Source organism: Vipera ursinii, assembly GCF_947247035.1.
Source record: "Vipera ursinii genome assembly, chromosome: 6".
In the NCBI taxonomy this organism is placed as follows: Eukaryota; Metazoa; Chordata; class Lepidosauria; order Squamata; family Viperidae; genus Vipera; species Vipera ursinii.
Genome location: NC_139515.1, coordinates 59440267 through 59512355, shown reverse-complemented (window position 1 = coordinate 59512355; position 72089 = coordinate 59440267). Strand labels below are relative to the sequence as shown.

The 72089-nt window shown below is 40.2% G+C and overlaps 1 protein-coding gene across 1 annotated transcript; it reads right to left on the bottom strand.

Annotated features, from left to right (window-relative positions):
* Nucleotides 1-14799: 14799 nt before the first annotated feature.
* SHISA8 (shisa family member 8) lies at nt 14800-56949 on the bottom strand (the record flags this gene model as incomplete). The annotated part of the gene is made up of 4 exons (XM_083366844.1): nt 14800-15239; nt 16031-16180; nt 19401-19528; nt 56420-56949. 4 exons carry the CDS (start codon nt 56947-56949, stop codon nt 14878-14880), a joined length of 1170 nt encoding a protein of 389 aa, XP_083222970.1. The 3' UTR covers nt 14800-14877.
* Nucleotides 56950-72089: the final 15140 nt, after the last annotated feature.

Sequence of the window (72089 nt, the reverse complement as noted above, 5' to 3'; positions counted from 1 at the left end):
CTGCACAGGCCTTCAGGAAAGACCTGTGACTGAGAAATGCAGGCCTGGCTACAGAAGATGCCTCAGAAGAAATGGGCCTGTGAGAAGAGGCCTGGCTGCGAGGTAAGTGAGTGTGGGGCGCATAGGGCAAATCCACACACCCCACCTCCATCCTAGCTTGATTTTTAAGCGTGTGCCTCACCCTCAATTATCTGTATTCTGTGAAAAGTTATAGCCAAATAACCAGAAAAAGGAAGCACAACTTGGTTGCTCTCAGGTAGCTTTCCTTCATCTGCTTGCAGCCATTGAGCATGAGTGTTTAGAGAGCCAATCAGGAGTCATCTAGTTTTGGCAATGAGCCAATCAGATCACAGTAGGATTCAGTTATTTATGTCATGTATTGAGGCTGAGAGGAGGACATTTGTTAGTGTGTTGTGTGATCGCTATCAAGTTGGTTGGGTTTTTTTGTGTTCTTTCATTTAGTGAGCTTGTAAAACGTAATAAAATTAAAGTAATGGTGCAAAGAGTTGACTGGTTGCCCAGAAAGCGATGTAAAATAGTATTATTAAGTGAACAAGGCTACAGTTACAAAGAAATTAGAAGAAAAATTGGTGGAAACCTAACCAAAGGTGGCATTTCTAAGTTTTTGAAGAGGTATAAGGAGACTCAGTCACTACAAAACCACATTGGTAAAGGCAGGAAAAGGTGCATAACAGCAAGTGATGATAGAAGAATTAAGAGACTGTGCCTACGTGACAGAAGAAAATCATCTGGATGTATACAAGACGAAATGGCACAATGCAGTGTGAAGTTGACTGCAAAGACTGGCGCAGACTGCAGGAATTTGGCCTAAAATCTAGAATTCCACGAAAAGCCACTTTTATCTCTCAAACAAAGGTTGAAAAGACTAAACTGGGCTAAAACCCATGTTACCTGGACAGAGGAACAATGGGACAGTGTTATTTGGAGTGATGAGACCAAGATCTTCCTGTTTGGTAGTGATGGCATAAAATACGTAAGGAGAAGAATTGGAGAGGATTTGCATCCTGATTGCATTACATGTACCGTGAAACACCCAGTCAGTGTTATGATCTGGGGTTGTATGACATCAAAAAGTGTGAGCAGAATTTGTGTAATTAATGGGAATAGAAATGGCCAAAAATACATTAATGAAATACTTGAGCCCAAACTGAAGCCTTTCACACATAATCTTTTTTCCCCAAGACAATGAAGCATTTATATTTCAACAGGATTCAGCTCCATGTCATGTTGCTGCTGTGTGCAAAATGTGGTTTCAAGATAATCATATTCCACTGCCGGAATGGCCTGGGAATAGCCCAGACCTTAACCCAAATGAAAATCTATGGAGCTGACTAAAGAAACTTGTTAGTCAGGAGCGACCCAGCAATAAAACCTGGTTAATAGAAGCAATCATTCAATCTTGGTTTCACATAACAGCTGCAGATCTAAAGGACTTGGTTCACTCCATGAGAAGATGTTGTAAGGCTGTAATTCATGCTTTGGTTACCCAACTAAGTATTAGCTGACATGGTGATAATTTTTGTATATCTCATTTTTCTATATGTTTCACTTTTCTTCTTTATAACTGCTATTCTAATAGCAAATCCTTCATAAAATTATTGCATTACATTCTTGATTAAATTATCTTTCCATTGATATATAATTTTATGGTACTACTACTAAAAAAAGTGGTGTTATTAGCCATCAAACCTCAAATGTACACTTTCCCCAAAAGATTTCCACAATTTTGGCCATATATATACATACTGTATGTATACATGCTGTATATATATTTATATATTTCTCTGTATATGTGTATGAGAGAGTGATTGGCTCGTACATATATAGAATCGTTAATTTTCTAAATGTTTCTTATTAACAGGCAACTCAGTTCAATTATAATTAATTGTGAGAAAGGAGCAAAACTGAAAGTTACTGTTTACACTTGGGAAAAGCAGCTGGGCTCATCGCTCCCTCATACAAATTTATAGTTTGCTATGGAAAACAGTCCACTCACAAGCATCCATGTTGGGGTTTCAGCTGGCTGGATAATTGAGCCCCAGACTGGCATTTTTAGGAACATGCTAACATCCATGGGCAGCCTGACCTCATCCAGGCCCTTAACCTACAAAATGTGGGTGTGTATGAGAAAACAGGATAAGGGAAGACAGCAAGCAGAGGAGGAAGAGGGAAGCCAGATCCAGACTTTTACAACCATTACAGGTAAGCAAAACTGATGTCAGTCAACTTCCAGGATCAACATCTATGGTAAACAACACATTGTGGTGTGATTCTGTCTGGAGCTTGGCTTGGGACCTCGGCTGCAGTGCTGGTGATGACCTATAAAGCCCTAAATGGCTTGGGTCCGGGATATCTGAGGGAACACCTGCCGGCATCAATCTCCCTTCGTCCTGTGCGCTCCCACAGGGAGGGCCTTCTCAGGGTGCCGCCGGCAAAATATTGCCGGCGGGTAACACCCAGGGGGAGGGCCTTCTCTGTGGGCCCTTTGGAACCAGCTGCCCGTAGAGCTCAGGACTGCCCCTGACCTTCGTTCATCCCGCTGGGACCTGAAGACCTGGCTCTTTGAGCTTTCCGGCCAGGACTGAGAATTTTTAATTTTAATTTTATTTTAATTGGATTTTAATTGGAGTTTAACAGGGGTTTTATATTTTATTCAAGGACTAAGTTTAATTATTTTAATTGTTCTTAACTTTTGTAATTTGTATTGTTATTTTAAATACCTTGTGAACCGCCCTGAGTCCTGCGGGAGAAGGGCGATATATAAGTCCAATAAACATAAACATAAACATAAACAAACATAAACAATGGTGAGGCAGGATCTAGTTGCACAAATGCAAGAACCTTTGGAGGGAGGGAAAGATTGTATGTCACTTGCCATTTAAGACTTACCAGTTGAGGATAAGCACCAAAGACTTAATTACATGGCTACATCGACTTATTTGGTTGATTAAATTTAGTTGCTGCTACCTCATTTCAAAGTGAAGGAAGATGGAATTAGCCCAGGGCAGTAGCCTATTATGGAAAGTGTTGGCTACAGTAAAGCATTGTGTCCAATTATCTTTTCAACCGGTGGTATGCGTACCACTGGTGGTACGCGAGCACCTGGCTGGTGGTACGCGGCGTCACTGCCCCGCCCCCCGCTCCGCTCCTTCCCAGCTCACTTGCTGCTGGAAAACATGCTGCTTGGCTGCGGCCTGCAGGAACCCTACCGAGGGCGTGCAAAGAGCGCAGGTGCAGAGTGAGGCCCCGCCTTCCCCAGGGACTCATTGTGCAGCAACCGGTTTGAACTCTTCTCATGTGGGATCCTTCCCCCCCTCTTCTTACTTTACAAGCAAGTGTGAGCCTGGAGGGGACAGAGCCATCCACTCCCTTGGCGGGTAGGTGTTTGAGATGGCTTGTGTCGCAGCCCTGAGCGCCAACCTCTCCTTTCCCCCCCTTCTCTCTCTGTTGCGGCCTCACTCTCTTCTATCTTCTTTTCCTCTCTCCCTCCCCCCCAGTGAGCTTGCAATACCCCTCCCGACCCTCATGTTGCCTCCTGGGGCTCGACACTTTTCCCCCTCTCCTCTTCCTGAGGTGCCCAGCTTTACGGAGTGGAAAGCAAAATGGCCAGATGGCGCGCGCCCTCCCGGAGGACTCATCCCGCAGCAGCAGCTGGGAATTGAGGCCCACTTTTGTTTTGCTGATCAGGTGAAGCCATCAGAATGCGGGTGTGAAGTGGAAAATGCACCCGCCTTCTTGAGAAGGGAGGGAGGGAAGGAAGAAAGGAAGAAAAGAGGGAGGGAAGGAAGGAAAGAAAGGGAAGGAAGGAAGGGAGGAAGGAAGGAAGGAAGGAAGGAAAGAAGAAATGTAGGGACAAGGAGAGAGGGAGGGAAGGAAGGCACCCACCCCAGTCCCACCCCCTTCCACCAGAGACCCATGGATTCCCCCCACACAGGCACCCTGCAACCTGAGTGATGAGCTGGCCATGCCCACCCCCCAGCCATTGACTTCACTTGTCAAAAAGTTGCAAAAGTTGATCACATGACCCCGGGACACTGAACGTCATAAGTATGAATCAGTTGCCAAGCATCCTAATGTAAATCACATGGCCCTGGGGATGCTGCAACTGTCATAAGTGTGAAAAATGGTCATAAGTCAATTTTCAGTGTCGTCGTAACTTCGAACAGTCACTAAGCGAATTGTAAGTCGAGGACTACCTGTACTTTATCATTTTTTTTCCTTTTTTTGGTCAAGTTTTTGACACCTTGCTGGGTGACTGGTGGGACTCGGATATTGCCTTATCCTAAAAGTGGTACAATGGGTGAAAAGGTTGAAAAGCCCTGTTCTAGTGCAGTCCTTGGAAAACAAACCTCACATTAATATATACTTTTTCCTGGTCCTGCACTATTTTTGGAGGTATGGTTTTAGTAGAGTGAGAAATAGATATATACACAAACAACATACACATAAAGGTACACACTTATAAAGGTGTGGCACATGGAAGCATTTACTGGGCAGGGAGAGAATTTTTAGAAGTCACCAACTAGTGTTGGCAGGTAAATTGACACATAAGTATATTGCAGGATTTTAGCCTAGTTTTTTTCCCTGCCACTTCTATCTTTTTTGGTCTGTGTTGAGAGTCTATCTTAAAAATCAGGGTTATCTTTTTGATAAATGTGATATTTGTTTGAGAATAGTTATATAATGCAAGTGTTACTCTCTTCCTTTCCTGTGTGATGCAATGTTTCACAAACTCAGCAACTTGTAAGATTTGTTGACTTCAATTCAGTGTGCTGGCTGGAAAATTCTGGGAGTTGAAGTCCAAAACACTAAAATTGCTGAAGCTGGGGAACACAGGTTTAGTATATTTGTATTTCCTTTATGTGTCCAGATAATATATAAAATGGTCCTTTACTATATATAGCGAACTCGCTGGAATAAGAAAGACTTGACGTTATACATGACAATTCTTAAGGATTCTGTGCTAGAGAAACTCCCAACATCTGCCCACCCCACATTGCTTGCTGACTATAAATAAAACAGCATACTATAAAGTCTGTTGATTTGAAATGAAATAATTTGAAATATGCAAGACAACTTTTTTGCCTATTAAATTTCAATTTTATTTTTACTGCTTCACCTTTGGTTATTGGAATTTTATGTCAAGACTAATTTTCAGCATATTTAGGCAAGGATAGGGGAACTGAAGACCTTCCCTGTGTTTTAGTTATAGTTTGGAAATGGAGTAAATGACTTGTTTTCCCTTGGTGCTATTCAGAAACATGATCAAGAGGAAATTATAAAGATGAGCCTCAGTGAATTTGGGAATTCAAAGGCAATACTGACTTCCTTGTTCTCAGTATTTACAGCTGAGTGTGAACGTTTTAAACTCAAATACTTTGGCCACCTAATGAGAAGGAAGGACTCACTGGAGAAGAGCCTAATGCTGGGAAAGATCGAGGGCAATAGAAGAAGGGGACGACAGAGAATGAGGTGGCTGGATGGAGTCACTGAAGCAGTAGGCGTGAGCTTAAATGGACTCCAGAAGATGGTAGAAGACAGGAAGGCCTGGAGGAATGTTGTCCATAGGGTCGCGATGGGTCGGACACGACTTCGCAGCTAACAACAACAATGATGCATAGAAGGGACATTTTTTTAAGTGTACTTTATTTCTCTATTGACCAACAGAGGGCAGAAATGCCACAGCAAACTATATTCAATAGAACCACCATTTGACATTCTCAACATAGTGCTAGGAACAGATGTTGACTCAGAACATTTGCTAACATGATGGGCATATGGCATATAGAAAGTTCCTCTGTGTGAATGTTCCTTACTGTAATTCTTGCCCATTTAGACTATTAGTGACCTTGCATATTTAATCATATATTTCCCACTTCGTTGCTTGGCTTATGTTCTTTTAGCAGGATAAATAAAACACAAAAATAATACCCAGAATATGTCAATTTGATTGGGAGAAATGGGGATGTGGGAAAAGGATAGAGGCTGACAAAGGAGCTAAAAGTCCCCTTTGAAAGAATGAATATTTCTATTAGTGGGGATTGTTTTATATATTACATGCCCTTTATACTGTATCTAAAATGTGCCTTAAAGTTTTTAAAAATAAAATATAAAACAATTGCAGTTTTTTAGAGTAATTAAGAGATTTCATGGAAAACTATAATAAAGATTAGCAACAATCACATGAAAATAAAATGAATCTAAACAGGAAGAACTTCAGCTGCTTTATTTGTTATACCTGTTCATGAGGGGCTTCTATGTATACCTAGAACTAAGGAGAAATGACAGTTAGAACCACTTGCCTCCAGAAGTGGTCTAACACTAAAGGTTTTAAAGAAGAGATTGGACAGCCATTTGTCTGAAATGGTATAGGGCTTCCTGCCTGAGCAGAGACTTGGGCTAGAAGACCTTCAAGGTCCCTTCCAACTCTATTATTCTGTTACAATAACTCACTGCTCTATAACTACAAGTTAGAAAGTTATTTAATCTGTATGAAAATGTTTATTCTGAAACTTCAGGCATTTGAAAACCAAGCTGCTTTAGTGTAACTTTAAGAAATAGCTTGTCCAAGACTATGCAGTTGCTAAAAAGCAGCGTATGACACTTTTATTTACCACAAAATAAAATCTACAATTACCAACAATGATGTCATAATTAAGGAAAAAGGGATTACAAAGCCGTTTGGAAAAAGAAGAAAAGAACTGCTCTGGCAACAGCTGATTGTAACTGATAAAACATTTATAATTCTTCCAATTTTGGTATGTCCCACCTGGTTTGCTGCAAACCTCTGGGGTGTGGGACTTAAACATTACATTCAGAGGTCAAGAAACATTCATATTGTGGTCCTTTAATCACATTCGTCACTTTTTAGGCAAACAGTTACCATTGACAGAGAAGTCTTCTCCAACACCAAAGTTTAGAAGCATAAATATACTCTTCCTAGCCTGCTTCTTAAAGTCCAACTTTCACTTCCATAGAATGTCAAAGGGAATACCATGACTTACACAATTCTGATCTTTGTAGGTATAGAACAGGCATGTCAAACTTGTGACATCATGTGATGTCGCACAATGTATCACAGTTTTAGCGTGATGCATCCTGTCCGCGGGCCAGCAGTTTGACATGCCTGGTATAGAAGATAGAGCATATAGAGATACAAAATACCCTAAGCCAAATTTCAAAACTTTATCCAATTATCCTCGCCCACCGCAAGTATTAATGGATTTTTTAGAACTTCAATGCAATCAGGTGAATGATTAAAAAATATATAGATTCTTTGCCTAGTACATTTTATTCAGACTAGGGCAGACATGTCAAACACAAGGCCCGGGGGCCGGATCCGGCCTGTGAAGTGGTTTCATGTGGCCTGCGAAGCCATCCTGGAAATAGTGAGGGAATGGCCCCCTCTGCCTTGGCCCTGGCCCAGAGACCCTCCTCCTGCCAGAGACCCTCAGATCTGTCCTGCCCAGGCCCCCATAGGCACCCTTGATGCAAATGATGTAGACCTGGCCACGCCCACCCAGTAGGCCATACGCACTCTAACCACGCCCACCCAGTAGGCCATGCCCACCCAGGCCCTAGCCACCCAGCCCCCTGAGGGCAACCGCAGTGCTGATGCGGCCCTCAATGAAATTGAGTTTGACACCCCTGGACTAGGGTAACTGAAAAGGGTAATGAGCTGGCTTCCAGTTTTGACGTCATGGCAAAAAGGATGCAGGAAGATGGGGCTCCATCTTTCATGTTCAATTTCGCCCTGCTGGGGATCCTGGAGAGGGTCGAAAGTCGCCCTGTAGAGGCATCAAGCAAGGAGGGGACCCTCATTTGATTGTGGGAGGGATCCTTCAGGTTCTTTCTTCTCTCTGGACAGAAAGGATATATTTCTCACCGGACAGAAATAATTGAATTTTTCTTATATTTGTTTAGGGGAGGTTTAGGAAAGGATTGATAAATTGGTTGGATAAGCTGGAGATCCAATGACAATTAACTGAAACTTTCTAAATTCTCAAACAGATTTCTATAAAGGCCATTTATAAAAAATAAAATGGATGTTCCATATTTAGCTCTAAATGGTAAAAAATCCTTAACACCTGTCTCCAGAAGCCTCAATTTGACATACCACCAAGAAAATACTGATGAATCACAGAAAGAAATTCTCTTTATGTTGAAAGTAATATAAGAAACAATTGCCTTAGCTCGTGATGAGATCAAAAATAATATAAAGGAGATAAAAGAACAATTTTGTAATTTAAACCTACAAACTCAGAAAATAACCACAGAGAAGGAACTAGCAACCCTGAAAATAGAAGGGAAAAATTAACAGCCAGATTCAGACAAATGAAGAATTAGAAGACATGATGATAATATTGGAAATGGAAGAGACATTTTATCAACCAAGATTTCAGAGCATACAGGAGGATAAGAAAGGAAAGCCGATGGAATGGAAGATAGAGCTGTTACCAGAACTGTGGGGAATTGGAGAAGCAGGGAGGCTGTTTAATAAATATCAATGGGCTCTTCCAAAAATACTTTAACTAAATTGTTTCTTTTGCTCCAAATAATGTACACAAAATAGAGGAAGAATTATTGGATGATCCAAATGCACTGGCTGGAAAAGTTAGTTGGCAAAGGAAAAAAGCTAGAGTAACACTGAAGAAAACAGAAGCTTTGATCTATTAGAGGGGATATTATATTATTAATTAGATGTTTCAATATGGTTAGGAGTAGATTGCTAGAAATAGAAATATTATAACTAGATAGGTAAGATTGGTAATCAAAATATTATATTTTGGCATGAAAAGGGAAATAAGAAAATGCTAAGAAGTTTGAATAAGGGAAGCTTTTGGTTATCCAAATATAACTTGTTTTGAAATTATAAATGATTGGGATATTTTGAATATGGATGGGAAATTAAAACTGAAAAAAGCAAAAATAGTACACTGACTGAATAAATGGATATTGAGTGCAAATGCAATTAAGATATGTTTTGGCTAGAAAAGATATTTTAAACTGTTGTCATTGATACTATTAGAAAACTGTAATAAATGCTGATATTCATCTGTATATTTATCAACAACAATAAGAATTGTATTTGCTTAATGTGGAAAAATGTTTATTACCAGAAGAAGAGAGGATGTATTGGATGATGTAATATTGGATTTAGTATGAAGAAGCTTATATGTACCGCAGAATTACTAATGGACCCAGTCAACACGTTGTTTATTAAGCACTTGTTTGTAAAAATAGAAAATGAATAAAATATTTATTAACAAAAGAAAAGGGTAACTAAGCTTTAGGGGGGGATTCCAGGTCACCAGATGGCTTTTGTATTTCAAAGCAACTTATTGAATTGCAAAATTGTGGCACTCTTGTAATATTTAGAGGACTGATCAGAATCAGTCATGTAATTTTTACTGTTTTAAAAAGCACCAGAATACTCACTTTGATTACTATATTTCTATTAACCTGTGTTAACCGTATTTTATTTTGGTTTGAGACCACAGTGAAATGTTCCTAAGTTTTTCAAATCTATTTTTTTAAAATCCAAATGTGTTTAAGCTAACCCTTCATCCCCTAAGTTTCTAAGTTCTATCCAGAGAGGACACCGTAGGCCAAGAAAGGAAGAAAGTTTGGGGAGTCAATTTAATAGAAATTACTTTCTCTGATGAGCATACGAGACTTCCTTATAAATTAGATAAGATATATTATAAATCATTTCCTGTATCTTATATAAAACTCCACCTCTTAATGCTTGGCTCAACCATAAACAATGATGTTTGCCCAGGAAAGAAGAACTTGTAATGGTTGTTAAACTGGCTGCAAACAATTACTTCACAAAGTTGGAGATCTTTTGAGCCTACAAAGACTGTTTTATTCTCCTTCCTTTCTGTCTATTAAGTGGTTCTGCACAAAAACCTATAAATCAGAATATCTTTTAACTATGCATCAAAAGCCAGAATTTAGCAGATGATTTCTCAAATTTGTTGACTGCCACAGTAGTACAGTACATGTAATTAAAGTTGAAGTAATGATTTATGTACAGGGTTACTTAGTCCATGAGCCATGATTGATCCTCCCAGAAAAAGTTGAAGCCAGGAAATAAAGATTTTCTCCCATTGAACCCGTTCTATGGAATAGTCTCCACCTAAAACTTAGATTGATAACCATGGCTGGGGCCTTCTGGAAGGCAGTTAATGAACTCTTCTGCAGGGTCTTTGGGAATTGATTGCTTTCTCCCATAATTTACATTAATTGATATCTAGGATTTACTTTCTATTTCATTATGTTGTCATGGATTATGGTAGAATTTACAGTGGTTTATTTCTGTTACATTTTGTTACTGTTGTAAGCTGCCAGGCCCTTGCCATTCATCCCCAAATATATTTATCCCTTTCTGGAATTTTTGCCTGTTGGTTACATTTAATGCTAGTTCTACCATATTAAATGGGGTAGGAGAGAGGGCAGGGAACAAGATATCTCTCTGCCCGATTCATTTTTCATAAATGGAACAGATTTGGAGTAGTAAGTGAATTATGTTTCAGTGCCGGTATGACAGAACAGAGCCTTTTCCTGCTCTTAAGAAGAGCAGACTAGATTGCACATGGCAGAAGAGTGTCTGTGTCTTAGAAGTTGTGGTCAACCAACATGGCCACTTTTACTTCCCCCCTCCCTCCAACTGCTGATAGAGCTGATGTTGATGATGTGGTCTCTATATCACTTGGTTTGCATAAAAGTTTAATTTGTTAGAAATTTTTATCTCAGCTTGTTGAAAGACAGTTATTTGAAGGAGTTGCCAATTCTGGCTTTATATCAATTGCCAAACAAGATTTTGGTACAATTATACACATGCCTTAGAATTATTAACTTATGAGGACTTCTGGTCTTGTGCGGTAGTGACTGGTCGTGGGCTTGCAGACTGCCACACCCCCTCAGCTAAGTTTCCTCCTGCCTGGAGACCCTAATGGGTTCAAGCCACACCAGAGAGGTGGCAAAGAAAGAAGTGTGCCCTGGCGACTCTGGAATGATGGCGGTCATTCTGTTCATCTTGGGGAAAGCCTTCTAACCCGACAGGAGAAAGGCTGTATTTCACTGATCAAACCAAGCTACTTGCAACTGAAGTCCAAGAGAACTAACCAGCACAACAGTAAACAGTGTGCTTGAAACTGGGTGAGGAATCTGATTTTCCCTTTTCTATTCAACACTTAATTTCCTGGAAAAGATCCCCAAGAAGCAAAATACCTCCGAAAGTGAAGGAGGGGGACTTCCACCCCACCCTTATACTAACGGAAGCAACAAATTAAAAAAGGAGGATCAAAATATATTGTAGTGAAATAAATTTATAAACTTGAAAGCTAAAATTTAATTTTGGACAAGTTTAAAATTGTTGAATGGTTAAGACTCTCATTTTAAAGACCATTGTTAATATTGAAAACTAAATAGATGCTAACACCTAGTGGTGGATGAAGATTATGAGAGTTATGATCTCCATAGAGAACTTGCCAAAATCTGGGAAAAACTACCGTAATCTGTGTTTGTGACCTTCAAAGCTTTAATAACAAAGAACAGCTGTGACAAAAAAGACAACAATCTGGGCTGCAGACAAAGAGAATTATAAACTTTAGGAAAAAAAATCTTTTTTGAACTCTTTGGATTACAAATATCTATTTAACCAGGATTCTAAAGCTATTTGCAGAAAAGAAGGAAAGCTTCAACTTTTGGCCATAATGGATCAGAGACATGTAGATAGAACACACCAAGAAAACATAAATACCTCTCAGGAGGAGATATATGGTATACTGCAATTAATTCAAACAACGAGTTCAAATCCAAAGAAATCCAAAATAAATTTGAAAATATAAATCAATCTTTTTCTAAGTTAACTCTACAGCAAAAAAACTTCCAGGAAACAACAACAGAGAAGGAGCAGACAAAACAAATAAGTGGACATAAAATTGAAAATAGAGACTCAAAGATGGAACTTAACAAAGCAAGAAAACATGATTTAATCCTAGTGGGGAAAAAATTCACAAGAAATGGAAAAAACAACTCATCTCTTAAGACTACAAAATAAATCTGAGGACAAAAAAACACATTGGATAAAATGGAATGTAGAGATGTTGAAAACATCAGAGAGAAAGGAAGTGATAAGAGAAGCAGAGAAGAAGAAAAAAAGATTTTCAAGAAACATGGAAAGGCAAAAGCCTCATATAAAGACACTTTATTTGATTTACTTCTTATACCTACAGCAACAGTCATGAATATATGGAAAAACGCTTTGATTCAGCAAAACACATTGATCAAGAAAGATACTGGTCAAAGGAAAAAGATTGAAGTAAAAATTAGGAAAACAGATGATGGGATCTACCAGAGAGAATATTTTAAAAAGAAACATTTGTTTGAATATGGTTAAAGAAAAAGAAAAGATTTTGAATACATATGTCATTCTAAGAGGGATGAATTCCTTAAATAATACTGCATGCTTTCTTTTTCCCTTTTTTATTTTATTTTTTGATATAAGTAATGTAATACTGTTGAAATGGCTTAGATGAAGGAAATGTTTTAGATAATTAAATGTGTTTGAATTTAGGGAAGTTATAATATATAAAAAAGAAAAAATGTTTTGAATAAGAGTTAAAGGATTAGATGACTAGACACATTAAATGGAATATTTAAAGATTAAATGTATTTTTAATTATGTTTAAAAAGAATAAGAAATTTTGGGAATGAATATATATTAGCTTAGGTGGAACATATATTTTAAGTAGCATTTTACTTTTTATGTTTCTTTACTCTTGCTCTCTTTTCCTTTTGTTTACTGTTTTTACCTATTCTTTAAGAAATGTAAAAGTGTTGAGATGGTTTATATGGGAAAAATGGATTTAAATCTTTAAATGTAATTAACTGCTGAGAAAATCTTAACCAGCAAGAATACTTTGAACTTTATGGGAGAAACAAATTTAAATAAGGACTGTAACAGGATATAAGATGAGGTAACCAGAATGATTAGATAGAAAATAAATATTATATTGATGTGATTATTATTTTTAGGAAAATTGGAAAAAAATCATATATGTAACTGTTATTTATCAAAATAATAAGAACTGTATTAATTCAAGGTTTGCAAAGAAGACATTTTAGGGAAAAGGGGAAATCAGCTGCATTATGGATTATAGAAACAAATTGTTAATGATTTTTCATTACAAATGTAAACCCAGCAAACACACTTTTACCAACTATTAAGTGATTTATGTTTTTTTAAAAAACCAATAAAATATATGGGGAAAAAAGAATTATTAGCATACAAAACTGTAAAATGGATAATAATGATCTGAAGACATTATTGTCTCACACAGATGACACACACATATCCAGCAGTATAGTCTAAAATACAAATTAAAATTTCAATTACAGGTGTCAATCATTCTAAAATAGCAGCTATATCAAGAAAATATGAGGTGATGTTTTGTTTGGAAAGAAATTGGACATCCACAATGATTTAATCATGTGAAAATTCCTAGTGACGTGCCTGTTTGCAGTCAGAGCTCGGAACAATATTCAGAAGCTGAAGTGAATGAGCAGTGGCTGAATTTAAATCACCATGCTGCTGCTGCACTTAGTTGGTATCTATCACAAATACTCTTCTGTTGCATTTAAGGGAAAATCAGAATTTGTATATTTTAATAGCAAGAACTCAGTTTAAAAAGATTTTCTTCCATGTTAGAAGATGCATCAGAACATGACTACAATTCCTATTACACATCAACTGGTGGAACATACTGTATCTCATCTGGTGGTCCAGAGATCATGAAAAAAGACTCAGTGAAAAGAGCCAGAGTGAAATGTGACATAAAGTGAAGTATGAAGTATCAACTTCCTCATTTTGAATTTGTTACTATACAACTAATAAAATGTTTACATATAGGCAATGGGGAATGACATGGTGTTACAAATATATGTTCACAGATATGTTTGTTTACATGATCACACACATGCCTTTTGTGATTTAACAAGATACCGTTATGATGCTGTTAAAATACTTTACATAAATCTCATAATTTGGTGGGAATTATACCTTATGGTGTGGCCAGATCTTTTCAACTCTCTAAAGTCATCCACTTAAATATGAGATCTATAATAAGGGAATGCAAATCATGTTCATTATATAGAATATTTATATACAAAGCCCTGAAATGACTTTTTAAAATACCATTAAAGCAATTGTGAATCTAAAAATGAAGGAAATGGCATATATTTTCTGACATTCCTTAGCGCTTCCATTTCAGACTGTTTATTTTTATTCATTTATTACTAGATTTATATCCTATCTTAGTTTTCCTTCAGAAATTTAACCACGTATAAATTTGAAAAGAAATATAGTATAGGATGAATGTCCAAACACAAGGTACCAATTAACTATTGCATGAATTATTTTTGTCTTTTGTTAGAGCACTGTGGAAATGGAAAGGGCAGAAATATATTCCCTCTTTTGATGCAGTTCCATGCAGTAATAAAGTCCTGAAGGCTTTCTCTTAGTATTGATGATTCTGGTATGATATGATGAAAAAGTAAATTAAGAAACAACAGCAGTTCATGAAGCAATAGGGTAGTACAGGCATGCTGGTTTCACCAAGCATGCTAACCAGTTTTTTTCAAATTGGCCTAATTGAACAGATGAGTTGTGTTACAATTGTAGATGATCATCAGCTCTGGCAAGCATTCTACTTTTCTTTATATCTTCTTTGTCTCCTTCCAGAATCTAGGAGTGACACATTGAGGGAAGCAACTTCATTCCAAACTGTCAGGCCCTACGTCAACAATTGCTTCAAAGGGAAGAATAGAGGAATGAACAATAGATCCATCCTAGACAGTGACCTCAGTCTTGCTATTAGTGGAAAAAAGCCGTTGTTGCTGGGCATAATGAGTGGGGGTTTGGCTGAAGACTTCAGGCAGCTTCTCAATACTGAACTGACGCCTGGTGGCATAAACGTGTCTTCGAAATTCAGGATGGCTGTGATCCCAGCCCCCTTTGAAGACAGGACTGCCTGCATTGGTTTTCATCACTTTAGTTTTCTGTCCTGGTGTCCCCAAGCCAATGAGAGCAGTGCTTTCTGGAAAAGGTGGGAGGTCATTTTGATGAAGTGTCAGGGGAGAAAATGACAAGTTGCCTGATGATGGCATCTCCACCATGGGAAACCTCTTGTAGAATTCTTCGGGGGCACTTTCTGTAGGGGAATATATGGGTGTGGGGAGGGGAGGGAATGAAAAACAATTATTAAGTTGATAGAAATTCTAGAAGCTTTCCTGATGGTTACTCTCCCTAGCATCTCTAACTCTCTCTTTTTGTTTGTCTCTCTTGTTAGTGTCACAAGATGGTTAAGACTGTTATAATTAATTTAACCAATAATTAAATCTTTCAACTTATTTCCAGAAATATGACAACAGCTACAGCCTGAGCTATTCATGGCAGGCATGCCACAGCTTAGCTACTCATTGCTTAATATGTGTAAAACTTACCCAAAGAGGGAGGGGAAAACCCACATGTACAGGTGCATAATGTAGTGATTAATATGTGTTAAAGAGCAGCTAATAAACATTGAAGTATAATTGGGAACACCTCTTAGTCATTTCCTGGGTATTCAAAACACCCCCTCTGCAGTAAGGCTAAGAGGCATACATTCTTTGCCCTGTTCAAGCCTTTTTTATGTCTCTAAATTTGTTACATTTTTAGTTCTAGCTGTTGTTTTTTTTTCTTCCCCTGTAATCAGGGTTGTCTATTCCTTCCCACCTCATCTAATCCTCTCTGACATTAGTGAAATTCAGAAGCTACAACCCAGCAGAGTGGAATGTCAACAACAATGAGGTGATGTCATCTGGTGCACAGCAATGGGGGTGAGCAGGCATGAAGACAGTGAGCTTCAGCCACAAACACTAAGGCCATGTTCCAGTTCTCACTGCATTTGGTCCAAATATTCCAATGCTATGTCAATGAGTATGCAAACATAATGGCACCTACCTACAGCCTTGAGAGTTGCATATTTGGCATAATCTGAAGCCTGGTTAGGCAAAACACTTGTCATTTGCAGCTGATTGTTATGCGAGTGTGACAGCCCAATCTGTGAGATTGTAGAGGAGTTGATCACAGCATTGTTCAGGTGTTTCTGATCTGAAGGAAAAAAGGATGGCAAGTATAAATTTAAACAGCCCACCTTAAGTACTTTACATTACATTTGCCAGCCCCTCAAGAAAGTTACATGCATTGGGACTTCTTAAGTTTTACAGTAGTCAGAGGTAATGGGTGGATGCAATGTAAAGAAATCAGAAATTGGCATTTAAATACATGGGCAAATAAGAAGAGACAGCTCTGCCCAACAGAGAACTGAAGAATGCCATAGAAATAGTAGCATACCACTCCTCTTTGTATAGTCTAAACTATTGGCAAGATAGACATTTTAGGCGTGTATTATTTGGACAAATTGGATCTTTAGATTAGAATCTGTTTCATACTGGCAGATATAGTCATGTATGTATGCATGGAGGTTGACTTGGTTGCCCACTCTCATGATAATAGGCTGCATGTCTCTGCAAGAAAGACCCATATTCTGCTGCTCTAGAACATCAGAATGGAATGATTTAAAGGACACAACTGTCACCAACCCTTAATAAGTATTTCTAAAATGTACTTATTTACTTGTGGATATGTCATTTACAGCAAGAAGGCAAACAGATGTAGTACTAATGTATTGTGGATGAACTATAAAAGCTTAAGCCACTTGCTTTGATATGTTGAAATGGCTATTTCCAGAATTCAAAGGCTTGTTGTCTGGATGTGACAATGTAAACATATCTGGACCCTACCAGGTTGGAAAAAATTATCATATATCATTTAAAAAAAACAGTTAAAGTTCCACAAAGTTCCATTTACCAATTTGGTATAGTGAGGTGGAAGGAAGGGAGAGCATGGTATAAGCATAGGGATGACGTTCCGTTTTCAGATTACCTATTGTCTAGAAGAGATGTTGCATGTTAATCTGAGTACAGGTAGTCCTCAAGTTACAAGTGTAATGGAGCCTACCCATTCCACACGTAACTCGAAAACTGGCCCGAACCACAGGCTTCAAATCCGGGTGGCAACTGCCTAGAAAAGGCCTCCGGAGCCTGGATCGGGCTGCGGCAGGGCACAGAAGCATCCCCCAGCCTTAGATCTGGGCGGCAGCAGCCTGGAAAATGCCTCTGGACCCCGGATTGGGCCACAGGGGTGTGTGCAGTGGCGTAGCGTGGGTTGTCAGCACCCGGGGCAAGGCAAGTAATTTGCGCCCCCTAACCTGTGGATTTTAGCATTCGAGTCTCTTCCACTAGCTCAGGAATTCTGGGAGTTGAAGTCCATGAGTCATAAAAGAGCCAAGGCTGCCTACCCCTGAGTTAGGTTCAAGGCAAAAAAGGGTCTCTGGAGAAGAGGGAAAATGCTAGTTTAAAACTGAAACAAGGCAACTTTAAGGTGCCTCAGCTGTGATTTAGGATGAGACAAAGAGAGGACATGGCGTTGAAAATGGTTAATGGGGCATGTTTGTTCCACTCTTAGTGGACGTCAGGATAAACCCCACGAGAGAATGACCTTACAACAGATGTGAATAGGCTTGGACTACGTTTGTAGATTGAGTGCATACATCACATGGAGCGATGATGGGCTTCATCAAGATTTATGATCCCACAATTGGCTAGTTTTCTCCATCTTGTCCTAAACCCTGAATACCAACCACGGTTTATGGCTTAACATGTGGCGTGGGGTTGACCCAACATGTTAGGCGACAAACAATGACTTCCAACTTACAATGCCTCAGCTTCCCAAGGTTATTCCAAAGCCGGAAAAGCCAACCAACCCACCCTGCAGCTTTGCCTGCTTAGGCTGAACCCCAGGAATTCATACTTGCTGCGGCGCCCGACCTATTTTCTGCCCAGACGCTGCTTATCCAAGCCAAGCCGCCTCCTTCTCTTTGGCACCTCACCCCAAACAGAAACTGAGATTGAAGGCAGAAGAAGAGTTCAAGCTTTCAATGGGGGGGGGGCGAGGGCTGCTTTTCTGCATTCCTGCAGGACAGGATTTATTTTTATTTTTATTTTTTTTTAAAAAAGCGCCTTTTGCAGAACAGAGACAGCACGGGCGCGCCCACAAACACACACACACACGCACACGCACCCGACCACGTCCTCTCGCCCCCAAAGTCTGCATGCACGGTTGGATCGGCAACCTGCCGACGCAGCTTTCGTTCCAGAGCAGGGATCCCCGGAGAGACGCTGCAGCGATCCTCTCCCCGCGGGAAATCCACCCTCTTTCAAGCCCCGCCGCGGCCCCCCCCCGCCTTTGGCAACCCCAGGAGTGCCTTGGGAGAGCCTCCGCAGTGGAGCCCCGGGCTTGCAGGAGGGCCGCGCTCTGTGCACGCTCAGGAGCCGCCTTCTCCTTTGTGGGGGGGGAGGAGGGAGAGAAGGCTTCAGTCCAGCGCCGGCGGCCGGAGCGAAGGCGGAGCGACCCGAAGGAGGAGTCACGCTGTGTGTTTGTGTGTTTGTGTGTGTGTGTGTGTGTGTGGCGCGCCGTGGGGCGTCAGGCCCTTCCCGGCTGGGGCTCCGGTGCCTCCGCCCTGCCGGATCCCGGCGCCGTCGAGCGCCCCCCCCAGATGTTGCACCCGGTGCGGCCGGCCCCCCCTGCACCCCCCACGCTACGCCACTGGGTGTGTGCAAGCGTTTCCCAGCCTCAGATCCAGGCTGTAGCAGGCTGGAAAAGGCCTCCAGATCCAGCCTCAGGAGGCATGTGGAAGCGTACCCCAGCTTTGGTTCCCTTCTCTGTTGCAGAGAACAGAGGCCTAAGGTACAATGAGATCACATGAGATCAGTAGCGTGAGATCCTCACCCCACTGATCTTGCGTGACTTTGCGTTACTTTAGGCTTCCATTCTCTGCAAACACACTGAAGGCCTGGAGCAATCAAGAAAGTGAAGGATCTCAATCTTTGAAGAGTGAGTATTGAAGGCCTGGTGCCTAGGGAGACCCGGGTGAGGCTGGGGAGGGAGGGAATTACTTGGGTGAATGTTGCAGAGCCACTGCGGTCACTTGTAAGGGCCAACGACTGCCGTGGTGCTGCAATATTTGTAACTGCGGGACTTGCTCATAAGCACTAGGGGGCACTCATCACGTAACTCTGAACGAGCGTTAAGTGAATGCTCGTAACTTGGGGATTATCTGTACTCTTTCCCCTATCCCAGTTATAAAATGGCATCCCTTCTAACTCTCATGGCAGAGGAATAATCCCTCAGATTTTCTTTTTTGTCTTTAGCTTAGATATCGGTGTGTGCATATGTGAATGCATGGAGGTGAGTAGGCAGATTATATTACCTTTGTTACTTGTGGGAGATCCCCGAGAAAGGCTATCACCAATCTGGACCTGCACACTGCTGATATGGCCATCAGGCAAGTGATCAGATGAGCTGTGACCAGGCTGCTTTAGAAGATCTGTGAGTGTTCTAGAAAAGATGCATGGAGAAGTTACTTGCCAACCGTCTCATGAACAGATTCTCACTTATTGGTATCCACTTTTTGTACCATTGTTTAATAGTATGACTAGCTCCACTTGCTGCTCATTTGTTTACTTGGGCAACCAGGAAATACTTGATATGGATGGTATATTTTCTTAGAATTTGAAACATTGGAAATATTCTAGGAGGCTTCTAAGCAAAACATGGACAACTACCTATCAGGGTGTTCTAAAGCAGATTCCTTACATTACATTGTTTTATGCATTGGTTTTTTTTAGGGAGCTCAAAAGAAGAAACATAGTTTCTCCCACCATTTTTATTTTGACAATAATGATGTTGTGAAATAGCTTGGGATGATAAGTTATTTATTTATAATTGCTGAGTGCTGTGGAAGGATTACCTTCTCCCATCAGAAAGGATGGGAGGACAAAGGCTCCAAGGATAAGCAACATACTCTTAGGACATTTTGCTGTTGAAAATGATTAACAGTAGATAGAATATATAAATAGAACAAATTCAATTCTGTCTTATTAAAAGAATTATAAAAAGGGATATGCCAGATTATCTTTTTTTATTCAAATGATTGATTTCCACTATAGCTACACATTTATATTGTGTTTTTCCCCAAATGTTGTTCTTGAATGAATGAAAATTAATACAAATAACATGCACGAACTTGTTTGAATTGCTTATTAAAAACTAATGCATTGAGAGCCATTTCACTGCCAAGGCCCAGCCATACGATTTTCCATTTCCAAGATTTTCCTTTGTGAGAACATGAAAAAAAAATGTATGTGTCCTGCAAAAACCCAGTTAATCACTAGGTGACTGTAAAGAGAAATAGAAAATGCTTCTTGTCTTCCTGATAGTATGTGGCTTTTGAAACCTATATATATGATGTGCATAATTTCCCTTTGGAGAGAAGGGATCCATTTCCCATTTTAAAAGATAAGAGTTACGTACTTATAAAGAATTAACCTTGGAACCAAGAAGCATCTCTGGGAACACTTTACTGATAACTGGTTGGAAAAAGGGATTGGCTGTTTCAGAGAAGGGATTGGAAGATATGAACCAGAATATACGCTTCACTACAATGAATTGTGTGATAGTATGATAGCGGTGGCTCAGTGGGTTAGGACGCTGAGCTTGTCGATCAGAAGGTCAGCAGTTTGGCGGGTCAAATCCCGAGTGCCACGTAACAGAGTGAGCGCCTGTTACTTGTCCTAGCTTCTGCCAACCTAGCAGTTGGAAAGCACATAAAAATGCAAGTAGAAAAATAGGGACCACTACGGTGGGAAGGTAACAGCGTTCCGTGAGCCTTTGGCATCTAGTCATGCCGGCCACATGACCACAGAAATGTCCTCGGACAAGTGCTGGCTCTTCGGCTTTGAAACAGAGATGAGCACCAGCCCCTAGAGTTGGAAACGACTAGCACGCATGTGCGGGGGAACCTTTACCTTTACCTTTATGATAGTTCTAGATCTTCCCATTCATAACCCAATACTATATTACACAATTTAGTCTACATTCTACTCCATGGCTAGATTCACACAACTATGAACTAAGGTTTAACAGTAACCACAGTTGACTAGGTTCATACAATAAACTGAGCTATAAAACTTGCTTTACAAATGACGGCTGGTTCGAATACTCAGTTAACTCAATTTAAACCAACCATGTTACAATGATATACTTTGGTGTTATTCTTTTGTCAGATGTAGTCCAGCAGAGTGCTACATAATTTTCAGGAGCACTTAGGGAATGAGCTGCAAAACAACCTCATAAGAAAATGATGACAATTTGCAAGAAATGGTTTGAAAGAGGAATAAGATAAACTATGGAATACATATAAGGGAAAATTTTATAGATTGTATTAAAAGGATCTGTCCTAGATTCTCATTTTTTGTTCCCTTCTATGAGTTTATGTTTTTAATAGTTGCTAATTTGTATTTACTGGGAGTTGAACTCAAGAGATTATGTACCTAATTTTAATCAGTGTTGATAGGCTACAATTGGAAGGAAAAAAGTTCAACCCTCTCTCTTGCCAAAGGTTACTAAATTTTGATCTCCTCCCTCTTTGCTCATAACATTGTTGGGAGCAAACATGAGAGTCTGTACACCCCAGGAACAACCAAGCAAGTGGCATAAATGTAATAAACAATATTATATTGAATCAGCCTGTGACTCACATTCATGCTTTCAACTGGCAAAGACCTTTATTCCTGTGATAAATGAGAATTGTTTGTTTCACAGTGGGGGAAAGTCTGACTGTTTGTATCCTGGCAATATTTCAAAATTCCTAAAATTGTTTTTTAGAAGTCTGTGCAGTATTATTTTTTTTCTAAGAAATAGCTGAAGTCATCATACAAAGGTACATCAAAGAATTCATAAAAAGGTGGCACAGACATACAAGTGGTATTAGATTTACAGACCTGCTTAGGAATCATAAGCAATTGCATACATGTAGATGTTTGTCTTACTGTAGAGCTGACCGTAATGAGAGTTGGTATACTGATTAAATAACGTATTTATGAGTTCCCCAAACATGACCCACTGGAGAGGGCCAAACTATCATGAACAATGCTTCAAACCAGAAACTAATAAAGAATATTTGTAGCTCAGAGTTGAAATGAGGGGTACTTGGTGCTCTCTCAACTGGGTTGTTTTCTTACAGACATTTCATTACCCAAAGTAGGCAACATCATCCATGCCAGTGATGATGGCACTGGTGTTGGCATCCTAGGGTTGTCTAATAAGCCTGTGAAAACAGACAGTACATGAATAAAAAAGGACCAATAGCAAAAACATAGTTACAAACTATGTAAATCAGTAAACCTCCTTGATGCAGACAAAAGAAGGGACCAGAATGTTAAGGTGCAAAGCAAAATAGCTAAGGGAAACCAAGGAATCACTCAATTAATCCCTCAGAGTGTGTAACACCCCCCCCCCCCCGTTTCAGGGAAAATTGTTTCCATATCAGCATTCCCGCTCAGTATATTTTCTTGATAGTCAGGGAGAGGTTTTCTTTTTTGGGTGTGCACACAAACATGTCGCCTCTAGTCTTCTTATTTATATATTTAAATATATTTTTCCTGCATGTGATGCATCTGTGCACATATTGAAAGAGGAGATCTCTCTCTTCTGGAGGGGTTGGGGCAATAAAGCTCTCTGGATGGCATGGCAAATTTCTCAGATGGGAAATCTTAGACCTCATTTCAAAAGCTAGGGGAGCAGACCCACTTTTGCACCTGGAGCTTGAAGAGAAAAGTCAGCCTCAAGGGCTATCTCGGGGGGCGGGAGGGGGGGAGAGGTGCTGGCAGAAATATCACTTCTGTGGTCAGCAATTTGAGACTCCAAAAATCTAGATCAGGGGTGTCAAACTCAATTTCATTGAGGGCCGCATCAGCATTGCGGTTGCCTTTAGGGGGCTGGGTAGGCGTGGCCTACTGGGTGGGCGTGGCTAGAGTGCATATGGCCTACTAGGTGGGCGTGGCCAGCTCTACATCATTCGCATCATTCGCTTATGGGGGCCTGGGCAGGAGTGGGACAGATCTGAGGGTCTCTGGCAGAAGGAGGGTCTCTGGGCCACGGCCAAGGCAGTGTTTCCAGGATGGCTTCGCGGGCCACATGAAACCACTTCGCGGGCCGGATCTGGCCCCTGGGCCTTGTGTTTGACATGTCTGATCTAGATGGCCACCAGACAGCAACAAAGAATTTTCTACAGATATTTGCTATTCTAGTGGTTACTTTTCACAGTATATGTTGAGGCTGCCACACCTGCCTGCAGGCCTCTTCCACTTGCCAGCTCCCCCCGTCGCCCATCATGTTGTCCTTCATTTCTGCCTGGGTCACACTGATCCTGCAGCAGAAGATGAGCATAGTAGTCCTCGACTTACAACAGTTCACTTAGTGACCATTCACAGTTACAAGGGCACTGAAAAAAGTGACACACACACTTTCAGACTTATGACTGTTGCAGCATCCCCATGATCATGTAATCAAAATTCTGACACTTGGCAGCTGAGTCAGTGTTTATGACAGTTGATGAGTCCCAAAGTCATGTGATCACATTTTGCAACCTTCTTACAAGCAAAGTTAATGGGGAAGCCAGATTCACTTAACAACTGTTACTAATTTAACAACTGCAGTGATTCACTTAACAACTGTGGCAAGAAAGGTCGTAAAATGAGGGGAAAATTCACTTAACAAATGTTTCACTTAGCAACAGAAGTTTGGGGCTCAATTGTGGTCGTAAGCCAAGGACTACCTGTATTTGTTCTTTTTTCCCCCCAAGACTGACCTCAAAGAAGCTGCAATACCTGCCTTGACTATATTAATGCTGCTGCTCTCTGCTGAGCTAAGCAGCAAAGTTGATGTGAGAAACATCCTGGCTGTCTGGTACGAAATAGGTGCTGACTGCTGGCCCTGTATTGATTGTCTTTCTCTTTTGAAACGTGGGATTTGAGGAGGAAAGTGCTGCTTCTTCCAGTTTCCTTTCACTAATTGACAAAGGTTTTAATGCTACGGCATTTGTTGTGCTGAGCTAGACCTGAAAGGCACTCCTATTTTAATGAGGCTTGTTTATCTCTTAAACTTGTGAATTGATCTAAACTGGCCTAGGGGAGGAAAAGTTCGTATCATCTCTGTCTAGCCCAGAAATAAAGATACGAGAGATACTGTGGCAATAACAAACTGTCCATCAAAGAAACAGTAAATATCTAACAGCAGAAGATGACATTGCCTTCAGCAGGTCTTCCTTGCCTGCATGGTTAGAGCTGAAACTGGTCACAGACCTCTCATGAATCACTGCCAGCTGAGTGAAGGGCTGTTGGCAAGCAAGGGTACAATGAAGGGCATAATCAGTACTGGCACAGAAGCAGTTTACTGATGAGGGCTTCACGCTGACTTTTGAATTATTAGGTTGGGAAAGTGCTCTGCTAGGGTTGAGGAGATCAGGAAAATATCATTGAATTCAGAGGCAAGAGTCATGTTTAAAAGTCAACAGAATTTAATAAGTATTCAGAATAATATTACATATTTTGCATGCTATTTTTCTAGCCTTTTCACATTAATAAATTATACTAGAATCAAGTTCTTGTTATGCCGATTAAAAACTCCTGCCAGTTAATAACATATTCTCCTGACTCTCTTTGCTGTCATACAAAATGTATTGTCCACATGACTGAATGGGTAAATATTTTAATAGCATTGATTGGCTATTCATTAACCAATAGTATCTTCATCCTATCCTCCTTCCAGGCATGTTCTCATGAACATGTATTCTGGCCACAAGAATTTACCACGGACAAGGTTAATCTGTTTAACTTAAACATCTCCCCCTAAACAGAGAGGAAAGTGACATAAATAACACAATAAGGAAATGACATAGACAATTCAGAAAACATCAGAACGTGGTTAAATTATGCATAAAACATGGGCTGGGGATGAGACTAAGACCAGAATCAGGGCAATAAGGTATAACATTCCAGTTGCCAGAAGATACTGGCAATTGTGTGATGCTGTGAAGAGCTAATGAATCAAGGATCATTGAGCTTTCATTGAGCTAATTATATCAATGTCTTAAAAGCTCATTTAGATTAACTGCAAAAACATTTGCTTCATCATTTGCCCATTATTTCTGATTACTTGAGATCACTCACATGGGAGAAATGGAAGAGGTGCTAGGAATTCTGAAGCAAGACTATCAAGCAAGGGATACTATTGGTAAAGGAAGAAAAATGTGACAGGAAAATGTAAAATGAGTAGGAACTTAGTATTAGAACAATTGATTTAATTTGATGGCTGGAAGAAGATCACAATGAGTCCTGAATTAGTAAACTACAGTATATTTAGCCTGTTAAGTCATGGGCTCTGGTGAGCAGGAATGAAGACACACAGCTGAGTACAGAGAAACTCATTCTTTTATTCAAGCTGGAACTGTACTGGACTTGGGGCGCACCCTGCCACAATATATAGCCAAACCCTATGGTAGCAACCAATCAGATTGAACCCATGCTTGCCGCCCGAGGTTGACCAATTGCAGGACCGGAGACGTCGTGTCTGGATTGCTGGAGAGCCGTTAGCTCTCTAGCAACGCACATGGTGTGGTACCAAAAGCCCAGTACATAACACCCCTCCCTCTTAAGATCAGGCTATAATCCCCTTAATAAACTTGACAATAGTCAAGACTTATGAATCACTCCAACAACCAAAATACATAACAAAATAATACAAAAAAATGCTTGTTAATTCAAGGTGGTTAGAATGACATTACACAACCTTTACAGACTTGCCTTGTAGTATGGACTACAATAAGATTAAACAGCATTTCTCTGCAATTCTTTAAGCTGGTGTCTACCACAGAATTCTAGGAAGAGCTGCAACTACTCTGAAGCAATGCAGAAAGGTACTATGTTCATATTCCTGCATACTGCAAAATTCCTGCATACTGCATATTTCTGAATTATTTCTGAAGCACTGAACAGTCTTAGTGAATACTCCAACAAGAGTATACTAAAGAATTCCTATTTTGGACTTCTGGGTGGCAAGACTCCGTCGATGGCGGTCATTTTTGACCGTCAGCCCTGTTGCTTCGTTTGAATCGCAAAAACAGCAACAATCAGCTGTTTTGCGGTTTGGGAATCCTCCCCTCGGGAGAAGAGGGGAGGGTGAGCATTCAGGTAGAGGTAGAGCTTCCCTAGACCCCCAGAATTTCAATCTGGGGTCGAAGGGTGAGAGCTCCCTCAGAGCCTGAATTAACTCCGGACTTGGGGACTCCTCTGTTTTAAGGTTTTAAAACAGAGCAGGACGCTGCAACCATCCCTGCACTCAATATTGTATTCTGGATTACTTGGATGCAGGCAGAGCTGAGCAGGAGAATATCGAAACAGCAAGTATATGATCTTTAACTCCGGTTTAACTTAAAAGAAGGGGAGGAAGATGGCACTGGAATAAGTTTTTTGGAGAAAGCGGGAAGAACAAAAGAATAAGGGAAATAATATAAAAGATCAAGGAGGAAGACAGAAAGTGGATTTTTAAAGCTGTAAAAGACTCTGTTAAAAACATTTGAAGTTGGCTTAAAAGAGATTTAAAAGATTTGGATATTTAACAGGAAAGCAACAAAGTTGCAATTTGGGCAGAAAAGTGAAAGTGAGAAACGGAAGTTAATTGGGTGTTAAAATGGCTTCCAAACCACCTAGATTACTGTTTCTAAAAGTGCGGGGGCATCACCAGTTCAACAATCTGGACTTCAGACATTGATGCCACCCCCCACAGCACCTACACCTACATTAACACTAAAAGATTTAAAAGATGCTTTAAAACTTCAATCTGAGCAAATATCTGAGCAAATGGCAGAGCTTATTAATGAGAAAAATAAAGAAATACGAGAGGATATTCTGCTGGCATTTCAGGGACTGACAGTTTGTATTGAGAGTCTGGATGAAGGCGTGGAAGAAGTTAAGCAAAATAATTTGATATTGGAGGCTAAAATGTGTGAAGCTGAGAATAAAATGGATAAAATTGATGAGGAGGTGGTAATGATACAATATAGAGACATGGAGTTTGCCTTGAGAATAAGAGGTTTGAAAGAAAACCCACAAGAAAATTTGGAAGAGATATTGGCAAAAGCTGTGGCGCCTATTTTGGGTTGGCGAGCTGAAGATTTTATATTGGAAATAGATAAAATATTTCGTGTTAACTCCTGGATTGCTAGGCAAAGAAAATTACCAAGAGATGTGGTTGTCTATTTTACAAAGAGAATGATCAGAAATGCGATTATTCAAGGCTTTTATAATAACAGATTTAAAGTGGCTGATCAAGAGGTCTTAATTTTGAAAGAAATCCCACCAAGAATTTTAAGAAAAAGGAAAGAGTTTGTTTTCCTGTCAGATGAATTAAAAAAACGACAGATCCAGTTCAGATGAGAAATACCAACTGGGATAGTGGTGAATTATGCTGGTACAAGATATTGTCTTAATACAGTTATGAAGGCACGTGATTTTTATTGTAACATACTGAAAGCAGACCCACCGCTATCCCCAGAATTTAAAAGAGGGAAGGAAGAAGGAGTGTGGCAGATACAATCGGAAGGTATACAGCAAGGTGAAGAAATCACCTTGCTGATTCCAAAAGAAGCACAGCAAACTCTGGAAATTGTGCAGCCCTTGGTCCCATTAGAAGAATCAAAGGCTCAAAGAGTGACACGGGCTGCAACCAGACGAAAGGAACAACAACAACAGCAACAGAAACAGTATTCTACAATTACAACTCAAGAATCTAATAGTGAAGCAGTGGGAGGAGCAAGACCAAAGAGGCAGATGTTTGTGGATCTGCAAGATACGCTCCGAAAGCTTCAAGTTGCAAAAGATGGCAACAAAGTTTGTAACATGGAATGTTAATGGTTTAAACTCACCGCAAAAGAGAAAGAAAATATTTCAGTATTTGAAACAATTTAAAAATGATGTTATATGTTTGCAGCAAATGCATATCTGTGTATCTGATCAAAAATATTTGATAAATTCCAGACTGGGTATACAGTTTATTGCATCCGCTCCAGAAAAGAAAAACGGTGTAGTTATTTATGTGAAGAAGACTTTAACAGCTAACCTAATTGAAGCAGATAAACAAGGAAGATATATTATAATTGAACTTTTAATAGAAGGGAAGAAAATACTTTTAATTGGATTATATGCACCTAATCAACAACAAGGAGAATTTTACAAACTTTTACATAATAAAATAATTCAATGGGATTATAAATCGTGTATTTTAATGGGAGACTGGAATGGAGTGCTGGACACACAGAAAGATAAAAAGGACCTTTAAAAAGTACTCCAAATCATGCTAGATTGCCTAAATCTTTTTTTGATATGAAAGATGATTTGGAACTGAGAGATGTCTGGAGAGAACGAAACGTGGAAGAAAGGGATTTTACTTTTTTTCTGATAGACACCAATCTTTTCCCAGGATTGACTTTGTATTAACTACTAATGATTTTTTTCTAGGATTAAGAAGATTAAGATATGTCCAAGAACTTTATCAGATCACAGCCCAGTATGGATGGAATTGGACAAGGGGAAGGGAGATAGGAGATCTTGGAGGTTAAATGAAAATTGATTTAGATATAAAGAAAACGTGGAAGAATGCAAAAAACAAATGAAAGAATTTTTTATTATAAATATGCATAAGGGTACACCCATTGAAATGGTTTGGGATGCAAGTAAAGCTTATATGAGAGGAGTGTTAATATATTTGAATAATAAATATAGACGTAGATTGGAATATAAGGGTAAAGAATTAGAGGAGGAAATAAAGATGAACGAGAAGGCTTTTATTTTGAACTCATCTAATAAGAGGCTGAAAGAAGCAATTAATTTGTTAAGAGGGCAGTTTGATATGTTGATGGCAGACCAAGTGGCAACTAATTTACGATATGTTAAACATAATACTTTTTATAATACTAATAAGCCAGGTAGATGGTTAGCTTATCTGTTAAGGAAAAAAACAAAAATCACGTAAGATAGATAAGATAGAATATAAGGGTAAAGTGCTGTTTCAGCAAAATCTTATTAAAAAGGCTTTTGTTGAATTTTATTCCAAATTATATGCTAGGGATATAACTCAAGGTTTAGATATAGATAGGTATGTACAAGAAGTGAATATCCCTATACTTACACAAGAGCAAAGGGAAGGGATGAATCAACTGATAACGGCTGAAGAAATTATTTTAGCAATTAAACAACTAAAAGTGGGTAAGGCACCTGGAACAGATGGTTTGATAGCCATTTATTATAAAAACTTACAATTAGAGTTGGTGGAACCTTTAAAAGAATTATTTAGAACAATTCAATCTGGAGGAGAAGTGCCTCCATCGTGGAAAACAGCATTTATAACATTGATTCCAAAGGAAGATCCTTACCCAATCTAAAAATTACAGACCTATATCACTTTTAAATACTGATTATAAGTTATTTGCAAAGATTTTAGCAAATAGATTAATGAAGGTTATGCAGCAAATGATTCATAGTGATCAAACAGGATTTATAAGTGATAGACAAATGAAAAATAATGTGAGGCATATTGTAAACATTAGAATATTTGGAAAGAAATAATCAAGTCCCTGCAGCGCTGATTTTTTTGGATGCTGAAAAGACGTTTGATCAATTGAATTGGCAATTTTTATTTAAAGTTTTAGAGAAGATGGAGTTTGGTGATAAGTTTTTACAACCTATTAGGGCAATTTATCAGAAACAAACAGCTCAAATAATAATTAATGGTAGTTTAACAAAAGCTTGCAAAATTGAAAAGGGTACAAAACAGGGATGTCTGTTGTCACCATTGCTGTTTGTTTTAACAGTGGAAATATTATTGATTAAGATATGTGACTCAAATAAAATAAAGGGAGTTAAAATTAAAGATCAAGATTATAGATTGAGAGCGTTTGCAGATGACTTGGTTATTACATTAAGTCAACAGATTCAATCGGTTATAGATTTAATGGAAATAATTTTGCAATATGGACAAGTTTCTGGATTTAAGGTAAACAGGCAAAAAACTAAAATATTGTCTAAAAATATGACTACAGAACAAAAGGTAGTTCTAGAAAAATTAACAGGATTTGAAATAGTTAAAAAGATTAAATATTTGGGGGTATATCTTTCAGCTTTAAATGCAAAATTATATAAAATAATTATGAATTGTTATGGTTAAAAATACAAAAAGAGTTAGACAGTTGGAGAAAATTACAATTGTCTTTATTGGGAAGAATTGCAGCAGTGAAAATGAATGTTTTACCAAAATTTTTTGTTTGTTTCAAATGATACCTATACTTAAAAAAGATTCAAATTTGGAGGAATGGCAGAAAGGTATTAATAAATTTATTTGGGCAGGGAAAAGACCGAGAGTAAAACTTAAGATAATGCAAGATATACGTTAAAGAGGTGGTCTTAAAATGCCCAATTTTAAATTATATTATGAGGCTGCGGCTTTATCGTCAATTAGTAATTGGTTTAATTTAACAGAAGGAAGATTATTGAATATTGAGGGATGTGATTTATTATATGGCTGGCATGCATATTTATTGTATGATAAAAAGGTGGATAATATTTTTAAGTCACATATATTAAGGTATGCCCTGTTGCGAGTTTGGAAAAAATATTGATATAAGTTAAATTATAAAATACCAATTTGGGCAATACCTAAACATGCGATAGAAAATATAAGTTTGGGATTTAAATATGATGTGATTACATATAAAGATATTCTTAGACTGGAAAGGAATGTATGGCAATTAAAGCCATTTAATATTTTAAAAGGAGGGAAAATAGTACAAACTTGGTTTCAGTATGGCCAGATACAAGCTAGATGGAAAGAAGATCAGAAAATTGGCATTTCGACAACAGATGAAAATTTGGTAAAGCAAATTAGAGATCAAAGTCAAGCGCATATAAGAAGGATATATAATGCATTGATAGAAATAGATTCAGAAACGGAACTTGTTAAAGATTGTATGATAAAATGGGCTCCAGAATATTCAGGAGCCAATAACGATGGATACTTGGGAAAAAATTTGGGTCAGAAATGTAAAATTTACTCAGGCAAGAAATTGGTGGGCCAGTATAAGTTCCCAGTTTTGACTCAAAAACATCCGCGCATTCCTCGCAAACAGTCATGAGGTCTGCTCTCTGTGTCCGGTTAATGCCTGTAATTTGAATGCCCAAAGCCTCAAACCAATCAAGTCCAATAAGACTTGTTCTTTGGCCCTCTACTACTATGACATCCAGGTGCCCCAAAAACCCTTTAAATTTTACCAATAAGGTGGCTTCACCCTTAACTTTAACATGAGAGTTCTGAAAATCTGTTAAAATAATATCTGAGGGCCTTAGTTTAGCCCAATGGTTACTGCGTCTGCACACAAAAGTGAACGTATCATGCGAGATGATCGATACCGCTGAGCCGGAGTCCAACTCCATCTTACATGAAACTCCTTGTAGCTCTACCAAGCTTGAGTTTAGGCTTAAGGGGGTGATGAACCCTGGTGTGGCAAACACTTCTCTGGCTTCTGAAAACCCCCACACTAACTGGACCCTGGGCCCCAGTACCTCTCCTAGTCACTTCCTCCAACTGGTGTTTGGGTGGCCTGTCTCTCTGGCGGGCTCTGCACACCACCGCGATATGGCCGGTCCTTCTGCAAGCTCTACACATGGCCGAACGAAATCTGCAATTGGCGCAGAAATGGTTGCCTCCACACCCCTTACATCTAGGTAAGAGAACTGCCTTGTATTCGTTCTCTCGGTGGTGGTTGCCATGGTTTTGCGCGTTTGGCTGCCTTTGGAGCTTGTTTATTTTGGGTTCTTTATCTTCTGACGATTTTCCAACACATTTGGCGACCTCGAGATGGACAGAATCTTCTACTTTTGAAGATTTGGTGGGCTGCACTGTTTGCATTGCACCTCCAGCTGCTTCGTCAGCCATGACCTCGTCCTGTGCCTCGGCGAATGTGAGATTGGGTCTGGCAAACAGTCTCTGCTATAGGGTTCTGTCTCAAAGGCCACAGATGAGTCGGTCTCTTAGTCGTTCCTCTAAATTTGAGAACTTGCAAAGGCGTGCGGCCTGCCTTAGGCCCGCAATAAACTCTGAAGCTGCCTCTCCGGGAAGCTGCACTCTTTGGTCGAATTTAAAAAGCTATGCCATCTCCGATATCTTGGGCTGAAAATGCCCGGTCAGCTTCTTCTTAAGGTCTGCAAACGATACTGCTTCAATGGGCGTTGGTGTGAAAAGTTTTTCCACCAGGTCAAAAGTCGCTGGCCCACACATGCACTGCAACGTGGCAGCTTTTAGGCCTTCCTCTGCAATCTGGTTTGCTCGTAGATAGTTCTCCACTTGCGAGAGGTAAGACGGCCATTCTTCTGGATGCTTTGTATCAAACTCTCTGAGTTTGCCGACCTTTGGCATTTTTCCTCGATTCCTGCATTCTTGGATCCTGCTTCTTGGGCTCAGGGAATGTGTCCACTGAGCACACGGCCACTAGTGTACCTTTACAAGCCGGCCTGGGGGGGGAAAGATGCCTCTTCCCTCCAGCATGTAATGCCAACCCCTTGTGAACTTCAGCCCTTTAGACAGTGAAGCAGGATCCCACCCTCGTCACCAGTGTTAAGTCGTGGGCTCTGGTGAGCAGGAATGAAGACGCACAGCTGAGTACAAAGAAACTCATTCTTTTATTCAAGCTGAAACTGTACTGGACTTGGGGCGCACCCTGCCACAATATATAGCCAAACCCTATGGTAGCAACCAATCAGATTGAACCCATGCTCACTGCCCGAGGTTGACCAATTGCAGGACCGGAGATGTCCTGTCTGGGTTGCTGGAGAGTCTCCAGCAACGTATGTGGTATGGTACCAAAAGCCCAGTATATAACATAGCCTTTATTCCAGTTCTCAACTTATAAGCAATATTATATATCTCAGCTGTGTTTAATGACATTTGTTGTTGCCTTTGAATTAATTTTGACTCCTGGAAGCTGCCTGGACAAATCCATGAATTTTTCCTTGGAAGTAATTTGCCACTGCCTTCTACCTAGACTGAGACGGAGTGACTGGCCCAAACCCACACAGCTAGCTTCTACCTAAGGCAAAACTAGAATTCATGGTCACTCAGTTTGCAATGTGGTGTGTATAGTGTGGTGTAGTGTGCTAAGAAAGAAGGGGAACTCAAATACAATATAGGAGATGAAGGAAGCAAATGCAGGGTCTGCCAAAAAGGATTCAGATGCCTAAGATGCCTATTCCCTAAAGTTCAAAGTATAAGGAACAAACAAGGTGAACTTGAAGTACTATTAAGTGATACTAACAGAAGACTGGAAAATAGCTAATGTGGTTCCAATCTTCAAAAAAAAGTGGGGGGATAGATTCAGGAAAATACAAACCAATCTTCCTGGCATCAATACCTAGAAGATCCTGGAAAAGATAATCAAGCAATGGATCTGTGAACACTTAGAAACAAGCAAAGCTACTACTAAAGCTAAGATGTGTTTGTCAAAAATAGATCATACCAAACCTTCTTGCCTTCTTTGACAAAGTGACTAAATTGGTGAAACAGGGAAATACTGTGGATATAATTTACCTAGACTTCAATTAAGGCATTTGACAAAGTAGACCAGGGCTTTTCAACTGGTGGTATGTACCACCGGTGTACTTTAGCACCTGGCAGGTGGTATGCAACCCCTAGCCAAGTCTAGCAGGGGAGGGAATGGGCTAAAGTGGTGCCACACAGGCCTGGAGGAGACCAACTGGAGTTGCAGGGCTTGGCAGAAGCCCCAGGATCTGCACACATGGCTGCATGCTGGTTAGAGCTTCCAGTGCACCAGGAAGAGAAAAGGAGGAGGAGGAGGACTGAGAGAGGAGAAGCTATTAAAAGAGCAGGTTTTGGTGGGAGAAAGAAAAAACTCACAGAGAAAGAGAAAGAAGAGGCTTTTGTTAGCGAAGCAGTAAGGAAAGAGCGGGTGAGCAGCCTTTGTGAGCGAAGGGTGAGTGAAAGAACAAGAGAGATGCTTTTGTAAGCAACGTGTGAGTGAAAGAGCAAGAGAGAAGCTTTTGCGAGCAACATGTGAGTGAGAGCGAGAGAAACTTGTGCAAGCAACATGTGAGTGAATGAGAGTGAGACAGCAGCTTGTGCGAGCAATGTGTGAGCAAATGAGAGCAAGCGAGAGGTTTTGGCTAGCAAAGGGTGAGGGGGCTGCGAGCGAATGTTGAGAGAAAAAAGGGAAAAGTGAGGGGGAGAAGGGAAAAAGAAAAGAAAAGGCATTGACTTCTGAGTTCCACTATTGCAGTAGGAAGGAAACATTAACATTGAACCTGAACTTTTTACTTTTCCATAGTATTATAAACTACTACTAAGGAATTTCAAACCTTGTAAGACCTTATGACAAGTGCCTCAATTTGAATGGCAATTATGTTGAAAAGTAATGTGATGTTGTAGTTTTCTAACCAAATGGATGTTTATTTCCTAATTACCCTCATATATGGAGGGAAGCATGCATTTTGGTACCTCAAGGTTCTTAGGCCCAGTACTATTCAGTATCTTCATAAATTGTTTAGATGAAGGGATAGACGGGGAATTCATCAAATTTGCAGATGAGATCAAGCTGGGAGGAACAGCCAAAACTTAGAAGATAGACTCAGGATACAGAAGGATCTTGACAGACTTGAACTGGGCCCTATCCCAAAAAATTCAATTCAATAGTAAGAAAGTAAGGTTTTACACAGTCAAGAAAAACCAAATGCACAGGTATAGAATAGGTGGTACTTGGCTCAACAGCAGTAACTGTGAGAGGGATCTAGATGTCCTAGTAGACAATTATTTAAGTATGAGCCAGCAGTGTGATGCAGCTGCCAGAAAAGCTAATGCAGTCCTATACTGCATCAACAGATAGTATTAAGATCATGTGATATGTTAGTACTGCTTTCTACTATGCTGGTAAGACCACACTTGGAATACTGCATCCAGTTCTGCAAACAAACAAACAAAATAAAAAATGCTGAGACTAAAAGTATGTGCAAAGAAGAGGAACAAAAATGATTAGGGAACTGGAGGCTAAACTATACACTGAAAAGTTGCGGGAACTAGGTATGTTTAGTCCACAGGTCGGCAACCCGCGGCTCCAGAGCCACATACGGCTCTTTAAGCCGTCTCCTGCAACTCCCAGTCACCCGGTGTGCGCGCACCTCTCCGAACGGGCAGTGGTGCGCACGCACCTCTCCAAATGGAGACTGGCGCCGCCCATTTGGAGAGGTGCGCGCGCACCTCTCTGAACGGGTGGTGCGCGCGCAGCTCTCCAAACCTTTGGAGAGGTGCGCGTGCACCTCCGCCTGAATGGGTAGTGGCGCCACTCGTTTGGAAAGCTGCCGTGGCCCGTTTGCAAAGCTACCGCGGCAGCCTGCAAACGGGCCGTGGCAGCTTTTCAAATGGACGGCGCCACTGCCTGTTCCGAGGTGCACGTGCACCTCTGAACGGGCGGAGGTGCATGCGCACCTCTCCAAACCTTTGGAGAGGTGCGCGCGCACCTCCGCCCGAACAGGCAGCGGCACTGCTCGTTTGGAAAGCTGCCAGATGCCCCGCAACCTCCGGGTGAAAATCCTCCATCTTACCTCTCACAGCCCTCCCTTAAAAATTCTGTTCCCGGCGAGGCCCCGGGCTTTTAAAAGCCACCGGGGCCTGGCCGCTGTAGGCGAGGACCAGCTTCCTGGCTCGCTCCCTCTCTTTTCCACAGGCATTTGCTCGAAAGTGTTTAAGTTTATTGCTCAAATGATGTTTCTAATTAGCGCTTCGGACCATAAATCCGAGCGGCTTTTGTTTTCCAACTGATTTATTATTTACCAGAGCATCGACCTCAGACGGGGCGGCAGGGAGAGAGAGATGGGGAAGCCTCAAACCGAGAAAACAGCAGGAATCCATCCACTCGAGGCCTGCGAAGAGAAAGGAGGCGGGCACTGAGCTAAAGCTGCCAACCTGCGCCTTCTCCCTGGCAGGAGCCCCAGGGATGGGGATGGGGGGGTTGTCAGGGAGACCGGCCCCTCAAGCGTAACTCGGCTCTGGGACACAGCCACTGGGAAACTGAGTTGGGGGAACTCTAAGTAGCAGGCGCGACCAGTGGAGACGCGCCTGCAGATGGGCTGGAGCACTCTCGGGTGTGGAGGCGAGGGCGCGGGGCCCTTGGCCAGGGTCGTTTTCTTGGCCTCTCCAGAAAGGTGCAGATTCCAAGAGAGACAACCTAGCCTGCACCACGAGACGGGAGGTGTCGTTGGTTTTCTGTTACGGCTACGCGATTCTTTGTCAGCCCGCTGTTCACAGCCCCCCTGAGGGACGGGAACCAGAGCAGCAGACTGAACGAAGAGATGGGGGGAAGGGATTGTTGGAAGCAACCGGTGCACCCCCTTGCCAATGGACCTGGTGCCTTGGAGAACACTGGTCGCCCCCGGTGCCCACTGGCCGCTGGGTCCTACTCAGTTCTAACACCCAATGGGATGGATGAACGGAGAAGATAATGGGAAAGGCAAGACTTGGCCTCAGTTGTCCTTCAAGTTATAGCAATCCCAAAATCCCAGAAATGCGGGATTGCTTATTTCCAAGCACCTCGGAGAGAACAAAGGGTTCCAGCAACACGGCTGAAAATTATTGTTGTTGCTGTTTGCCGAGATCCGAAAATCTCATTGTTTTTAATTGAAATACAATTGTGCACACACATATCCCGTATGTCACCTATTTAGCGCCCAACTAGAAAATAATATATATCTTACTCACACACAGGTTACTGAAGATTTCCCCGAAATATTAAAGAATTCTGTAAGTATTTACTGGAATGCGGCGGGGGGGGGGTTGTTAGTGGTGAATGACCTTTTTTCTCAGAAAAGAGCCAGTACTTTCACTTAGCTCTCCCTTTCTGTAAAATAGTTTACAATTTATTTAAGATTAAGCACAAACCTTTTTGCGTGGAAGCCTCGGCTGACCCGCTTACATTGGCACTTAAGAATAAATCCCCCTTTGAGAGGAAAAAAACCTAATAAATCTCGAGATACTGAAATGTGATAATTGTTAAAACAATTGCTTCTGAGATCGCTGGCTGGAGTCCAGCAGGAATTCCATTTGTAACTACAAATATGTGCCAATCTCCAAATTCGAAACCTCTGATATTTAACCATACCTACTGATGGTTCATTTTGCAACTATACATTAGGTGTACTGCACAGCAGTGGCGGCGTCCATTTGGAAAGCTGCCGTGGCCCGCTTGCAGGCTGCCGCCTTCCTCCGAAAACGGACCACGGCAGCTTTCCAAACAAGCGGCGCCACTGCCTGTTCGGGCGGAGGTGCGCGCGCACCTCTCCAAAGGGGAGACCCGTCGCCGCGCAGGTGCCTCCCATTTTGCGCATGCGCAAAAAAAAATTGTGCATGTGTGTGCGCTTGCACTTTTTGCGGCTCCCACTTTTTTGTTTGTGTGATGGAACCGGTTCCGAGTGGCTCTTTTCCTTTTTCCGGTTGCCAACCCCTGGTCTAGTCTAATGAAGAAAAAGATGAGAGGGGACATGATAGCAATCTTCCAATATTTGAGGGCTGTCATTGAGAAGAAGGGATCATGAGGGCAGGTGAAGAAGTAATAGATTATCAAAAGTTCCAACCTAGAATTAAGGAGGAATTTCCTGACAGTGAAAATAATTGATCAGTGGAAGTTGTGGAGTCTTCACATTGGAGGTTTTTTAAAAAGAGATTGGACAGCCATTTGTCTGGAATGTATAGGGTCTCCTGCTCGAGCAAGGGGTTACACTAGAACAGGGGTCCCCAATCTTTTGGGCACCAGGGACCAGTTCCGTGGAGATTTTTCTACGGACCAGAGGGGGCGTGGTTTTGTGTGCTGCCTGCATCCCGTAGATGGGGCTTTCCTTGTTTGTGCGGACTGCTTGCTGGCATGCCACACTAGAAGACCTCCAAGCTCCCTTTCAACTCTATTATTTTGTTATTCTGTCTTTACTCAATGCACCAAACTGGCTCTTAGATGATATACTACAAAAACTAGCCCAGATCTGGACATTATAGCCCATGGACGACATCTGGCCCTTTGGCTGTCTCTGTCCAGCCCATGGCATTGGCAGTGGGAGGCAAGACATTGGCAGCAGGGGGCCATTGGCAGGGGGCAGGTGTTGATGGTGGGGGGCAGGGCTGCACAGTCCACAGTCCCAGTTTTTCATGTGGTTCCTTGGGAAAATTAATTACCTACCCTTGAATTAGCCAATAGATGACATGTAGTCCAGCATATTGTGTGGACCCATCTTGTATTATTCAAAGTGCTGTTCAAATTCAGACAATTGGGTTAAATGAGAGGGAGAGTCAACCAGCTTAATTTATATAAGTCATGAAAGCCCTACCATAGAATCAAAGAAAATTATATAGCAATAAAACCTCACTTTAAGTCAATTAACTTCTCATGTAATGGACCAAATTTCTGCCACTGTACAACTTTATGCAAATGACTAAAATTCCTGCAATGCCATATTCAGGTTTCACCTTATATTCAAATGAAATAGCTAAGATATTGTCTGTCAGGTTAAACATTTTTTGTTTTCTTGGAAGCAAAGGAAATCTAAATCTCTCTTCACATATTAACTATGAAGTATCCTTTTATGTTTATATGCAAAGCTGCTCATCTGTTCACGTTCCTCATATGTCACTGTATGCACAGCTTTGTTCCTCTACCTGTATAGTATGTTGAATAGGAATGCCTGCATTGATAAAGACCGAATGGTAAAATTCCCTCGTCTACAGAAATTGTGAACAAGGTTTTGAAAGCCATATAAAATCAGAACAAGGAAAACCATGTCATTTTTATGCAATTTACATATGAAATGGATTTAATAAATCAAATTGTTGGGCTCAAAAAACCAAGAAAGACACACTGAGTTTCTTCTAAGCAATTTCCTTTCTTGTTTGCCACTTATATAAACAGAGATCTTGCTAAACTAAAGCAAACAGGTAGTTCTCTTATGACTGGTCACTTAGTGACGGTTCAAAGTTATGACTTACCTGAAAAAGGGGATTTATGAGCTGGATCTGACAGTCAACCCCCTTATGGTCATGTGACTGTAACACAGCACATTTATGGCCATTTGTAGTATCCCCCAATCACATGACAGCATAATAAAATGGTTTTCTCAAATGCTGGCATTTACTTAGTTTTTGGCAAAATTGCACCCATAGCAAACATCTCTCTTGGTAATGATATGCTAATTTTGCTGCCAAAGCTGGTTCCCTGGCAGTACTGCTTCCTGGATTTGAATGGGAGCACTTGGGAATGACCCAAGAAGACTTTTGGACAGCTGTGGGCCCATGTGGGAAGGGGATTCTTGAAGATTCCAGTTCCCTTTGGGAGTCATCGGAAAGTCATGGGCATCCATTGTATGACCAACCTGTTCTATGACCATTACAACATACAATCGTAATGGACAGGTGTCACTGCAGTCGTATATTGAGGATTGCCTGTACTTCCATCTTTAAAGATATAGTCAGAGAACCTCTAGGGAGAAGCTGTCTTGACCCTCTGTCTCCCAACCAAACTATTTAAATTCCTCTGTCTTTTTCCTCCTAGGAATCCAGACTACATTCCATTACATCAATTAAACATTATTATCAGTAAGCTTTCGTTATATTTCTAGCTTACTTCTAAAAGTCCATTCAAATACACCTTTTAGGAATTGGTCAGTATTTCTCTATACCTGGAAAACATTTTTGATCAGAAGTTGTTTATATAAAGAAATCTGAAGAGAATACTACATCCCTTGGCGGTGAATTCAGAATGAAATAGATTATTTTTATGCTTCTGAGCACAGAAACAATAAATGCAGCAATGGTGAAGCAAAAGAAAAGGCAGAAACAAAATACTACAGATAGTCCTCATTTAGTGACCACAATTGGAACTGGCAGCTGTTAAGTGAAACAGTCACTAAGTGAAACTGCAACTGTACGTATGATCTTACTTCAGCTTTCTTTTGCTTTACAGACTTGAGAAGATCACAAATATGAGGACTGGTCATAAAGTTACTTTTTCATCACCATTGTAACTATGAATGGTCAGTAAAAGAGGCAATCACTAAATAAGAACTACCTGTTTTCAGAAGGAATCAGTAGACTCTAAACTTATCCATGATTTTATCCAGCCTTAAACTTAGCATTTAATTAATAGATTATTTGTAAAATCTTCTAATGCAGGAGTCCTCAACCCGTGCCGCAGCCCACTACTGTGTCGCAGCCCATTTGAAATTGGGCTGTGGAAGTGGAGAGCGAGCATGCGCATGCATGAAGATCCATTTGCATGAGTGGCAGGTGCACAAATGGACCTTCTCGCCACTCACGTGGAACCATCCCCCCTCCCCCTCCCCTGCCAGTCTGCAAAGGTTGGGGACTCCTGTTCTAATACTTGAACCAAAATTGAACCAATATGAAAAAAATGAAGCTATGTGTCCATTGCCTCATCCATTAAATCCTCAGTACTTGTAGGGAGATTCTTCCCAGAATCATCAAATTCACTTCCAGTGGTTGCATATATTAGCAGCTATGGTTTGCCCTTCTCTTGTCAGATGGCTATGTGCACACCTGCCTTATGCAGAACAATTCCACACACTATCACTGATCCAATGTGATTTTAGGGAAAAGTTTGATTTGGAAAGTAGTACGAGGGAATGAGCATAAGAACATAACATAACCCGCAATATTAAGAACCCAACAGAAGCCTGATAGGTTTTATCCAATGTGCACTACAATCATAAAGGTAAAGGTAAAGGTTCCCCCGCACATGCGTGCTAGTCGTTTCCAACTCTAGGGGCTGGTGCTCATCTCAGTTTCAAAGCCGAAGAGCCAGCACTTGCCCGAGGACGTCTCTGTGGTCATGTGGCCGGCATGACTAGACGCCAAAGGCGCACGGAACGCTGTTACCTTCCCACCGTAGTGGTCCCTATTTTTCTACTTGCATTTTTACATGCTTTCGAACTGCTAGGTTGGCAGAAGCTGGGATGAGTAACAATCATAGGATTAATTAAAACCCTGGAAAAAAGGGAAAACCTGGTGCTCACTTTCCATCATTGCACTGCCCACCATGACCTTTCTTTTCCTGAAAGGTTAAGCATAGTTTTGCTTATTTGCAGGTAAAGAACCTTATGACTGCTTCTTTCATAGGAAAGAAGTAGATTAAGGTACTAAATTTTACTATCAGAGTTAGAGAACCTGATGGTCTTATGTTGTTGGTGAATTCCAAATTTCATCTGCCCTGGATAACAGCACAATATAATGAGAACTGTAGTCCAACCTGTAGCTAGAGGGCCATTGATTCCTGACCCTGTGCTTTTAGGAAAAAGTTTTAACGGGAACCCAATGCACATTCTCTACATGTATCTAAAGCACTGGATCAAAGGACTTTCCTTTGTCTGTCTTTTCCTATGTTTTCTGAATCCACTTTTTTCCAGTTGGACAGGAAACATTATATTCATTTTATTTCATAGCATTCCCTAAATGTGATGCCTCTCTAACAACATAGCACCTTGCATTGAATTTCTTTGAGGAGAGATAGAGACATCATGTCACTACCAACCAGTCAAGCCATTTCCTGGGGCAGCTTTACTGCACTGCCAGGTTCTAGCTAAAAATAATATTAAAACAGATATAAAGATACAAGAAAATTAATGTAATGTAAAAATATCAAAAGGTGTTCAAAATAATTGATTATAAATCTATTTAGAAATATGCAACGTGATAAAACATATTTAGAAGTGTATTTTCAGAATTTATATCATTTTTTGAAAACAACATTAAAGTTTATTTATACTGCTACTTCTCCTTTGCAGTGTTTATTTTCACTCTATTTTATGACCTATAGGAAATGGTATTATGAAAACACAAAAATGGCTGAATCCATTCTGAATATTGTCACTGAATTCAGTCAAATTAAATTAAACTGAATTGAATATTTTATTTGGCCTAGTGTGATTAGACACACAAGGAATTTGTCTCTCAGTGTACATGCAAGCAACAGAATAATGATGATAATCATAATCGTAGTCATAATCATAATAATACCAATATGAGAGGGAAGTAAAGAAGATAATAAGGATAAACAATAATACTACAGCCATACCTATATGGATAAGTGCACATAGATATTAGATACACATAGTCATTGAATTTTCATCAGATCACATTTTAAAATCGTGATGCATGGTCATACCAGGGTTAGAAATTTTGGGATGGTCCACATTTTTAAGCAAATGGAACAATGTTTTCAGTTTCTCAAGGAAGTTTGTGACCCAGAAGCTTTGTGTGTGTGTGTGTGTGTGTGTGTGTGTGTGTGTATATGGTAAAGGTTCCCCCGCACATGCATGCTAGTTGTTTCCGACTCTAGGGGCCGGTGCTCATCTCCGTTTCAAAGCCGAAGAGCCAGCGCTTGTCCGAGGACGTCTCCGTGGTCATGTGGCCGGCATGACTAGATGCCAAAGGCGCACGGAACGCTGTTACCTTCCCACCGGAGTGGTCCCTAATTTTCTACTTGCATTTTTTACGTGCTTTCGAACTGCTAGGTTGGCAGGAGCTGGGACGAGTAACAGGCGCTCACTCTGCTACGCGGCACTCGGGATTTGACCCGCCAAACTGCCGACCTTCTGATCGACAGGCTCAGCGTCCTAACCCACTGAGCCACCGCGTCCCATCTGCTAATAAAGAATTTGGGAGGCTAAGATGATCATTTTGAACTATTTATGTTCTCATCAGTTAGTCATACCCTTTATCTGAGATTCGAACCCGGGCTGATTATATATATCAGGCAGTGTTTTAACCTCCTGAGCCACGGGTTCCTTCTCTCTTATATTAGCTGGAAGGCAAGGCAAATGTATGTTTAAGTATTTGTCAAGGTTTTTTTGAGTGGACCTTGCTAATTAACTCTTTCATTCCTGTTTTGGCCCGGCTCAGGGCTTATCCGCAGGAACTAGTCAACTTATGACAGCTCATTATTTGTGCAAATTATTCAAATTGCTAATAAAGAATTTGGGAGGCTAAGATGATCATTTCGATCAGAAGGTCGGCTAAGATGATCATTTCGAACTATTTATGTTCTCATCAGTTAGTCATACCCTTTATCTGAGATTCGAACCCGGGCTGATTATATATATTCTTTAATTCTTTATTAGCAATTTGAATAATTTGCACAAATAATGAGCTGTCATAAGTTGACTAGTTCCTGCGGATAAGCCCTGAGCCGGGCCAAAACAGGAATGAAAGAGTTAATTAGCAAGGTCCACTCAAAAAAACCTTGACAAATACTTAAACATACATACATATATATATATATATATATATATATATATATATATATATATATATATCACTTTACAAGTTGCTGTTCTTCATTCATCCAGTACCACAATGTACTTTTAGTCATTTTAGAAATACATGTATAATCCACCCCACAACAACAACAATAACAATAATAAAGTTGGAAGGGACCTTGGAGGTCATCTAGTCCAATCCCCTGCTCAGGCAGGAAACCCTATACCATTTCAGACAAATGGCTGTCCAGTCTCTTCTTTAAAACTTCCAGTGTTGGAGCATTCACAGCTTCTGGAGGCAGGTTGTTCCACTGATTAATTGTTTAACTGTCAGAAAATTTCTCCTTAGTTCTAGGTTGTTTCTCTCTTTGTTGTTTCCATCAGTTGTTTCTTGTCCTGCCTTCAAGTGCTTTGGAGAATAGCTTGACTCCCTCTTCTTTGTGGCAGCCCCTAAGATATTGGAACACTGCTATCATGTCACCCCTCACCCTTCTCTTCATTAAACTAGACATACCCAATTCCAGCAACCGTTCCTTATGTGTTTTAACCTCCAGTCGCCTAATCATCTTTATTGCTCTTCTCTGTACTCTTTCTAGAGTCTCAACATCTTTTTAACATTGGGGTGACCAAATCTGGATGTAGTATTCCAAGTGTGGCCTTACCAAGGCGTTGTAAAGTGGTATTAACACTTCACGTGATCTTGACTCTATCCCTGTTTTTGGCAGCTGCAGCACACTGCTGGCTTATATTTAAATGATTATCCACAGGACTCCAAGATCCCTCTCACAATTGCTATTATTGAGCAAGGTACCACCTATACTATACCTGTGCATTTGGTTTTTCTTGCCTAAATGTAGAACCTTACTTTTTTCACCATTGAATTTCATTTTATTAGATAGCGCCCAATGTTCAAGTCTGTCAAGATCCACATGCTGAGTACTGCCAGTCAGCCAGCTACGAATCCATCTGGTGGTGATGCTGTCTAACCCATATTTTTCTATCTTATCAAGTAGTAGGTTGTGGTCTATTTTATCAAATGCCTTACTGAAGTCCAAGTAAATTATATCCACAACATTCCTCTGATCCACTAATTTTGCCACCTGCAATAAGATTTGTCTGGCATGATCTGTTTCTGACAAACTCATGTTGGCTTTTGGTAATGACTTTGTTTGCCTCTAGGTGTTCGCTGATTGCTTATCTTTTTCAAGATAAGCTTATCTTTTTCAAGATCTTCCCAGATATTGAGGTCAGGCTGATAGGTCTGTAGTTTCCTGGATCCAGTTTCCCCCCCTTTTTTGAAGATGGGAACTACATCAGCTCTTTTCGAGTCCTCTGGTAGTTCTCCAGTGCTCCATGATCTCCAGTCATACCATCTGCCTGGGTATTGGTTGTCAGTCCTACTACTTTTCACTGCTGGGTACTTGGCTTGCATTAGTCGGCTATCTGGCTTGATCCCAGCTGCATCTTAGTGATCCAGTCCTTATTTAGACATTATACTACATATCTACAGAAATGCACATGATCAAAGATAAAAGCCCTCCAGAATATATATGGGTCAATATAAAAGGGGGAAAAAGTGACATTTCCATAGCGGTATACTACAGGCCACCCAACCAATCAGAAGAAATAGATGGACTCTTTGCTAACCAGTTAACTAATGTATGTAGGAAGTATACCACAACTGTAATGGGAGACTTCAACTACCCAGATATCAGCTGGGAGACAAACTCTGCAGCGAGTGGCAGATTGAACAGATTTCTAACCAACCTAGCTGACAACTTTGTCATCCAAAAGGTAGAGGAGGGAACTGGAAGTAAAGCTATACTGGACCTAATTCTTACTAATAGAGAAGAAGTAATAGAGGAAGTTGAAGTTACTGGAACCTTGGGTGAAAGTGACCACGTCATACTGGAATTCAATATAATGCAAACACAAGCAATAGAAAATAATTCAACCAATGTCTTAAACTTCAAAAGAGCTGATTTTTACAAACTCAGAGAGAACCTAGAAAATATTCCATGAATGAAAATCCTAAAGGGGAAAACAATTCAAGAAGCATGGGAAACTGAAAAATGCTATCATAAAAGCCCAGTCCAGCACAATACCACTGAAAAAGAAAAACAAGAAAGTCAAGAAGAAACCAGCATGGCTGCGCAAAGATCTCTCAGACAAACTGAAAGACAAAAAGGACAAGTAAAAAAAATGGAAAGAGGGACACATAACTAAGGCTGATTATCAGCAGACAGCCAGAACACGCAAAGATGAAGTTAGGAAAGCAAAGGCTCAGAATGAACAAAGAGTTGCAACAGAAATCAAGGATAATAAAAAACATACAAAAAAAAAAAATACTGCGAAAGACAATCTAGGAGAAAAAATTAAAATAAGCAAGAAAATAGTAAGAGAACACCTATCCGACTTTGACAAATATAAATCACCAGACAGATTACATCCCAGAGTTCTGAAGGAGCTGGCAGATGTTATCTCAGAACCATTGCACCATATCTTTCAAAAATCCTGCAGCATGGTGTTAGGTATACACCTGTCCGGCCACCTGATTGGCCAACCCGTGCAGCGGGAATCCCTGGACACTGGGTTGGGTGACCAGGGCAAGCGCGGGAGATCTGAGCCCGCAGGTTGGCCAGCGCCTGGCGCGCCTGGGGTACATATATGGGCAGCCGGGCAGGTAAGGCCAGTTCAGCCACGTGTACCAGAATAAACAGTTAATCTTAACTGCCTCCGTGTGATCACTTGCCGGACCGGACACAACAGTGGCGACGAAGGTGGGATCGGCAGAATGGCGGTGAGGAAAGCGCGAGAACAGGCAGACACGAAGCGGGAAATTCAAAGAGCCGTCAGCAGCAACAACTCCACGAACGAACGAGCGAGAATGGCGCAAGTCGGCTCAATCAGAGAATTTGACCCCAGACACCCAGAAGATTGGGAAGAATACGTAGGCCAAGTTGAGGGATACATGCTGGTGAACGGCATTACGGACGATCGGAAGAAGGCCGCCGCGTTGCTGATGATCAGCGGAACACTGGTTTACCGGGTCGCCGTGGGACTATGCCAGCCAGCAACAGTCGCCAGCGTCTTGTACGCCGACCTCTTAGGGAAACTGCGAGAACACTTCACCCCCAAGCGATCCGAGCTATTCTGGAGGAGGATTTTTGAAAGGCGGAACCAGAAACCAGGGGAATCGATAACGGAGTTCGTGGCCGCAGTGAGGGAAACCGCACTCCGCTGCAAGTACGATAACCTTGAGGTGCGCATCCGAGACCGAGTGGTCCTGGGCTTACGCGATGAACAGCTACAAAACAGGATAATAGCCAAGCCCACAGGGAACTTACAGGAAGTCCTCGATGAACTGCTCACGTATGAAGCCACCGGACAACGCGGACAACTGCTCACGTATGAAGACACCGACTTCCTCAAGGCCAATTGGATTAGGCATGCGACGTCGACCCCCTTCCATCCCTCCAGCAACGGATTGGCAGAGAGGAACATGAGGACCACCAAGGATGCACTACGCCGGATCATTGCTGGTGATTGGCCCCAAAGACTGGCACAGTTCTTGTTGGCACAACACACTACACCGTGCACAGCAACCGGGAAAAGCCCAGCAGAAATGAGGTGGGGCAAGAAACTCACGACCAAACTAGATAGGCTCCATCCTGACAAGGCAACAGTGGAAACAGAACAGGAGTGCACGGCCAGGACATTGAACATTGGGGACTCAGTGTGGGCCAGGAACTACAGCCCAGGGGACAAGTGGATACCGGGAGTGGTGGTGGACAAGCTGGGCCCACTCTCATACATTATTGAAGGGGAAGGGGAACGCCTGGTCAGGAGACACATCGACCAACTCAGGAAAAGGGCCCCAGAGATCACCACACACAATCAGACCCAGCAGCCACCAAGCAACACACACAGAGGAACACTCACACTTCCAGACACCCCACAGCAGGCCAACACCAGGGTTGCGACCAGGTCACCAGAGACGGAGGGACCCAGGGACATCATAACTGAACCCGGGGCACCAAAGCCAAACACAGGCACTGTGCAAGGGGAGCCCACAGGAGCCTCACTGCCAGCGGGGCAAGGACAAGGGAGGGACCAGCCAGGGCCTTCAAGACCAGCACAGGGGAGGGGGCCAGAAACCGACAGCCCACTGGGGAGATACCCTACCAGGACACACAGACCCCTGGCATATCTAAAAGATTACATAAGGCAGTGAGGCTGTTGGCAGGGAATGCCAGGCATAAGCAGACCCAAATTGGGGGGAAAGGGGTGTTAGGTATACACCTGTCCCGCCACCTGATTGGCCAACCCGTGCGGCGGGAATCCCTGGACACTGGGTTGGGTGACCAGGGCAAGCGCGGGAGATCTGAGCCCATGGGTTGGCCAGCGCCTGGCGCGCCTGGGGTACATATATGGGCAGCCGGGCAGGTAAGGCCAGTTCGGCCACGTGTACCAGAATAAACAGTTAACCTTAACTGCCTCCGCGTGATCACTTGCCGGACCGGACACAACACATGGGGAAGTACCTGAGGATTGGAAAAGGGCTGATGTGGTTCCCAACTTCAAGAAAGAAAAAAAAACAGATCCAGGAAACTACAGACCAATCAGTCTAACATCAATACCTGGGAAGATCCTGGAAAAGATAAAACAAAAAACAGATCTGCAAACAACTAGAAGCAAACAAAGTTATAACTGTTAGTCAACATGTGTTTGTTAAAAACAGATCATGCCAAACCAATCTTATTTCATTCTTTGATAAAGTGACCAAATTAGTAGATCAGTGAAATGCTGTGGACATAGTATACTTTTTAGTATATTTTGTTAAGGCATTTGACAAAATAGTCCACAATCTACTGCTTGGTAAGCTAGAAAAAGGTGAAATAGACAACATCACCACCAGGTGGATTTGTAGCTGGCTGACAAACCATACTCAATGAGTAGTCCTCAATGGTACTACTTCCACATGGAGAGGTAAACAGTGGGGTACCACAAGACACCATCTTAGGCCCAGTACACTTCAATATCTTCATCAATGACTTAGATGAGGGAATAGAAGGGGAACTCATCAAATTTGCAGATAACACTAAACTGGCAGGACTACATAGTCAACACCCCAGAAGACAAGCTCAGGATTCAAAAAGATCTTGACAAACTTGAACAATGGGCTCTATCCAACAAAATGAGTTTTAATGTGGAGAAAAGCAAAGTTTTACTTTTAGGCAGGAAAAAAACAAAGATATAAGTACAGATTAGGTGAGACCTGGCTCAAAAACAGTAACTGTGAGGGGGAGCTTGGAGTCCTAGTGGACGATCACTTGACTATGAGCCAGCAATGTGCAGCAGCAGTGAAAAAAGCTGATACAATCCTGGGTTGTATAAACAGAGGGATAGAATCAAGATCACACAAAGTATTAGTACCGCTTTATAAAACCCTAGTGAGACCACACCTGGAATACTGCAACCAATTTTGGTCACCATACTACAAAAGAGATGTGGAGACCTTGGAAAATGTTCAGAGAAAAGCAACTATGATGATCAAAGGCCTGGAGACTAAAACATATGAAGAACAGCTGCAAGACTTGGGTTTGGCTAGTCTAAAGAAAAATAAGAAATAGGGGTGACATGATAGCATTGTTCCAATATCTCAGGGGCTGCCACAAAGAAGAGGGGGTCAAATTATTCTCCAAAGCACCAGAGTGCAGGACAAGAAACAATGGTTGGAAACCGATCAAAGAGAGAAGCAACCTGGAATTAAGGAGAAAGTTCCTAACAGTGATGACAATTAACCAGTGGAACAGCTTGCCTTCAGAAATCGTGGGCGCTCCATCACTGGAGGTTTTTAAGAAGAGACTGGACAGTCACTTGTCTGAGATGGTATAGGTTCTCCTGCTTGAGCAGGGGACTGGACTAGAAGACCTCCAAGGTCCCTTCCAGCTCTATTCTATTCTATTCTATTCTATTCTATTCTATTCTATTCTATTCTATTCTATTCTATTCTATTCTATTCTATTCTATTCTATTCTATTCTATTCTATTCTATTCTATTCTTCTATTCTATTCTATTCTGTAGCCACCACCCTTTTCATCTCTGAACAGAAGAATTCCGCACATTGCCTAGAGAGTACCAAAATCTAGTCCCTAACAATAACAAAAATTTAAGGATATATTTCCTTTTACCTGCAAAAGGTGTGCCTTAGTAACCCAGAAAATAATATAGTTCTGCTGTAAATTCAGTACCTGCATTCTATATATCAACTTTTTCTGAGAAACAAGAGATTCCAAAATCCAGAGTTAGCTGATTCCTTTTATTAGGAACAAGCAATATTATTTATTTATTTGTATTTATTTGTTGGCCACCTAATGAGAAGGAAGGACTCACTGGAGAAGAGCCTAATGCTGGGAAAGATTGAAGGCAAGAGAAGAAGGGGACGACAGAGAATGAGGTGGCTGGATGGAGTCACTGAAGCAATAGGTGTGAGCTTAAATAGACTCCAGAAGATGGTAGAGGACAGGAAGGCCTGGAGGAACGTTGTCCATCGGGTCGCGATGGGTTGGACATGACTTCGCACTTAACAACAACAATTTATTTGTTAAATTTATTTTCTGACTAACTCGCCATGACGTTACTCTGTGCTGGAAAAGGATATGCAACCTTTTGAGTTCTCCACAATTCTTCTTTATCAGGTTAAGTAGTTCAAAAACAGGAGAAGTGGAAGAAATAGGCTTGGTATGCTGGGATTTTGGATGTTTTGTATGTTCTTAGATTAGGTGAAAGTTGTACCAAAACTGGACAATGATAATTACTGTATATGCTTCAATGGGCTTAGAAAATGATGTTTATTTTATTTTGCTTTCTGCTGAGTTGAACTTTGTAAGAAGAACAAGGAATTCCTGAGAATTAAATCCACCACTAGCTGAGAAATATTATCTCTCAGTGGTTATGCAAAGTAGGACAGTACAGTATTATCTTTTCTGGTTCTATGAAAATGACTGTACGTGTCTCTTTCTTGGTTTGGGATCACATGTCATTTTCTCATTATATTAACCTTCATTAAGAAAGCTTGTTGGAACATTAAGAATATTGCAAACTAAGACACCAGGGTTAATGTATATAAGACTATTATCTGCACCACTGGATAAGATAAAAAATAAAGGACTGTGTTTAGGAAGCTTGTTTAACACTCTCTCACCCTGACATCATTCTTAGCACTTGGCTAATTCTGGAAAATGTTACCCTTAATGCATTTAATTTAATATAAAAGTACAACACAGTATTACCTGAAATAAAATGAAAACATGAATAAATCATAATGATGCTATTTTGATCCTTCCTTTGCCTGTTCTTGCCATCTAGATCCACTTGTCACCTGTCCTTTAAATAGATTTCATTCTGCACATATGTCACCATACAAATAAAGCACTGCTGCACCTTTACCAATCAAAGCTTCCCTTGTTTGGGCACAGAGCTCGTTGCCATAATTCTCACAACACTGTTGGAAGATTTGGCAGTATTATTTAGGCCAAAGGCACTGTATTTATGTATATCTTCTTTTGCTTTTTTATGATGTAGGACCACTCCCTACACCTCCATATTTATCTCTGCAGCAGCCTTGCTTCTGATTCAAATATCATTAAGAAGCTAGAGTGCGCTATATTTAGTTTTAGCTATCATAATGTATATTTGACTTATGTGACTATGACTTATGGCATATGTAAACTTTATGCTGCTTGAATGTACATGGATGCCTGCAAATATAGCAGACTAGACACTCTTTACATAAACTCCTGTTTCTTCACTTACAGGATATGCCTTCATTCTTGTAACTTTGCCTAATCCTAGGGAAATCCTGTTAGATGTGATGCTATCGTTTCACTTTTATTCCAGACCAGATCAGTTCCTGTACCATTTTTCCAAAGAAATAGAACTCTTGTCCTCCATCAGCTTTTGTTGTGATTTAGCAAAGTGGCCAGGACATGTTATAGGCTAAGTTCCCTATCAGAATGGGAGTATTGATTCTAGAAGAAGATACAACAAGGCTTATATTACGCAGATTAAGGCTGAGTAACCAATGAGACTTGAAGATAATGGGAGAAAACGGAAATACCATGATGACTCTGGCAGGAAAACACCCATACACCCATGCAGAACAAAGCAGGGATTGGGTTATAAAGGCATAGCACAGCTCAATTAATAAAATAATTCAGCAAAAAGATCCCACTCTTCATTTAGCTGAGCTGATCCTAATGACAATTGTCTTCTGACTATCTGATCCTTCTCTGGTTTGGAACAGTTTTCTTACTTGATCAAAGACTATGGGAAGAAACTTTCTCTTGTGACGAAGGACAAAGAACAAAGAGCTGCTTCCTTCCCTTTTAAAAGCTTATCTGTTACCAACTGGAGAAAGAAATTTTCCAGAATAATGTAATTTAGATTTCCTAACTTGTTTTCAAATCCATTCAACAAGTTACTTGAACCTCCTACTGAGTAGTTGAAGTCATTGGCCCAAAATGGAGGATGCCAGGGCTTGACATAATCCAAACCATTCAACAACACCATGGACTGATTCACAAAGGGCTTTCTTTTGTTTCCCATATGGACCCATTATCTGTGAATGACTACTTTCAGCATTCCTCAATCTAGTACCATCTTGATTTGGAATATTTCAGAATATTGTCAGAGACAAATTGCTTAGCAGTGTCAAATGTTAAGTATATTTCCTGTTTCTAGCTTCATAAACTGACCTCCCCAATATTCTATTTGTTCTAGAGGCTTAATGGTTGTTATTATATTTTTAAAATAGTGGGTTAGGACGCTAAGCTTGTCGATCGGAAGGTCGGCAGTTTGGCGGGTCGAATCCCGAGTGCCGCGTAACAGAGTGAGCGCCTGTTACTCGTCCCAGCTTCTGCCAACCTAGCAGTTCGAAAGCACATAAAAATGCAAGTAGAAAAATAGGGACCACTACGGTGGGAAGGTAACAGCGTTCCGTGCGCCTTTGGCGTCTAGTCATGCCGGCCACATGACCACGGAGACGTCCTCGGACAAGCGCTGGCTCTTCGGCTTTGAAACGGAGATGAGCACCGGCCCCTAGAGTCGGAAACGACTAGCAGGCATGTGCGGGGGAACCTTTACCTTTACCTTAATAAGAATGTTATTACAGAAATGTGTGAATAATCAATGTAGAACTATATTTTAATATTCTTCCTTTGCCTTGCAAAAAGTAAACAAAATGAGTTATCCTAAACTAGGTCTTTTGTAAACAATTCCAGATAAATGAAACTACTCTTTATTCCAGAATAAATGGTTTTAGAATTGCAGTTTTTAAGCCTTTATAGACTGGGTCTAAATATTTTTGCACATGGAATTAAATGCAAATAGTTTCTGACTTCATTTAATATGAATGATTCTTAGCATAAGCTAAGAAACATAAACTACGTACAGTAAGAATCCTCATTGTTGGCATCCATCAGAATGATGGTCTTTTAAGCTTCATTATCCCAGGATGAATGTCCAGAGTCCATGTTGGGTGGAAATGATGTCAACTGCAGTCCAACTTACTTGGAAGCTGCTAAGTTAGCGAAGATTAGATGCAAAGTGTGAGCAAATCAAAAGGTTTGGTTCTTCCTCATCCTTGCCTGGCAAAATGCAGGTAATAAAATACTTGTTTTGTCTGTTGTTCAACAGAATATTTCTCTTCATCTGCATTATCTACTTCCCCAAACCATACAAAACTCTGAAAGTTCAGCAATTGCTCTTTTGATCAAATCACTTTCATTTAAATTTCTACTTTCCAGTGAGACATGGAAAAATAATACGGTAACAATTGCTCACCAAAGATCCTAATTTCCTTAGAGAAACTATATCTAAAATATATGTTTTTCATTTATAAAAGTAGACTAAAACAGCAATTCTGCCAAGCATAGAAAAATATTTTCTGTTTTAAGTTCTAGGTATTCATTCATTCAAGCCAAGTTGTGTTGGCCACCATTATATCTAAATGTTGCATGAACTAATTTAGGTCTTTAAAATAATACCTTTTTGCATAATTTTAAATAGCCCACAAACACAATATTTGTATGCCTTTATTTTGGAGTACAACAAAGTGTATTGGTATGTTTAGCTGGCCAGTACCGGTAGTACATCAGCACTGTATCCTTAGGTGAACTGATACATCTTCAGATATTTGTCCTTAAATGTCTGAAGCAGTAAAATTTGTCATTATATTGTTCAGTTTTAATTTAGTATGTGTCAAGACAACTATTTTGATTTATAAATAATTATGGTGTTTTGTGTCAAATTGCTGTAGTTACACAAATCATTATTAAAACAAACCATGCTTTAATTCAATATTCACTATGCCAACTCAGAATTTTTCCCCAGCTAGTGGCAAAACACACTTTTTATTCTCTCCAGAGCACACACACACCCTGCCCCGAAAAGCGACTGCCATTTCTTTACTTGGAAATCCCTAGATTCCGCTCATTTTGCTATCTCTTCTTCTATCACTGCACTCTTTTCTTCTTCTTGGTCTCCTTTTATTACTCACAGAATCTAATTACAAGAAGATTCTATTTCTTCTCTATTATGCATGCAAACTCAGTCTTCTTTTAAAAATTCTGATCTACTCTTTACAGTTTTCAACATTTAGTAACAGGACATATCTTAAACTTTGTATGTATTAAAACCTACTACTAGAATAGACTCGGGATAGCAGGTAGTGATGAATAATTTACTGTACGCTGATAGATTCTGGGCTGATTTAATTCCTAAATGTCTGATAATTACAAGTGAAAAATTGTAGTTGGTCAGAAATTTCTGGTCTGGCCATGTGCTCAAAATCACCCTGACCTTAATTCCAAACCATTTACCAGCCGAAGCTATATTTTGTATATGTCAGAATATAACTCTTAGGTATCACACCACTAATGCTGCTCACCCTACAACAGAGATTCTGCCTTCAAAACTGGAACTTGTCTTGCATAAGAGAGCTGTCATTTGGTGTCAGCTAAAAACAGTTATTTTCTTGGTGGCTATAGATCACATAGACCAGGATCATGACATCAGGGAAGGATTTTTCTAGGGAGTTGTTTGAATTTAGAAATGTATTAAATTTAAATGAAGGTTTTCGGGGAGGGGGTTTTCCCCTCTAAGCAAAAGGTGGATAGATACTTTATGGAGAGAACTGCAAAATCATAGGAGAGACTCCCACTTGAAATCGTCCCAAAGTTTCCGCCTGAATTATCGAAATCCATTCTGGAAGAAAGGATGGGTGGAAGAGTTGCCTTTTGATTGGCAACACAGAAGTCATCTCTCCAGGAATAGCTGCAGAGCTATTACCCTCCAACTTGAATTTCTGCAGCAGAGCAGAAGTTATATCCTCGTCTGCAGAAGAGGGCTCCCGCTGAAGAGCCAGAAAGCTGGGTAAGTGCTCCCTTCGGATGAGCCCCACAGAAAAGAGCCATTGCTACCGGGGATCGCCCTTCGCGGGATGCTGTGGCCTGGCGCTATAAGATTGCCGAGCTCCCGCCCACTCGCGGCTGCCCAGCCTCTCCTCGCCAGCCGCTCCGTGGGCAGCCACGGGGTCAGCAGACGCAGGCGGTGCAAGCCCTTCGAGGGACGAAGGCCTGGGTTCCGGGACCCCGACCAAGCTTCTCTTGTGGGGCCAGGAAGCCTCGGGCTGTGGTCGGGAGGTAACAGAAAAACTCCACCCGGTCGCAGAAGCGGCAGGCGCAGGCATTGAAAAAGGTTGCCATGTGGTGGGGTCCCGTTTCTCTTCCGCGCTTTATTTCATCGCGCCCGGTTCCACCTAATCGACTCCTGCAAACAGGGAGGGGGAAAAACTCCAGAGCAGGTTGCCAGGCAGGCCCTGCTCGTGACCCGTAAGCCCTCGCGGCGTCGGAAGACCTAACTTCCCCTTAGGGGAGGGATTTTTTTTCTCTTACTGCGGGGGGTGGGGGTGGGGGTGGCAACCTTCTGGAGAAACTAACAACAATAACAAGGTTTAAAGGCTAGGGAGTGGGAAGAGGACCACACACACAAACACTCCACACGCACACACCCGTTTGTATGCTGCAGAGTTTGCAGTAGCCTGAATATAAGAGAATATAAGAGGGAGAACAGTAGAGCGAGAACCAGAGCAAGAGTCGCCCATCAACCTGCAAATAGCTAGCATGTTAAGACCATCAAGTTGTTTGACTTCTTAAATGATAGAAGTACAAACTCTTAACCTCTGCCCTTCTTGCTTCCATTATTACCAATTCCATTCATTGCGTCCACTTCAATTTCCTATAAGGCTTTCTGGTGGCTAAGTTGAGGAAGTGCCTTGCAAACTTTCCCCCTCGTTCAAATAAATTCAGCTTTTAACGCTTTTAATGTTTTGAAATTTTTCTGCAATCTGCCAACAATCTGAAAGCCTTTTTCCTTAGAGTAGCCATGTCCCTTTAAACACAGGCACTGGACCGTTCAAACCTTACTCAGTTTTCTATATTTGCTTTAAAACTGTGGGGAAATACGGTGCATTTTAAAGCATTGAGATTCTCTTTTCATTTACTTAATGACAGCATTAACTTTAATTTCAATCTCATCAGTTAAGAAGTATACCTGCTCTGGTAGCACTATTTTTTCTCTTCTATTGTAAAACTTTTATTTTCACAATGTATACATTATATAGAAATAAGGACTTTTTCTATTTATGCACCCTCCCTTTTAAGAAATGTGTTTTGCTAAGCATCATATTTTACTCATTCCATCTATTAGCATGGTTCTGTTGTTCCTTACAGGCCCTTCTGTTAGTTTATATTCTGAGAATTTGGACATAACAAAAAGGTAATTGGGAACAGGGTGAAAGAGGAGAAAAAAATACAGATTTTAATTCACTTTGTAAATTTTAACAGCCAGAAAGTGAAAATAAAGTACAGGATGAGCATATTTAAATATCCAACGCTGTTGGAAAAAATTCCAAGTAAGATAACCATAAGGAATATCGGGTGAAAGCGTATTATAATGCTTTACCTGGACATGGTAATCTCTGCTTGAGGGCTCTGGGATTTCTCCAGTCCCAGTTTGGTGAAGATACCCACCAACACCATGATGGCCACCACACCACAGATAATGTATACAATCATGTTGGTCTTGTCCTTGGTAGGATTCTGAGGAGTCTCGTCCACTCGAGGTGGTGGTTGGCCCGTGTTGACCCATTCCGGTGTCTCATAATTTGAACAACCACTTTGATCAAGTTTTCCACTTGTGAATTGGCAGCAGAAGCGGTAACCACAAGTCCCACAGCAAAAATTGTAGATCCCTGAATTGCAGTTAAATGGGGGATCCCACTGGCCCATCACATCATAATAACCAAGGCACCGATCTCCCCCAAAGATGGACTTTGTGGGGGCTACAATTGTGTCCTCTAAGATCGGTCCCAATGTGGTATTGACCTCCACCTGCAGTTCTGACTCACGTTTCTGAGGATTAAGTGTTCCAGTCCAAACTTGACCTGGGTCCATAAGAACTAAGCAATAGAATCCAAAAATACACCGTTCCATCTGTATGCCACTCCAGCTCACTACTAAAACTGCTTTCTCTTTCCAAGATTAACTTCCACAATAGAGAAAACCTTGTGTTGTTTAGCAATGCAAGAAAGAGGATTTTTTTAAAAATTCCAGTCAAAAATGGAAAGATAATATATTTCTTTGTAAGCCACTTCTAGTGGAGGATAGGTCAATCTCTTGTTTTTTCTCCAAAGCAAATAGCACAATCAAAATAAATTCTCTAATCCCCCAAAAAAGAAAAAAAATGGGATGGATGGGAGTATGGTTGGAAGTTGAAAAAAGGGGATGAGAGTAGAAGAAATCAATATAATGTGTAGCATCATCAGAAGACAATCTCAGAATTTCCTGTGCAATCCCAAGAGGTAGTAGATATGCAGTCCTCCTCTTCTTTTAGTAACAAATATTTAGCTTCTAATTTCGTTTGAAAAGCTTCACTGAAAACCTTTTTGGACTATATTCTCGTCTTGACTCGAACCAAATCTTGAAAGCAGCCCTTCCCTTTCTTCTTCCTTCTGTCCCCTTTCTCAGAGACACTGTGCTTTCTGGAGGGGAAAAAATTCTTTGCACTACTGAGAAGGGAGGGATTATCAAAAGGGAACGAAAGAAAGAAAACAGGAGGGGTGGAGGGGGAGAGAAGGAGAGAGAGTATAGGAAGAATTAAAACAGTTCTTACTTCTCTTTCAAGTCAGACACACAAATGCCTGATTATTTCCAAAGCACAAGAATCTTCAGGTTTTCATCCTCCATGTAGAATCTTGGTAAAGACCCCAGAGGCTGTTGCCATCAGGCCAGGTTGTGTTCAAGAGGACGGCAACAGTGACTGCCCAGTAATGTAGTGCACAAGTGTGAAAAGCTGGTGAACAGCTGACCAGTTTCTCCTCTGCTTGCCTTTTCCAGACAGTGTATTAGTAGGGGAGAAACTGTCCAACAGTTCACCTGATTAGTCCTTTATAGGGGCAGAACAGGAATAGCTATGCTTAAGAAAGAACACTCTGACACTATAGTATCTGTCCAGCAGCATCACTATTGCTCTTTCATGTTTGAGAACAGGATTGTAAAAGTACATTTTTTTAAAAAAAATTATTCCCCATTTATAGATTGACGTGAAAATAAAAATCAGTTTTTGATCCTTTTTAGGACTAAAGAGTGCTCGTTGTGTAGAATGTGAGAAGTATGTGTGTGTGTGTGTGTGTGTGTGTGTGTGTATGAAGGGACGTGGTGGCTCAGTGGGTTAGGATGCTGAGCTTGTCGATCAGAAGGTCGGCAGTTTGGCGGGTCGAATCCCGAGTGCCGCATAACAGAGTGAGCGCCTGTTACTGGTCCCAGCTTCTGCCAACCTAGCAGTTCGAAAGCATGTAAAAATGCAAGTAGAAAAATAGGGACCACTACGGTGGGAAGGTAACAGCATTCCGTGTGCCTTTGGCGTCTAGTCATGCTGGCCACATGACCACGGAGACGTCCTCAGACAAGCGCTGGCTCTTCGGCTTTGAAACGGAGATGAGCACCGGCCCCTAGAGTTGGAAACGATTAGCATATATAAATATCTACAGCAGTGTTTCTCAACCTTGGCAACTTTAAGATAGGTTGACTTCAATTCACAGAATTCCCCATCCAGCATGGGAGTTGAAGTCCACCCATCTTGAAGTTGTCAAAGTTGAGAAATGCTGATCTATGGTATAACTTTTGAGCCAACTAAAAAGGGAAGCTGTACAATATCATCACAATCAAGGAAATATTTTCTTCTGATTTCTTCCTTAATATATGAATTTAAAATATATATTGGCCACTATCCCAGCAGGTGGAGTAATTTAAAAGCAGTCCTTGAAGCTACAAGAGAATCACATAGGTTGCCAGATAATAATCCTGCAATGTATTTTGAGAACATTTCCCAGTCTATTCCTAGATAACAGTCACAATGAAAAAAGGGTAACTTGATCTTTATTCTTATTTTCTCTCTGCAGAATATTGTTTTCAGGATATCAGGGGGAAAAATCCCAAGCCAAATGTAAGTTTTAAAAAATAAGTAGAATTTTCTATTTTGATTTCTATTCCAGCAAGGGTCAAACATAATTTTAGAATGGAAGCTTGGTCAGAGTAATGGACAGAATAGTCATAATTGATTGAAGGATAACTTCAGTCTAAGGAAAATGCATATATTAAACATTTATTCACTTATTAATTTACATATATTTTATTGAAAAATAATTTTGTATAGGATTAAATCTACAAAAACATACAAAGATTAAAATAAAAAGACATGCAAAAATAAAAGAAAAACTGAAAAATCAGTAAAAGTCATAGAAAAAGAGAAAAAAAAATTGAAAAAGAAAAATATTTAAAGAAGCAGGTTCCAATGTTTGCAGCAGATTACCTCCGTCCCAAATTACATAACAGGGTTCCCTTCTTCCCATAAACAATACCTTTAATCAGTAAATCCTCAAATCCTGAATTCATTTTTGTCCATTTTCAACAAGTCTATAAAGGATTTCTGGTCTTTTGCAAAATATTTTTCCTTTCTAATCAAACAGGCCAATTTAGCCATTTCAGCAAGTTCTACTATCTTAACAGTCCATTCCTCCATTGTGGATATTTCTGTATTTTTCCATCTTTGCACATATAGTAGCTCCATGCAGTTACCATATGTAAAACTAACTGTCCACGAGTCTTTTCTAGTGTTGGCTGTCCATAAGTTTTGGCTTCTTTAAATTTCAAATTTTTAATTAGTTTAGCAAAACATAAAATACGGAATACAAAGAAAAATGAAAATAAGGGGAAAATAAGGGACAAAAATGGGAAGAAATAAGTGTACAGTAAAGGGGGAAAAGAAAAAAAAGGCATTGACTTCCTTTAGATGCAGTAGAATAAGGTAATCATATGAAACCTAAACGTTTTACTTTTATGTAATAATAATATATATTAGCCATTTCTATAACAACAGACCTATCTAATTGGCAAAATCCAAAATCAAAGTTTTATTTTTTTCTACCTCAAGCACAGAGTCCAAAAGCCATTTCCAAATGGAAATAAAATTGTGTCATTTTCTTTAATTAAAGCTGTCAATTTAGCCGTTTGTGCTAACTCCGTCAACTTTTGCAGCCATTTGTCCATTATGGGAGTCAAAATGTCCTTCCATTTTTGTGCATAAAGTAATCTTGCTGCCATCAACATACTGTATTGTATATAACATCAAAGTTCAAAAAAAAATTCAAGTTCTTTATCCATTAGGCCTAAAAGTCTCTGGTTTTATCTTTATATGCACTTTTAAGAATCTTCTGTATTAACATATGAATCCTACTCCATTATTTCTTGGCTTTGAAACGTGTCCACCATAAATGATAAAAAGCTTCTTCTTTATATTTACATTTCCAACATTCATTTGAGATACCTTTATACATTTTTGACAATTCATGTGGTGTTAAATACCAACAATACATTATCTTATAAAAGTTTTCTTTTAAATTATAATTTAATGTGAATTTTAGACCTTTTATCCACATATTTTCCCATTGTTGAAACATTACATTATATCCAAAGTTCTTTGCCCACTGAAATCATACAATGCTTTACATACTTATTCTCCAAATTCAAATTCACTAACAATTTATAAAACTTAGCAATAATGTGTTCATCAATACTACACAGTAGGATATCCAATTTATTTTTCACTAAATCAAATACTTAACTTTTTGTCTAGTTTAAATCTTTCTTTCAATTGTAAATATGTAATTATGTAATATGTAAAATATGTAAATATGTAAAACAATGGCAAACACGTCCTTCTGATACTAACTCCACTTTAGATTTGAGAATAGGGCCACCATTTCTTTTTTTAAAAAAGCTTCCTGGGGAGAATCAAAGTGGCATCTTTCCAGAGATGTTTATTTTATATTTATTCCAAACTCTTAGGATGGCACATCTAACAGAGTAATTATTAAAATCAACATTTACTTTAACCTTATCACACCATAAATAGCCGTGCCATCCAAATCTTTATAGTCATTATTTTATAGTTTTATAGGTTTATAGTCATTATTTGATAATGAAATTTGTCTGTAGTTTTTTTTATTATCCTCAGGACATCCTGACCCTCCTTTGGTAATAACGCAACAAGCTGGCCTGGCCTGATGGGATGGGGTTGGGTTTTATAAATTTGTTTTAACCTGTTTTAATGTTTTCTAACTTATTCATGAGCATTTAATTGTTTTTAATTTTTGTATCTTGTTTTTTAATATGTATTGCCCTGTTCATCGCCCTGAGTCCTTCGGGAGAAGGGCAGTATACAAATTAAATAAATAAATAAATAAATAAATATTAGCTTCTTTTTCAGGTTTGAAGCATCTTTGCTTTCTGTAATACTCCATTCATTATATTTTTTAGTGGCTGAAGGAGTTGATCCTCAAAGCATTTATAATATTCGCTTGTAAGTCCATCTGGAGCTTTACTTGATTTCATTTTTTTAATAGCTTCTGATATTTCAAAGGTCACTGGATCACTCAAGTTGTTTCTGAGCTTGTGAAAGTTTAGGTAAGCATTGTCTTAGCAGATACTCATCTATTTCATGCATGTCAAGTTCTTGCTTCTTGTAGGGATTGGAATAGAAATTGTGAAATGGCTTTTTAATAAGATCATTATCTGTTATTACATTGTCACCTTCATAAATTTTCTTGATCATTCTTTTTTCCCCTTTCCTTTCTTAAATTATATGCCAATCATCTTCCTGGTTTATTTGCAAACATCATGGAACAATCCAATATTTAGTGGCTTGGAAACACCTCCCCTCCTCAGAAAATGAATGGGTCAACAAACGCCACCTTAAAGCACCAAAGCTGCTTAAGAGATTTCATACAGAATATCTGAACAAACCGGGTTAACATTTATATGTTTTTTTTTCTTTTTCTTTTCTTTCCCTACAGATGGACATATCTTTCTTTTAAGGAGAGCGGACTGTCAGAATCCATTTATATCACATTCATAAATGTATGTTTAAAAAATTATCCCCCCCATGGATTCTGCCATCTCCCAAGGAAGGAGGAGCGCATGTGGATTCAGCCTGCCTTAGGTTATTTCAAAGACCAAGGGAAACCTTTTGAACTGGGGGAACAAAGGGGAGGGTTAGGGAAGAAGGCATCTGGCCTGTGTCTCCATTTGAATCTGTAAAGGAAGAAGGCAATAACCATAAAGATTCGAAGTTCCCTTTTTCCCACGAAAGGGATGACACGAAGTAAAATGATGGGGGGCTGACCAAATGGGGTTGAGGGAAGGGGGGGTTGAACCGGGAACTCTTTATAAAGTTTCAATCTGTAAAACAATACCAAGTCCTGTCTTGTATTTCCACAACAAGCATGTCCTAGTAAAAATTCCTTTTGGACTAGAACTGACTCCAAGAGTTTTTGCTTTCCTAAGACGATTCAGATCTGACCCAGATCAAGTTAAAGCCTATTGGAGAAAAATACATGTTTGGTTAGCAAATATACTAGGAGAACATGTAGCATTTAATCCCGAATTATTTTTATTAGGTATATTACCAGAAAAGACTGATAAGCAAAATACATACTTTGTTCTACATATCATAACTGCAGCAAGAATAAGTTATGCACAATGCTGGAAAAATGAACAAGTACCATCAGAAGAAGAGCTAATAAAGAAGATATTGGAATGCGCAGAGATGGACAGACTAACTATGAGACTAAAAGACAAAGAAGAAACAGAATATTATGAAAGCTGGAATTTATTTTATAAATGGTTGGAAAAAAGAACCAAAGAGTGAGATTTGTATATGTATTAATGAATTATAAACTCAGTTTGCGCGTTGTTTGGAAAATTAACATGTATGTAAAGAATTAAAAAATATAATAAATTTTTTTTAAAAATTTTGTGCATCATCATACATATTTGTCTCCAGTATTTTTTTGCAAGTCTATGATGCATGATAAAATATCCCTTCATGTTTTTCACATTTCCCATATATAAACTTAGACAATTAACTATCACAATATATTACTATGATTTAGGACTGAAGTGCAAATCCATCAGGTATGAAATGTAGTTCTAATCATGGCCTTGTCATTCCAAGAGGTCCTTTAGCTAGTATAATGAGCAGCAAAAAAATGTTTCTCCTTTTTCACTCATAGGGACCATAATGGCAAAAATGCCCTGTAAAAAAGCCTGTTTCTTAGTGACGGGAGAGACGGCTAAAATGTTATCAGCTGTTGATAAGCTTATTGATTAGCCTTAATAACACTATCCTTCAAGAAACCATATCTTCTTAATTGTAATGATTACTTAAAGCTATACTGATGAGATGAATGGACATAAATGTGTTGTGTTGAAATATTCAGCTTAAAGTAACGTGTTATGAAATATAGGTAGTCTTTGACATATCCTGATCACCAAAGCCCCCCCCCCCCAAATTCCTTGTTAAGTGGTGTGGTTGTTAAATGAGGCATCTATAATTCTTCACTAAATGAGTGCATCTAAGCCTATCTTAGCTTGAACTGTGCAAAGGCTCTTCTAGGCATGACTACGACCTTCTCTTCAATCAGGTGTTACCAGTCTAGGAGAACCCTCAAATTGGGGACATTTGGGGAAATGTAATCCAAAACCAAGGGGACGCGGTGGCTCAGTGGGTTAGGACGCTGAGCTTGTCGATCAGAAGGTCGGCAATTTGGCGGGTCGAATCCCGAGTGCCGCGTAACAGAGTGAGCGCCTGTTACTCGTCCCAGCTTCTGCCAACCTAGCAGTTCGAAAGCACGTAAAAATGCAAGTAGAAAAATAGGGACCACTACGGTGGGAAGGTAACAGCGTTCCGTGCGCCTTTGGCGTCTAGTCATGCCGGCCACATGACCACGGAGACGTCCTCGTACAAGCGCTGGCTCTTCGGCTTTGAAACGGAGATGAGCACCGGCCCCTAGAGTTGGAAGCGACTAGCACACATGTGCGGGGGAACCTTTACCTTTACTTTACCTTTAATCCAAAACCAAAGATGGCTTATTTTATAAGCATAACCAATACTATCTCTGTACTATAGCCAACCTGAACCTAACTTAAAAGGATCTAGATAATCTGCTTCACAGAAGCTGATTAGCTACCATCATTTCAACAGCCTTCTGGAAAAAGGAAAGTTGTATATCACTGTGAAGTCCAAGAATGGTCTCTTGAGAAGGGGGTACATTACCACCACCTTCAAGGCAGGTAGAATCATCCCTTCAGTCACAGAATTGAGAAGCATGGACGAGGACACTGCTATGACAGAGGAAGAAAGATAAATTGATAAAGTGCCCCTCTCCCATTTCCCACTATATTTCTCCATGCCCATCACCACTGCAATTCCTCCTGCCTCCTTCCCCTTATTTCAATCATCTCCCCTTCCTCCCATATCACTCTCCAACATGGAGTCCATGGAGAAAAAGTCTGTAGAACCATATTTTGGTATCTATCATACTCAGTTCTTCACCTCACAAATTGTTATCATAATTTTTTTTTGGATTTGTTTCTTATTTAAAAGAATAGGAGCCCTCCAGTTTGTAAAGCTAAGTGACCATCTAGCTTGATTTTTATTTCTGAGAATGTCACTCAGAAGTATTCTTAGAATGAACAAATGGCAACTTGGACAGCTCAGTGGTTTGTCTGAAATTGTGCCATTTTATCAGGGGAAAAGATAAAAATAAATGGTAGTGGTATGGAGCATCTTGGAGAGTTAGCACCCCCAAGAAATCCGTCACCTCTAGTTCTTCTCTTCATTAAACTAGACCTACCCAATTCCAGCAGCTGTTCCTTATATGTTTTAGCCTCCAGACCTCTAATCATCTTTGTTGCTCTTCTCTGTACTCTTTCCAGAGTCTCAACATCTTTTTTACATCGTGGTGACCAAAACTGGATGCAGTATTCCAAGTGTGGCCTTACCAAGGCATTGTAAAGTGGTATTAATACTTCACGTGATCTTGATTCTATCCCTCTGTTAATGCAGCCTAGCACTGTGTTGGCTTTTTTGGTGTCATCAGGCAGATATTGTGAGATGTGAGTACATAATTGTAGCATTTACATAGTGACATCACCACCAGGTCATTATTTTACCATCAATTAGATCTGCTCTATGTACCATTGTGCATGAAATCATATAAGAGACCTTATGTGAGCATGTAAATAAGTTGAGAACCAAATGATAATTTGATTATTATGTTTTAAGGCAACTTTGACTCAATCTGAAAATGCTTCCTACCTGCAAGAGAAGAAAAAACTCCTCTTCCACAGACATATCAACAAAGTGCTAATTTTTCTGTCGAAAGTACTAAAACAGTTTTGTGAATATTAACAGCTGTCTTAGCTCAGAAACACTGAATAATGCAGAATAAAAAAATTCAGCGTGAGCCAGTTCAAAGAAGAAAAACAGATCTTCACCCAGAGCTCAAGGGAGTACAGGAAGGCATAATGTACTAGGTGGATTATGGCTAATGAATAGGCAAGGAAATGGTCTTGAAATGAGACCAAATCTCTCTACTCCCATCCTCAAAGCCGACTCTATTCATGTCATTTCTTGCATCCTTGCTAAACTCCACTGGGGCTGTAAAAGATAGGTTTAGCAGCTGACTAGTAGTTCAATAACCCATTAGTTTTGTTAGCTTCTTTCTTTCCATTGTCAGTCCCTGATGGCTGTGTACAAGAACAAGCCTCCCATCCTGCACTTTGGTGTGCAATACTACACTACAGGGGCACATTTCTTTCTGATTCCAGCTGGTAATCAGTTTATATCCCGAAGCAATGGGATTAATAGCTCTTGTTTCATTACTTTCTGGTGACCTAACATTCCCCAGCCAGTTTTGATGCTAGAAAAGACCATCCTTTCCTCCTGTTTCTTAGGAAAGCAGAAAGGTTGTGTTGATGGTGCAATGCAGAAAACTAGCTGATTGATGTTCTCATGAATCTAGCCCCTTTGCAAGGATCCACTCTGACTTTTCAATTTAGTCTTTTTTTCCTTCCTCTTTTTCACTTTTCCAGCCTAGCTTTCTAAGACTAGTTGGGTATAGGATGCCCTTTCTTTGTCCTTTGTCTTCCAAATCTGGGGAAATATTTTCCATATGTAACTATTGCAAGTTGCCTCCTCAAGTTTTAGAATCAGGCCTAATTTGTGTGGTCGAAATCAAATGTCTACCAATTCTAACAATAGATCAATAATAATTGATTTCTCTTATAAGAATATTTCATAGTGATATTTCTATTTCTTAGAGAAAGCATTAAACATTTCTGCTAAATAAGACAGAACAGTATAGTTACCACTCCGTTTCAACCTACTTTGCAATTCCCTTTTAAGGAGCAGTTCACGATTTTTTACTTAGGACAATTCTGCTCTTCCTGCTTACCCCAGTGTGAAAAATAGGTCACCTACCACTTTGGGAGAGCAGGAACAGATGAGATCATCCTCCGTCTGCACCTAACCTGTTTGGAAGGTGACCTCCACCCTGGTTTTCTTGCTGAGCACCAGCAGGTGTGGCTTTCCTTTCTCCTTAGTGCAGCAGGGCTGTCTGCTCTACTTGCTGCATTTCATTGCCTCTTGCACAAACCAATGCCTTCACTCCAGGGCAAGCATGTTCCCCCCATCCCTACTTTCAGTTTTCAGTGGCCATTTGATATTAGGTTGCCAGCTGCTGACATGAGAGCTGGGTGAAATGTTGGATAGGGTTTTTTTATTTGTTTTTGGATTTTAACAAGTGTATCAGAGGAATGGTAAAATACTGGGCATTTTTTTTTTCTTTTAACAGGTTCAGCCCAGGTACTTGGAAATGCTGCCCATTTCTCCAGACCTCCTTTTTCTTCTTCCTGGATGAAATTGACAAGAGTTGTGCCAAGTTGCCTCTTCCAGCCTCCAAGTGAGAGGAAGAAATGTAACCTTCCCAGTCCTCAAACAACCTGCCCAGAGAAGAGTAAATAATTGCCAATTGTCTTCTTGGCATGGCTGGCAGGTGAAAAGAAGCAGGGAATCCACCATCAGATGCCTTGTTAACCATGCTCTGGACAGAACACCTGGCCGTCACAGTGGCCAGACATGAGGAAATGGGGAGAATCTGGAAAAGCATTTCTTAAGCTGATGTAAAAGGATATGAGAATAACCTTGGGAGACAGGAAGACCTGCAGCCTAGTCTGATAAGAAAAATCTGAGTTCAGCAGAGGGATGAGGTGGAGAAAGTAGTCTTGGAATGGACCTTCCCTAATTCTCTGGAAAGTAAAGGCAGGGGAGGGGGAAAGTGCTTTCAGACTTGCAAGGTTCTGTTACTAGAACTTTACCATAAAGATAGTGTTAGTACTCATAGCTTTTGTTTCCTGACTGGACTACCTTAAAGGGCTCACAGCTGTTTTGTTTTTTTTTAAGTTGGTTTACTCATGGGACATAAACAGCTGATGGCCGAGTGTGGAAAACCCCCAAACTATCATTTCAGCATATGTTATTGGAAGTATTTTCCTCCCCTTGGAATAGAAATAAAGCCAAAATGTTAGCAGCCTACATGGATTGTAGTTGACCAAAACCAATAATTAACCAGACTGTAAATTGTATGTTTATTTTTTGCATCTGTTTCTGCCCATAGGATACTGAGTTCGATTCTCTGCATGGACATCTGGAAGTAAGTCCCTCAGAGCAGCACAGGAAGGAGAAACTCTTTACAACTGAAATACTTGTACTTTTCCTCAACACTTTCATCCTAAAGATCCTTTTTAATTGGACTTATATAGACATGGTTTAAATGAAATTATTATTAGATAGGAAATTACTCTCATAACTTCCATTTCCCATTTTGGGACCGGCAACAGTTACACTAGAGAGCATTTAAAGTATAGTTTATAGAAAATTTCTTTGCCTACTTCTGTCTATCTGAATAAGGTTATATAAGAAGTGATATATGTCTGCAAACAGTATTTGGCAGGCAGTGATGGGTGCCAGCAGCAAGAATTGCTCTTGTTTCTATAGTAGCCACAGCTTCACCTCATGGGAAATTATAAAGAAGATACATTTCTATATTGAGCAAATAATTATTTTAAAACTAGGTTCATTGTCATTGCATGAAGAGATCTTAATAGACAAGAAGAGAAGGGAGGTTTTTTATTGTTTTAATTATAGGATGGAAGATATAGAGAGCCCTAATTCATACATTCTCTCCCTTACTCCCTCTTCCTTAGTTTTAGTAAAAATGCAATTGTGCTAGAGGTCTCTAAAAATATAACAAAAATGGCCATTACAAAAGGCAGAAGAGCCAGCACTGCTGTGCCAATTAATTTGGTCACTTAACTTAGGTCAGGGAGATTCCACACAAGGCACTAGTTATTAGTAGTGCACATTAGTTATTTATAGTATTATGCATCCAGAGTTATTTGCTGAGATGGGTGGTATATGTTAAATAATTTTTTATTAAGTAAATACATTTTTTCAAATGACCTAGCAATTCCCGTACTATCCCTTATCCCAAATCATGATTTATGTAGTTTTATCCTTCAGTCTCAGCATTTTTTTTGTATCACGGTAACCAGAACTGGATGCAGTATTCCAATTGTGGTCTTACCAGTGCAGTATAAAGCAGTACTAATACTTAATGTGATCTTGATGCTATCCCTTTGTTCATGCAGCCTATGACTGCATTGGCTTTTTTGGCAGCTGCAGCACACTGCTGGCTCAAACTTAAGTGGTTGTCCTATAGGATACCTGGTCCCTCTTACAGTCACTACTGTTGAGCTAGTATTCTATATTTGTGCATTTGGTTTTTCCTGCCTAAGTGTAAGATCTTAATTTCTCACCACTGAATTGCATTTTGTTGGATAGGGCCCAATGTTCAAGTCTGTCAAGATTCTAATCTAGAGTCTGTCTTCTAAAGTGCTGGCTATTCTCCCAACTTGGTATCATCTGCAAAGAGCCTTGGTGGAGCAGTGGGCTAATGCCTCCTTAAGTAACACCAGCTGCCTGCAATTAGTGCAGGTTCGCATCCCACCAGGCTCAAGGTTGACTCAGCCTTCCATCCTTCCGAGGTAGGTAAAATGAGGACCCAGATTGTTGGGGGCAATAAGCTGACTTTGTAATAATGCCGCTGGGGTGTGTGTGAAAACCCTAATAAGCAGGCATATACATAGAATGAAGGCTACTGCTAAGCTTGTAAGCCACCCTGAGTCTTCGGAGAAGGGCGGGATATAAATGCAATTTAAAAATTTTTTTTTTGATGAGGTCCCCTTCTATCCCTTCACCTAAATCATTATTAAGATATTGAAAAATGCTCTCTGAAATTGATGTCAGGGTGATTGGTCTATAGATTTCTGGATCCATTTTTCCTCTTTTTAAAAATTGTAACCACATCAGCTATTTTCCAGTCCTCTGGTGCTAAGGATCTTTGAAAGATTATGTTCAGTGGTTCTGAGATCACATCTGCCAGCTCTTTCAGAATCTGGGATGTAATCCATCTGGTCTTGATGATTTGACCTTGTCTAGGGTGGATTGATGTTCTCTTATAATTTTCTTGCCTGTTTTAACTTTTTCCCCCTATTCTGTCTTTTACAATCCTGCTTTTGATAAGTTGGAGTATTTTTTGCTTTTGAGTAGACAGTTGCAAAGAATGAATTAAGCAGTTCCACTTTCTCCCTGCTACCCATCACTTCCTTGCCATCTTCTCCCATTAGTGAACTAATTGTTTCCTTGACTTCTTTCTTGCTTTTTCCACGTTGATTTTTTAAAAATTATTTTTGACATGTGTTGCAGGTCTTAGTTCATTCTAAGTCTTAGCTTTCCTGACTTCATCCTTGCAGATTTGGGCTATTTGCTGGTATTCTGTTTTAGTTATGTGTCCTTCTTTCCAGTTTTTATAGTACTATTTTCAGAATAATGGAACAGTAGCGCAATTTTTATAAGAATGGAAGCCCTTTATACCCTTGTTCCATCTTTTAAAATGGACCTGGCTTTGAGATGGCCAGTGATATATTGAGAAAGAGAACTCTTGCAGTACCTTGTAATCTTTATGGACAATGAAAATAGCTCATACAATTGTTCCATGTAAGGCCTGGAAGGAAGTTTATCTGAGAACACTAGCTACAAAAAAAGAGGGGGGAAGAGGATTCTGCCACTTTTTATGCTAAGTTTGTATGTATTATTTGCTTCATTTCTACCTCCTTCAAGAAAATCTGTGCAGTGGACAAATCACAATGTATACAGAGATTTTATCTTCACAATGATCCTGTGAGGTGAATTAGAGTAACAGTAAGTGGCTCAAGAGAGTTTCAGGCTAAATGGAGATATAAAACTCCCTCACCCCTAATAATTATTTTAATTAGTACACTACACTGTTTGAGAGTACTTTTGTTAATCTGTTTAGTCACCAGGCTAGCTGCAAACATAAAAGCCCATGCCCCTCAGCCAATCTTGAAAGTATTTGAAACTTGATTTGGTCACAATATCATTAGTCTTTGTCTCAGCATCCTTAATTATTTTCTGGACAATATAATGAACAAAGACAAGGTGGCTGCAATTTAAAATAAAAAACATTCCAGAATCATTAAAGAAGGCATATCCGTCCTTCTCTTTTCTCACAAATGTCATCATCTCATCTACTATAACTCTAGATTTCAAATGTTAATTAAGCATGTCCTTCAGGCTCCATAAGGTAAACCATTCCTTCAGTAGGAGTTTGAAGATAGCATACAAAGAAATTGAATATGTGTGATGCAATTGTCTTGTATGGCCTCTTTCCCAAGTTCTACAAATAGTCTAATGCAGCTTGGAATCTTATGTTTTGTTCATATATTATGAAACCCAGAGCACTCATTGTTCAATATATGTAAATGGAGTTTCAGGGTCCTCACCATTAGCCTTGGAATTCCTTGTCAGTATGGAGTTTAATGGGAATTTTAATATGAATTTATGGTCCTTGAATTTCTGGTCAATGAGAATAATAAAATAATGAGAATAATAGAACTAACTTAATCCTATGCTTTTCATGGTGAACTGCAAGCAAGACTACATATGATTGTTCCTACCCCTGCTCTCTAAGTCATCAACAGCATTATTTTTTTTTTAACTTTGAGAAAGACTTAGAAGAAGCTGTTTGAACTTAATATGCACAAAATGGGAGCTAGGAAGCATTCTGAGAAAATGCTCCTAGTTCTTTATCATCTTGCCTGCCTCAGCAGGGTGAAACTGCTCAGAATGTTTTATATTCCCATAATACCTTTTTAAGGAATATATTTTCATCGTGCTTAGCAGCAGCGTGAACAAAGAATTAACCTGCAAATTAACTCACAAAATTTATTGCTCTAAATTATTCTGAACATGTATAGTGTACCATCTTACACCTTTCATCTTTCACTTTTAGTGCCAAAGTTATTTTCCCCTCCACAACAAGAGAGGCAGACACAAATATAAAATAAAGTAAGGAAGCCAACACAGAGAGGGAGAAATCTTGCTTTTATAACTCTACTTTTATCCTACAAATTCCAAAAAGGAAATTCCAACTTCCTGACATTTTTCAGGAATAAATTTTTTGCAGAGGAAAAGGTGGGCATGAAGTTGCTCCTCCTGAATTGGTTGGAAAATATCAGTTCTGCCCTGAGTGTTCATTTTTGTACTGTGTTAAGACAGTGTGGGATGATGGCATAGGATAATGGATCTATTCTTATTTGAAGTTCTACCCTCACCAAAAAAGCGGGGCAGTCTACAGAAGGAGGATATATATGAAGAAGGGGTTATCTTTTATAACTGCCTCCTTGACTTTTGTTTTATACCCATGTGTCCTCTTGATATCCCTGAGAGAGAAGAAGGATGGATGAGCAACTTCCTAGGTTTTTAAATCTTTTTCTGCAGTCCCCCAGGATAAATTCTGTGGAAAAGGCTGTGCTGCTTGTATGCGCTCCCCACACAATTGAACACTGTCTCAGATACTTCAGTGTAGCTTTCAGAAATGTGAATGACTAACTCTATTAATCTCCTTTGACTTTCTACTCTTGAAATGTGCCAAACATCAACTCCAAATCTCTAGCTAGCCAGGATTGTGGAAGCTGGAATTGTGGAGTTACACAGTGTCAACGCTGCAAACATTGGATGTTTCTGCTTTGACAATATAAGAGGCAGCCTTTTCCTTTAAATTGTTTTGCTCTTAGAATTAGATGAAGCTGGG